Genomic DNA, 72,089 nt, shown 5'->3' on the forward strand with positions numbered 1-72,089 from the left:
AGTAGGGATTGCCATGCAATGGATGCACTAGAGCTATAAATGCATGAAAGCTCACCAAAAGAAACTAAGTCGGTGTGCATCCAACTTGCTTGCTCACGAAGACCTAGGGCATTTGAGGAAGCCCATTGTTGGAATATACAAGCCAAGTTCTATAATGAAAAATTCCCACTAGTATATGAAAGTGACAAAACAAGAGACTGTCTATCATGAAAATCATGGTGCTACTTTGAAGCACAAGTGTGGAAAAAAGGATAGTAGCATTGTCCCTTTTTATTTTCTTTTTTTTTGGGGGACTTCTTTTTTTTGGCATTTTTTTTGGGACAATTCTCTATGGATGCTATTTATTTACAACTCAATGATTACAACTCGATACTAGAACAAAGTATGACTCTATATGAATGCCTCCGACGGTATACCGGGATAGCCATGAATCAAGAGTGACATTGTATGAAAAATTATGAATGGTGGCTTTGCCACAAATACGATGTCAACTACATGATCATGCAAAGCAATATGACAATGATGAACGTTTCATGATAAACGGAACGGTGGAAAGTTGCATGGCAATATATCTCGAAATGGCTATGGAAATGCCATAATAGGTAGGTATGGTGGCTGTTTTGAGGAAGATATAAGGAGGTTTATGTGTGAAAGAGCGTATCATATCACGGGGTTTGGATGCACCGGTGAAGTTTGCGCCAACTCTCAATGTGAGAAAGGGGAATGCACGGTACCGAAGAGGCTAGCAATGATGGAAGGGTAAGAGTGCGTATAATCCATGGACTCAACATTAGTCATAAAGAACTCACATACTTATTGCAAAAATCTACAAGTCATCAAAAGCCAAGCACTATGCGCATGCTCCTAGGGGGATAGATTGGTAGGAAAAGACCATCGCTCGTCCCCCACCGCCACTCATAAGGAAGACAATCAAAGAACACCTCATGTTTCAAATTTGTTACATAACGTGTACCATACGTGCATGCTACGAGACTTGCAAACTTCAACAAAAGTATTTCTCAATTTCACAACTACTCAACTATCACAACTTTAATATCACTACCTCCATATCTCAAAACAATCATCAATCAGCAAACTTCTCTTAGTATTCAGCACACTCATAAGAAAGTTTTTTTACTAGTTTTGAATACTTAGCATATTAGGATTAATTTTCCCACTTAAGCAAATTACCATGTTGTTTAAGACTCTCAAAATAATATAAGTGAAGCATGAGAGAATAATAGTTTCTAAAAACAAAACCACCGCCATTCTCTAAAAGATATAAGTGAAGCACTAGAGCAAAAACTATATAGCTCAAAAGATATAAGCGAAGCGCATATAGTATTCTAATAAATTCCGAGTTCATGTGTGTTTCTCTCAAAAAGGTGTGTACAGCAAAGATTATTGTGGTAAACTAAAAAGCAAAGACTCAAATCATACAAGACGCTCCAAGCAAAACACATATCATGTGGTGAATAAAAATATAGCTCCAAGTAAAGTTACCGATGGAAGTAGACAAAAGAGGGGATGCCTTCCGGGGCATCCCCAAGCTTTGGCTTTTTGGTGTCCTTAGAATATCTCGGGGTGCCATGGGCATCCCCAAGCTTAGGCTCTTGCCACTCCTTGTTCCATAATCCATCAAATCTTTTACCCAAAACATGAAAACTTCACAACACAAAACTTAGCAGAAAATCTCATGAGCTCCGTTAGCGAAAGAAAACAAAACACCACTTCAAGGTATTGTAATGAACTCATTCTTTATTTATATTGGTGTTAAACCTACTGTATTCCAACTTCTCTATGGTTTATAAACTATTTTACTAGCCATAGATTCATCAAAATAAGCAAACAACACACGAAAAACAGAATCTGTCAAAAACAGAACAGTCTGTAGTAATCTGTAACTAACGCAAACTTCTGGAACTGAAAAAATTCAGCCAAAATAGGACGTCCTATACAAGTTGTTTATTGATCAGCAGCAATTGGAATCAATATTTCATCACGTTCTGATAATTTTTAACAATTGTTTTCGTGAACAGAGAGTTTCTGGAATTTTCAGCAAGATCAAATAACTATCATCCAAGAAGATCCTATAGGTTTAACTTGGCACAAACACTAATTAAAAAATAAAAATAAATCTAACCAAAGTCTAGATCAAATATTTATTCCTAAACAGAAGCAAAAAGCAAAAAAACTAAAAATAAAATTGGGTTGCCTCCCAACAAGCGCTATCGTTTAACGCCCCTAGCTAGGCATAAAAGCAAGGATAGATCTAGGTATTGCCATCTTTGGTTTTAGGGAAGAAAAGAGAAAACTTGTTATCTATGGAATTAATCTTTCTATTTTGATAAAGTACGTGGCTATTATTGGTAGAAGAAAGATTAAGCATGTTGCGGAAATTTGCATCTAGGCTAGCTTTTATTTCTTTGATAGATTCGTTTTGGTAGGAGAGCAAAAGAGATGTGGATTCAACTTTCTCATTCATGAGGTGCCCAAATATAGTTTTCATCTTTTCATAGGTATCTATGGGGTCCCCTTCAAGAAAACCCTCTTCAAAAATAGAATCTAAAACTTGTTTGAATGAAGCGGGCAACCCAACATAAAAGCTTTTTAGGTAAACCTCAATTTGATATTGGGGTACATAGCTAGCCCGGATCCTTAACAGCCTATCCCAAGCATCTTTCAAAGATTCATCGAGTAAATAACGAAAAAATCTGGAATCATCTTCATCAAAATTATTAAAACTCTCATTGAGAACTCCGGCAGGTTTTTCCATAGCTTTATTTATGAGTTTAGATAGAAGAGAAGGATCATCCATGCTCAGGAGAGAACCCCCAACTCTGTTTGGTTCCGACATGGCGAGGGAAAGGCGAGCGGAAACAGAAAAAAGAGAGGGCGAAGAAAACGGCAAGGGTGAAGTGGGGGAGAGGAAAACGAGAGGCAAATGGCAAATAATGTAATGCGGGAGATAAGAGTTTGTGATGGGTACTTGGTATGTTGACTTTTGCGTAGACTCCCCGGCAACGACGCGACAAATCCTTCTTGCTACCTCTTGAGCACTGCGTTGGTTTTCCCTTGAAGAGGAAAGGGTGATGCAGTAAAGTAACGTAAGTATTTCCCTCAATTTTTGAGAACCAAGGTATCAATCCAGTAGGAGGCCACGCCCAAGTCCCTCGCACCTACACAAACAAATATAAATCTCGCAACCAACGCAATAAAGGGGTTGTCAATCCCTTCACGGTAACTTACGAAAGTGAGATCTGATAGATATGATAAGATAATATTTTTGGTATTTTTATAATAAAGATGCAAAGTAAAATAAAAGGCAATAAAAATAGCTAAGTGTTGGAAGATTAATATGATGGAAAAATAGACCCGGGGGCCATAGGTTTCACTAGTGGTTTCTCTCAAGAGCATAAGTATTACGGTGGGTGAACAAATTACTATTGAGAAATTGATAGAATTGAGCATAGCTATGAGAATATCTAGGTATGATCATGTATATAGGCATCACGTCCGCGACAAGTAGACCGACTCCTGCCTGCATCTACTACTATTACTCCACACATCGACCGCTATCCAGCATGCATCTAGAGTATTAAGTTCAAAAGAACAGAGTAACGCTTTAAGTAAGATGACATGATGTACAGGGATAAACTCATGTAATATGATATAAACCCCATCTTGTTATCCTCGATGGCAACAATACAATACGTGCCTTGCTACCCCTACTGTCACTGGGAAAGGACACCGCAAGATTGAACCCAAAGCTAAGCACTGCTCCCATTGCAAGAAAGATCAATCTAGTAGGCCAAACCAAACTGATAATTCGAAGAGACTTGCAAAGATAACCAATCATACATAAAAGAATTCAGTGGAGATTCAAATATTGTTCATAGATAAACTTGATCATAAACCCACAATTCATCGGTCTCAACAAACACACCGCAAAAGAAGATTACATCGAATAGATCTCCACGAGAATCATGGAGAACTTTGTATTGAGATCCAAAGAGAGAGAAGAAGCCATCTAGCTAATAACTATGGACCCGAAGGTCTGAGGTAAACTACTCACACATCATCGGAGAGGCTATGGTATTGATGTAGAAGCCCTCCGTGATCAATTCCCCCTCCGGCAGGACGCCGGAAAAGGCCCCAAGATGGGATCTCACGGGTACAGAAGGTTGCGGCGGTGGAATTAGGTTTTTGTGGATGCTTCTGTTGGTTTGGGGGTACGTGGGTATATATAGGAGGAAGAAGTACGTCGGTGGAGCAACGTGGGCCCCACGAGGGTGGAGGGCGCGCCCAGGGGGGTAGGCGCAGCCCCCTACCTCGTGCCCTCCTGGTTGCTTTCTTGACGTAGGGTCCAAGTCCTCTGGATCACGTTTGTTCCGAAAATCACGTTCCCGAAGGTTTCATTCCATTTGGACTCCATTTGATATTCTTTTTCTGCGAAACTCTGAAATAGGCAAAAAAACAACAATTTGGGCTGGGCCTCCGGTTAATAGGTTAGTCCCAAAAATAATATAAAATTTTATAACAAAGCCCATTAATCATCCAAAATAGAATATAATATAGCATGAAGCAATAAAAAATTATAGATACGTTGGAGACGTATCACACACCATTACTTTGTGGTGTTCCGGGTGGCGTGAGTTGCGAAACTATTCCGCGTTGTTTCAAATGTAGACCAAACTCGTAACTCAAATATTCTCCTCCACGATCAGATCGTAGAATCTTTATTTTCTTGTTATGATGATTTTCTACTTCACTCTAAAATTCTTTGAACTTTCTGAATGTTTCAGACTTATGTTTCATTAAGTAGATATACCCATATCTGCTCAAATCATCTGTGAAGGTGAGAAAATAACGATACCCGCCGCGAGCCTCAATATTCATCGGACCACATACATCAGTATGTATGATCTCCAACAAATCTGTTGCTCGCTCCATTGTTCCGGAGAACGGCATTTTAGTCATCTTGCCCATAAGGCATGGTTCGCAAGTACCAAGTGATTCATAATCAAGTGATTCCAAAAGTCCATCAGTATGGAGTTTCTTCATGCGCTTTACACCAATATGACCCAAACGGCAGTGCCAAAAATAAGTTGCACTATCATTATCAACTCTGCATCTTTTCGTTTCAACATTATGAATATGTGTATCACTACTATCGAGAATCAACAAAAATGGACCACTCTTCAAGGGTGCATGACCATAAAAGATATTACTCATACAAATAGAACAACCATTATTCTCAGATTTAAATGAATAACCGTCTCGCATTAAACAAGATCCAGATATAATGTTCATGCTCAACGTTGGCACCAAATAACAATTATTTAGGTCTAAAACTAATCCCGAAGGTAGATGTAGAGGTAGTGTGCCGACGGCGATCACATCGACTTTGGAACCATTTCCCACGCGCATCGTCACCTCGTCCTTAGCGAGTCTTCGCTTAATCCATAGTCCCTGTTTTGAGTTGCAAATATTAGCAACAGAACCAGTATCAAATACCCAGGTGCTACTGCAAGCTCTAGTAAGGTAGACATCAATAACATGTATATCACATATAACTTTCTTCACCTTGCCATCCTTCTTATCCGCCAAATACTTGGGGCAGTTCCGCTTCCAGTGACTAGTCTGCTTGAAGTAGAAGCCCTCAGTCTCAGGCTTAGGTCCAGACTTGGGTTTCTTCTCTTGAGCAGCAACTTGTTTGCCGTTCTTCTTGAAGTTTCCCTTCTTCTTCCCTTTACCCTTTTTCTTGAAACTGGTGGTCTTGTTGACCATCAACACTTGATGCTCCTTCTTGATTTCTACCTCCGCAGCCTTTAGCATTGCGAAGAGCTCGGGAATTGTCTTATCCATCCCTTGCATATTATAGTTCATCACGAAGCTCTTGTAGCTTGGTGGTAGTGATTGAAGAATTCTGTCAATGACACTATCATCCGGAAGATTAACTCCCAGTTGAATCAAGTGATTGTTGTACCCAGACATTTTGAGTATATGTTCACTGACAGAACTATTCTCCTCCATCTTGCAGCTGTAGAACTTATTGGAGACTTCATATCTCTCAATCCGGGCATTTGCTTGAAATATTAACTTCAACTCCTGGAACATCTCATATGCTCCATGACGTTCAAAACGTCGTTGAAGGCCCGGTTCTAAGACGTAAAGCATGGCACACTGAACTATCGAGTAGTCAACAGCTTTGCTCTGCCAGACATTCTTAACATCGTCAGTTGCATCTGCAATAGGCCTGGCACCCAGCGGTGCTTCCAGGACGTAATTCTTCTGTGCAGCAATGAGGATAATCCTCAAGTTACGGACCCAGACTGTGTAATTGCTACCATCATCTTTCAACTTTGCTTTCTCAAGGAACGCATTAAAATTCAACAGAACAAAAGCACGGGCCATCTATCTACAACAACATAGACAGGAAAAATACTATCAGGTACTAAGTTCATGATAAATTTAAGTTCAATTAATCATATTACTTAAGAACTCCCACTTAGATAGACATCCCTCTAATCATCTAAGTGATCACGTGATCCAAATCAACTAAACCATGTCCGATCATCACGTGAGATGGAGTAGTTTTCAATGGTGAACATCACGATGTTGATCATATCTACTATATGATTCACGCTCGACCTTTTGGTCTCACTGTTCCGAGGCCATATCTGCGTATGCTAGGCTCGTCAAGTTTAACCCGAGTATTATGCGTGTGCAAAACTGGCTTGCACCCATTGTAGATCAACGTAGAGCTTATCACACCCGATCATCACGTGGTGTCTCGGCACGACGAACTTTGGCAACGGTGCATACTCAGGGAGAACACTTTTATCTTGAAATTTAGTGAGAGATCATCTTATAATGCTACCGTCAATCAAAGCAAAATAAGATGTGATACGTCTCCAACGTGTCTATAATTTATGAAGTATTCATGCTATTATATTATCCATCTAGGATGCTTTATATGCATTTATATGCCATTTTATATGATTTTAGAGACTAACCTATTAACCTAGAGCCCAGTGCCAGTTTCTGTTTTTTCCTTGTTTTTGAGTTTTACAGAAAAGGAATACCAAACGGAGTCCAATTGACGTGCCAATTTTTGATGATTTGTTCTGGACCAAAAGAGTTGGGCCAGGAGAGTCCCGGGCTGCCCAGGAAGGTGGGGGCGCGCCCACCCCCTGGGCGTGGGCCCCTCCCTCGTGGACAACCCAGAGACCCCCCTGACGTGAAACCTACGCCAAAAATTCCTATAAATACAGAAACCTCCAGAAAATAACCTAGATCGGGAGTTCCGCCGCCGCAAGCCTCTGTAGCCACCAAAAACCAATCGGAGCCCTGTTCCGGCACCCTGCCGGAGGGGGGATCCCTCACCGGTGGCCATCTTCATCATCCCGGCGCTCTCCATGACGAGGAGGGAGTAGTTCACCCTCAGGGCTGAGGGTATGTACCAGTAGCTATGTGTTTGATCTCTCTCTCTCTCATGTTCTTGATTCGGCACGATCTTGATGTATCGCGAGCTTTGCTATTATAGTTGGATCTTATGATGTTTCTCCCCCTCTACTCTCTTGTAATGGATTGAGTTTTCCCTTTGAAGTTATCTTATCGGATTGAGTCTTTAAGGATTTGAGAACACTTGATGTATGTCTTGCATGTGCTTATCTGTGGTGACAATGGGATATTCACGTGATTCACTTGATGTATGTTTTGGTGATCAACTTGCGGGTTTCTCCCATTAACCTACGCATAGGGGTTGGCACACGTTTTCGTCTTGACTCTCCGGTAGAAACTTTGGGGCACTCTTTGAAGTACTTTGTGTTGGTTGAATAGATGAATATGAGATTGTGTGATGCATATCGTATAATCGTGCCCACGGATACTTGAGGTGACATTGGAGTATATAGGTGACATTAGGGTTTTGGTTGATATGTGTCTTAAGGTGTTATTCTAGTACGAACTCTTGAATAGATCGATCCGAAAGAATAACTTTGAGGTGGTTTCGTACCCTACCATAATCTCTTCGTTTGTTCTCCGCTATTAGTGGCTTTGGAGTGACTCTTTGTTGCATGTTGAGGGATAGTTATGTGATCAAATTATGTTATTATTGTTGAGAGAACTTGCACTAGTGAAAGTATGAACGTTAGGCCTTGTTTCCTAGCATTGCAATACCGTTTACGCTCACTTTTATCGCTTGCTACCTTGCTGTTTTTATATTTTCAGATTACCAAAACCTATATCTACCATCTATATTACACTTGTATCACCATCTCTTCGCCGAACTAGTGCACCTATATAATTTACCATTGTATTGGGTGTGTTGGGGACACAAGAGACTCAGGGTTGTTTGAGAGAGAGCATCTTCATCCTACGCCTCCCACGGATTGATAAACCTTAGGTCATCCACTTGAGGGAAATTTGCTACTGTCCTACAAACCTCTGCACTTGGAGGCCCAACAACGTCTACAAGAAGAAGGTTGTGTAGTAGACATCAAGATGCATAAAGGATAAACATCACATGCAATCAATATAAGTGATATGATATGGTCATCATCATCTTGTGCTTGTGATCTCCATCTTCGAAGCACCATCATGATCACCATCGTCACCGGCGCGACACCTTGATCTCCATCGTAGCATCGTTGTCGTCTCGCCAACTATTGCTTCTACGACTATCGCTACCACTTAGTGATAAAGTAAAGCAATTACAGGGCGATTTCATTGCATACAATAAAGCGACAAACATGTGGCTCCTGCCAGTTGCCGATAACTTGGTTACAAAACATGATCATCTCATACAATAAAATATAGCATCATGCCCTGAGCATATCACATCACAACATGCCCTGCAAAAATAAGTTAGACGTCCTCTACTTTGTTGTTGCAAGTTTTACGTGGCTGCTACGGGCTGAGCAAGAACCGTTCTTACCTACTCATCAAAACCACAATGATAGTTCGTCAAGTTAGTGTTGTTTTGACCTTCTCAAGGACCGGGTGTACCCACACTCGGTTCAACTAAAGTTGGAGAAACTGTCACCCGCCAGCCACCTATGTGCAAAGCACGTCGGTAGAACCAGTCTCGCGTAAGCATACGCGTAATGTCAGTCCGGGCCGCTTCATCCAACAATACCACCGAACCAAAGTATGACATGCTGGTAAGCAGTATAACTTGTATTGCCCACAACTCACTTGTGTTCTACTCGTGCATATAACATCTACGCATAAAACCAGGCTCGGATGCCACTGTTGGGGAACGTAGTAATTTCAAAAAAATTCCTACGCACAAGCAAGATCATGGTGATGCATAGCAACGAGAGGGGCGAGTGTCGTCCACGTACCCTCGTAGACTGAAAGCGGAAGCGTTAGCACAACGCGGTTGATGTAGTCGTACGTCTTCACGATTCGACCGATCCAAGTACCGAACGTACGGCACCTCCAAGTTCAGCACACGTTCAGCTCGATGACGTCCCGCGAACTCCGATCCAGCAGAGCTTCACGGGAGAGTTCCATCAGCACGACGGTGTGATGACGGTGATGACGTTGCTACCGACGCAGGGCTTCGCCTAAGCACCGCTACTATATGACCGAGGTGGAATATGGTGGAGGGGGCACCGCACACGGCTGGGAGAGATCAACAGATCAACTTGTGTGTCTAGAGGTGCCCCCTGCCCCCGTATATAAAGGAGCAAGGGGGAGAGGCGGCCGGCCAAGGAGGGCGCGCCAAGGGGGGAGTCCTACTCCCATCGGGAATAGGACTCCTCCTTTCCTTGTTGGAGTAGGAGAAGGGGAGGAAGGGAGAGAGGAGGAGAAGGAAAAAGGGGGGCGCCCCCCCCCTCCTTGTCCAATTCGGACTAGAGAGGGAGGGGGGGCGCGGCTGCCCTGTCCGCCCCTCCTCTTCTCCCACTAAGGCCCATGAGGCCCAATTAACTCCCCGGGGGGTTCCGGTAACCTCCCGGTACTCCGGTATATGTCCAAAACCATCCGGAACCTTTCCGGTGTCCGAACATAGTCGTCCAATATATCGATCTTTATGTCTCGACCATTTCGAGACTCCTCGTCATGTCCGTGATCATATCCGGGACTCTAAACTACCTTCGGTACATCAAAACATAAAAACTCATAATACCGATCGTCACCGAACTTTAAGCGTGCGAACCCTACGGGTTCGAGAACTATGTAGACATGACCGAGACACGTCTCCGGTCAATAACCAATAGCGGAACCTGGATGCTCATATTGGCTCCCACATATTCTACGAAGATCTTTATCGGTCAAACCGCATAACAACATACGTTGTTCCCTTTGTCATCGGTATGTTACTTGCCCGAGATTCGATCGTCGGTATCTCAATACCTAGTTCAATCTCGTTACCGGCAAGTCTCTTTACTCGTTATGTAATGCATCATCCCGCAACTAACTCATTAGTCACATTGCTTGCAAGGCTTATAGTGATGTGCATTACCGAGAGGGCCCAAAGTACCTCTCCGACAATCGGAGTGACAAATCCTAATCTCGAAGTACGCCAACTCAACAAGTACCTTTGGAGACACCTGTAGAGCACCTTTATAATCACCCAATTACGTTGTAACGTTTGGTAGCACACAAAGTGTTCCTCCGTTAAACGGGAGTTGCATAATCTCATAGTCATAGGAACATGTATAAGTCATGAAGAAAGCAATAGCAACATACTAAACGATCAAGTGCTAAGCTAACGGAATGGGTCAAGTCAATCACATCATTCTCCTAATGATGTGATCCCGTTAATCAAATGACAACTCATGTCCATTGCTAGGAAACTCAACCATCTTCGATTAACGAGCTAGTCAAGTAGAGGCATACTAGTGACACTATGTTTGTCTTTGTATTCACACATGTATTATGTTTCCGGTTAATACAATTCTAGCATGAATAATAAACATTTATCATGATATGAGGAAATAAATAATAACTTTTATTATTGCCTCTAGGGCATATTTCCTTCACAAATAATGATACAACACAAAATAATTAGTATCATGATATGATGCAAAATATACTTGTTCGGGAGTGTTGGACAAACTATCTCCTGTGAAGTACTCCATGTAATTTAACATCCAGAGACCACAAGATGACCTGGATGATAAAGAAATTTTGATATGCTTAATAAAAAGAATATTAGAAAAATATTAGTATTATAACATGATGATGACTGAACCACAGAGTCCGTGGGTCCTCCTCCATTTCTAAAAAAACCACGGAGTCATATCGGAGACGCTCTTAAAAAAAGAATTTAATAATGTTTGCCGCTAATATAAATTTGGAAAACTCTTTATATTGCCCGACGGATTTCACGGCTGCTAGGCGTCGACCGAATGATTTCCTAGAGAAATCATCCGCTTACCCAGCCGTCCGATTTGGCTGATCAGGACAGCTCCAGCCCTCTGCTGAGTTGAGCAAAATGTCAACGAGCTCGTCGACCGTGCATCACACCAATGCAGCCGTCGACAAAGTTCTACACCGAAGCACAAGCAGCCTATCTGCAGCGTCGCGAGCTCTGTGTAGTACGTAGCCCCGACAGACGCCGACAAGCTCTGCATCGGAGCACCTATTCCACTCTGCGGCGTCACGGCCGTTGCATTGCAGCTCTGGCAGTGCCGATGAGCGCTGCATTGCAGCAACGCAGCCGCCGGCAAGTTCTGTATCGGAGCACCGGTCCCTCTCTGCGGCGTGCTCAGCTGGGCTATGCGCGCCGGCGACAACCCGAGATGCTTCACCGCAACACGGATGAGCCCCCAGCAATGCTTCATTTTTTTAAGGACCCCAGCGATGCTTGATTGTAACACCGGCGGCTGGTGATGCTCCATCACAACATAGGGAACCCCAGTGAGCCCTGGTTGTAGCACCCACCGCTCACTTGAAGCACGTGCAGAGCGCCGACGACCCCCCTGCCGCGACAACCCTCGCGCGCCCGGCGTCCCCATTGAAGCACCGTTGAGCACGCAGCTCGCCCGCCACCTACAGCAACGGCGACTGCTACGGCGAGGTGGGTTGGAGCACCACTTGCTGTTGCAACCCCGTTGGCCAGCGGTGGATGTTGAGCAGCTCCTCCCCCGGCTCCTATTGCAGCGAGCGGTGCTGCCTTGCGACACCGTCGTCGACGTATACAGTACCGGTGGCCGCTACCACGCAGCTCTCGCGAGACTCCGCGCTGCCGCCCACGCCATGAGCATCGCCACCGCTTCACAGCAAACAACTCATCGTCATCGTCGCCAAAATCGGCAACCGTCGGAATACAGCGGCGCCCCTCATAGCAGCAGCAGGCAGCAGCTCCCGCCGGCCAGAGTAGGAGAGGAAATGGACAAGGGGAGCTTCTGGTGAAGAGAAGAGAGGAAGATTGCAGAGGGAAAAGGAAAGAGGAGAGCGGGCCGATCCAGAGGAAGACGATGACTCTGTCCAGGAGAAGACGATAAGGATTGGATTGTGGGGGTGAGCGGTGCATAGGTACCACGAGACACGCGTCAACCGCTCGACACGGCTTATGAAAACGTGAAATCAGTCGGCACTGCCGGAGCTGCAATGCAACGGCCGTGACGCCGCAGAGTGGAATAGGTGCTCCGATGCAGAGCTTGTCGACGTCTGTCGGTGCTATATACTATAGAGAGCTCGCGACGCTGCAGATAGGCTGCTTGTGCTTCGGTGCAGAACTTTGTAGACGGCTGCATTGGTGTGATGCACGATCGACGAGCTCGTTGACATTTTGCTCAACACAGCAGAGGGATGGAGCGGTCCTGATCAGCCAAATCGGACGGTTGGGTAAGCGGATGCCTAGCGCGTTTGTAATCATCCGGCTGATTTCAGCCTATGCGTAAGCCGCCTCCCCCGGCCGCCACGTGCCTGGCTGATTACAGGCTCGTTCCTTTACGTGACACGTACGATACACAGCGTTCCCACGGCTACTACTTTTGTGTGTCCACGTGGGACCGTGGGACCGCCGTTGTTGTTGCCTTGTTGTTTTATACCTCACGCACATGCATGCGTTATGTAGCTCGTGCCTACACCACCACTGCTGCTACTCCCTCTCTCATCTGCCATTCACGTCAGCCTTTGTCTGTTTACTGAGTTGACTGCATGGCTCTGCATGCTGCACGCATAAATGATAAATCATTCTAAGCAAGCCTAGCGTGAGTTAGGCACTGACCATTGCTTTTTGCCTCCGTTGCAGCATCGTCGCAACATCGTCGTGATCACCATCGCGGCGGCTGCAGAAGCACCCGTTGCCGGCATTGAAGCATGTCGTCGCAACTCGCAACATAATCGAAGCAGCCATGTTGTCGTTGTAGCATCACCGCGGCCATCGACGCATGTCATCGAAGCACACCGCCGCTGTTTGAAGAACACCACCATGACATCGTCGCGCCCATTGAAGCATGTCGTCGCAACATCATCGAAGCAGCTAAGCTGCCGTCGCAGCATTGTTGCGGCCGTCAAAGCACGCTCTTGCAGCATCATCAAAGCAGTTGGGAGGCCATCGCAACATCACCATGGTCGTCGGCGCACGCCATCGCAGCATCAAGCCGGTCTGGCGTCGCAACATCTCCGTGGCCGTCGAAGCACACAATGGTCGTTGAAGCAATCTGTCGCGGCATCGCCGTGGCTGTTGAAGGAGCCGGGTCACCATCGCAGAGTCCGCCATCCAGCATCGCACTGTTTGCGACCCCACATCGACGCCCACTGCAGCATCATCGTCTGACTTGTAGTGTGTCAGCCCTTGTTCGTAGCAGCCACTCTGACGCATGTCTTTGCAGCAGCTCTTGTGGCTGCAATGGAGATTGTCGTTTTGGCTTTTATAATGTTGCACGCTGCCACCATACACTTGCTAGAATACCTCCCTTTTTGATTCCATGCCACCACAAGCCATGGGCGTGCATGGCTGAAAATCTTCACGCCACAATGCCCTGCATGCGTACGTGTGTGTGAACGCGGGTTTGTGTGAAAGCGGTGGTTTGACTGGCTTCAGGCATCTATGCGACGTGAAAATCGGACGGCTGGCTGCGTCCAATCGCATTGGCAAGGCGGTTTAAAAAACATGATTATCATCCGGCTGATTGGTAGTGCTATCGAACTGTTATGGATGGATTTCTAGCTAATCACGAAGCATTATGGGAAGATTGGAGGAAGCTGTACGTGGGGAGAGGGGTTTGGTTTAGGTCACGTGGGATGGATCTCAACCGATCCTCATAATTAGAGAGATCTGAATCGTAATATTTCTGACCTTAAAATCAAGGGTCTACAAGTATCTGATTATAAGATTGTCTCAACCATAATAAGAGAGATCTGAATCGTAATTCTAGGTTAGATCCAAATCGATAAAATCAGGCCTGATTAGAAGATTGAATCAAAACTTTCTCCGAGTAGATCTCAACCATTATAATTCTAGGTTAGATCCAAATCGATAAAACCAGACCCACCAAATTAATGGCCTTTATTTTCTAATATTCTCTCATTAACATGAGAATTTCAATGTTAGATCTTGAAAAAGTTCCTAGCAAAAGTCCTTTGGTTTCAGGGACTTTTTTGTGTTGGGACTAGAAAAAGTTCATAGCAAACCAAACAGGATGAGACTTTTTTGAGACTTTTTGCTAAAAGTCCTTAGAAGCACCTCTTTGAGAGTCTTTTTTAAAAATTTCTAAGGACTAGAAAAAGTCCTAGGACTAGAGAACCAAACACCACCTAAGTAAAAAACCGGGGTCTACTTCTTTTATCAGATTATAAGACTGAATCAAAATTTTCTCCGATTAGATCTCAACGATTACAATTCTAGGTTAGATCTAAATCGTTAAAATCAGATCCACCAAATCAATAGCCTTTATTTTCTAATATTCTCTCATTAACATCAGAATTTCTTAGGATATCAGCATTAATATACTTCCTCGTATGGAAAAAGCGATAAAGCTTAACATTGAAATACTACCTATCAAAAGGTAATCTTAGGCACATTTTAAAATCTTTCCAAACATTGAGGATGACTACTAATCTATATAAAGCCAAGCGTCCAATAGTTGTTGACACTCACTTGTGTGGCACGCCATCCTATTGTCTAATGGCAATTGTAAAGCCGTCTGGTGAGCTTCTCAGGCTCCTCACCTTCCTCATTTGCCTACTCCATCATAGCAGCGCAGGCTATGACGTCGAGTCGGTCGTCGGGGAGCGGAGCCTATTATCGGCCAATCTGAAACTTGTAGGCGGGACGATGGAGTTCGGTCCTGATGTCAAGAGGCTCGACCTAACTGCAAGGCAAGTGTGCTTGATCTTCATCATGATCCGGAAGTTTAATCCATCACCTTATCTATATTTTTTCTGAAGTATCATTGGCAGGATTGTGTTGCACTGTTCGGCTAGGGTTATATATACACATTAATAGTTCTTTTATTTCAAAAGAGGTAGTATAGCTGACGTCTGCATATATTGATGCATACACCCTAAGCTAACCGATTTAGTATTAACATGATGGTACAGCCTAGAGACGGATAGCCGGCTCCACGTGCGCATCACCGATGCCGACCATCCACGATGGGAGGTCCCCCAAGACATCATCCCGCGGCCAACGTCAGTGTCAGAGGACGTTTTGCTCGGATCTCCAGGCATGGACAATGCCACCTTGCCGAGCAGTGCCACCATCTCCAAGGTGTCTTCAGACCTGACCTTCTCCATCCACACGAATCCGTTCCGCTTCACCGTCTCCCGCCGCTCCACCGGTGACATCCTTTTCGACACATCTGCAACCCTCATCTTCAAGGACCGGTATGTAATAAATAATACTCCTTCGTTTTCTCAAAATAGATCAAGTCATACTTTTTAAAAGTTTAACCAAGTTTTTCTATAGAAAAATATATAAGCATCATGAAATATGTATTTTTTGACAATATATTTATTTGATACAATCAATCTTTAAATATTTCTACAAATAAACTTGACCTAACATATGAAACATAGAGTTAATACAAAACTTAGGGGTCTGTTTTATGGCAAGGAGTGAGTACAAGTGAGCAGTATATTAGCGAGTAGCCAATTGATCGATGGGCATGCATGACAATTGGAAATGCAGGTACTTGGAGGTGACGACGGCGCTTCCAGCCGGGCGGGCATCATTGTACGGGTTCGGCGAGCACACGAAACGGACGTTCCGGCTCCAGCCCAATGACACGTTCACGCTGTGGAACGAGGACCTGGAGAGGTCAGACCTACTGGACCGTAACCTCTACGGCTCGCACCCATTCTACATGGATGTGCGCCCTGGCGGCAATGCGCATGGCGTGCTCCTCCTCAACAGCAATGGCATGGACATACTGTATGGCGGGTCCTACATCACCTACAAGGTGATCGGTGGCGTGCTCGACTTCTACTTCTTCGCCGGCCCCTCCCCGCTTGCCGTCGTTGACCAGTACACCCAGTTCATCGGCCGCCCTGCCCCCATGCCATACTGGTCATTCGGGTTCCACCAGTGCAGGTATGGCTACAAGAATGTGGCCGACCTGGAGGAGGTGGTCGCCGGCTACGCCAAGGCCAAGATCCCCCTGGAGGGGGTCTGGTCAGACATCGACTACATGGACCACGGCCAGGATTTCACGCTGGATCCGATCAACTTCCCGGTGAACCGTCTCCGGCCGTTCGTCGACCGGCTCCACAGCAACGGCCAGAAGTATGTGGTCATCATAGACCCGGAGATCAAAAGACAAGCAACGCCTAACGAGGACATTTTCCTCAAGAGAAACGGCACCAACGTGGTGGGCAGGGTGTGGCCAGGCGAGGTGTACTTCCCGGACTTCATCAACCCACGCGCCGTGGAGTACTGGGCGCAGAAGATCTCCGAGTTCCGGCGGACTATCCCCGTAGACGGGCTGTGGTGCGACATGAACGAGCCCTCCAACTTCGGGGCCTGGCAGCCGCTCAACGCGCTCGACGACCCACCATACCACATCAACAATTCCGGCACGCATCGTCCCCTCAACAACCAAACCGTGCCGGTCTCCACTGTGCACTACAATGGCGTGTCCGAGTACAACGCGCACAACCTCTTCGGCCTCTTCGAGGCACGTGCCACGCATGCCGCACTGCTCAAGGACACAGCGCGCCGCCCCTTCGTGCTCACCCGCTCCACCTTCCCCGGAGCGGGACGGTACGCGGCGCACTGGACCGGCGACAATTCCGCGCGGTGGGACGAGCTTGCCAACTCCATCAACACTATGCTCAGCTTTGGCCTCTTCGGCATACCCATGGTCGGCGCCGACCTATGCGGCTTCAGGGGCAACACAAGCCAGGAGCTCTGCAGCCGCTGGATCCAGCTCGGTGCATTCTACCCGTTCGCGAGGGCGCACACGGAGAGAACCACCGAACGACGAGAGCTCTATGTGTGGGAGTCGACGGCGCAGTCGGCGAGGAAAGCGTTCGGGACGCGGTACCGGATGCTCCCCTACATCTACACGCTCATGTACGAGGCGCACACAACAGGGGCGCCCATTGCACGCCCGCTCTTCTTCTCCTACCCGCGGGACGCCGACACCTACGGCGTGGACAAGCAGTTCCTGCTCGGGCGCGGCGTGCTTGTATCTCCGGTGCTACAGCCGGGTGCCACCACCGTCGACGCCTATTTCCCGGCGGGCCGGTGGTTTAGTCTCTATGACCACAACTACCCCCTCACCGTCGCCACGCGGACCGGCAAGCGTGTTACACTTCAGGCGCCAGTGGACTCGGCTAACGTGCACCTGGCCGGCGGCAACATCCTACCATTGCAGCAGCCGGCGCTGACCACGTCCGCCGCACGGCAAGGCGAGTTTCACCTCCTTGTGGCGCTTACGGAGAACGGCACAGCCAGTGGGGAGCTATTCTTGGATGACGGCGAGTCCATGGAGATGGGCGGGGTGGGAGGCAAGTGGACCCTGGTGAAATTTAGCTGCAGCACGGCGGAGAGCAAGGGCATCATCACGACCACGGTGAGTTCCCATGTGGTGCAGAACTCATACGCGCCGAGTCGGGCGCAGGTCATCGGCAACGTAGTCTTTATGGGGCTCCAGTCGCCAGCAAAAGGGTTCACTATCTATGTGAACAACGTTGAGCTCAAGGCAGCCCGCACCAAGTCCCGGACGACTGGAGCGTTTAGCGTCAGTGGCCTGTCGCTGGCCATTGGAAAGGAATTCCAGATCAAAGTCGTCATGTCCCATTAACATTGATACCACTTTTACATAATTATGGTATATCTGAAGTTTTGAATAAAAGTTTTGAGAAATTTGAATTTTGTTATGGTTTGAGGTTTCTAAACATCTTACATTATTTATTGTCCTTGGTCGTTTATCTACCATCTTCCTCTCATCTCAGAGAAGCAAATCCGTATATATTTAACTAACTCCCTATGACGGTTAATCACAAGTTCCATCTTGATCTAAAATTGCTCATTCACCTTCTTTTTTGGAGGGCAATTGTATGTTCCTTTACTTACTAACTAGGACATTTTTAGTTTAAAAAGGAGGACTAGGACATCTTTGAACGTGCATAGCATTCATGAAGGCCCAATATCCGTCGTGTTTGTAAGGTTCACAAATCTGCTAAGACTTCTTTTTTTGTCGGGCAAAACTGCCAAGACCTTTGTTTTTTTCTGTTTCCAAAGAGCAAGCACAATACGATGACATAAGCAGGCTTAAGGATTAAACTATTATACTTGTACTTAGTTGGAGGGGAACGAAGAGGAGAGAGAAAAAAAGCGGGTTGTACAATAAGAGCCGGTTATAGCACGAAACCCAACACATTTATGAGATTGTAAGATGGGCCAACTATTAATAAAATAGTACACATTTAAAACTTATTATTGTACGTTATGTTTATAAGTCATGGTTGCAGCTGATGACCGTGAACCTGTTATAAATCAGAGAGGCGGTAGGGAGAAGAAACTCGTTTGTTGAGCCCTATGTATCGGCCAAAATACTTGATGCTCCGGGTGGAGGTGTTGTAGTAGTACGCCACGATGAAATTGAGCACCTGAGCAATCCCTTGCTTCAAGGAGATGTCGAGCACCTCAAAGACACTCCTGAATGTCTTCTGTATGCCATCATGGACATCGCAGCTAATGTGGAAGCCGATACCCAATGGCCAATGTGTACGGTATCTCGATGTTCCCACGCTGCCTTCAGCACGTGAACTAGGAACAGCACTTCTGGGAGCACATTGTGCTGCAAGCAATACGAGGCCGAGGCAAAGACAAGACGCGAAGGTGTGTAGTGAAGAAGCGGACACCTCGATCGAGCTCTCTATGTACGTATGCACGCACGGGGAGCTGTCGACGCCAACAGTCCGTGGGGAACTTGTTCAGGCACGCCAACGGACCACGATCATGTTTACCTAGTAGCAAAAGTAAACGGTCCAGAGTCGCCGTCAAGTGTTCATAATATTCGAATTTTCTAAAGAAAGAAACGTCTCTGAATCTTCCTACTGATTAACAAATTCCCCCACTGGAACCAAACATGAAACCTGTAACACCCACTGACCGCGGTTTCAGTTATATACTACATGCTGGATAGTGGATACTAGCTGGAATATTTAATCAAAAACTACCACATTTCATGAAACGTGACAGAAAACTACCACTTTATGATTTTGTGCGTAAAACTACTACTTTTGTCCTAATCTGTGGCAAAAAACTACCAAGTCTCGAAACCGGTCACTTCGCCCGCGCTAAGCACCAAACTAACCAGCCGGTCCCACGTTTCAGGTGCCACGGTGGCCAACCGACGCCCGCGGCGCGTTAACGGCGCGTCCGCGGTCGGAAACGGCGTCGTCAGAGGATCAACATCAAATGGCCGGTCCCACGTTTTGGTGCATTGAACGCAAACTGACAGCCGCCGTTTCCGACCACAGACGCGCCGTTAACGCGCGGCGGGCGTCGGTTGGCCACCTGGCACCTGAAACGTGGGACCGGCTAGTCAGTTTGGTGCTTAGCGCGGGCAAAGCTACCAGTTTTGAGACTTAGTAGTTTTTTGCCACGGATTAGGATAAAAGTGGTAGTTTTTCGCACAAAATCGTAAAGTGGTAGTTTTCTGTCACGTTTTCATGAAATGTGGTAGTTTTTTATTAAATACTCGTACTAGCTGCATGGCTGCATTCGAACGGATTGCTGTTAACAGTTCTAGGTTCCAGAATTATTAGATAAGTTGATTGCAGCCGCGCATTGCAACTTGCCACATAATAAGTAACAAAAATTAATTATATCCTCCTGGCACGACGCGTATGACGATGCACCCTATGTCGATCCGAGTGCACCAGACATCAACGACACTACTACGAAATTACTCAAAGCTTTACACGCAACATATAAATCATCAGTTTGTTGATATCTCTCTGCTTTCATGATTTAGATACAACTGAGGGTTTTTTTTTTTTGGTTAGAAACAGATACTACTGAGGTGGAGCACCAGAAACGTCACTGACTGCAAGACAAGCAAGCAACTTAGGGAGTAACGGAAAAAAGGAAAATCGACGCTGACGTTGACGAGGGCAATCGGCCACCCGTCGGCTCAGACATGATATATACACCCTTTCTCTCCTAACAATAACAGCAACACCACAGCTAGTCGTCGGCTCGGCTCGATCGTCGTTTGTCCCCGCGAAAATAATCATCGCCTAATCAGGCCAAGACCCACGAAGAACAGCAGTATCGTGCAGGCCGATGGCGGCGCCAAGGATCAGAAAGCTCATCACGGCGCAGGGAGCTTTCGACTCCGTCCTCCTCCAAGGACACGACCGGCATCCCATCCCGTGGGACGTTGTCGTGAAGAAGCTTGACGAGCTGTTCCACTTCCTCGCATCCGCGTTCCCGGCGCTCTTCGAAGGGATCCAGGAGTGGGCCGTGGCAATGGAGCAGCGGGCGGGCTCCGCCTTGGCCGTCGCCCTCCCTGCCGCGGCTGTGGTGGTGCTGGTCGTCCTCTGCTGCTGCTGTTGCGGGTACTTGGTGGCCGGCGGGAGGCGCCGGCCGAGAGGGCCGAACGGGGAGGAGGTCTACGGCACCGACGGGCCGGTGGTGAGGTACGGTGGCCGTGGCGGCGGTGGGTACAGAGGAGGGATCTTCAGCGTGCACCCCAACAAGCCGATCGTGTGCTAGCTACAAATGACAATCTATGAATTACGTATAAGACAACGTCCTAAGCCCATCGTGTGCTAGCTTTGCTTCAAATTGATATCCAATGGACTTTTGTTGTTGAACATACATCACACATCGAATGGATTAAAAAACACAATTTGGAATTTGCAAACTATAGAGTTGTAGGAGATAGTCTCCCTATTATAAAAGTTACACACATTAGCAGCAATACTACCTAAAAAAAAAGTTACACACATTAGCAGTAATACTTCCTCAAAATAAAATACATGTGGTACCGAGGTTCAGAAGGAACAGATGTATCTGCATGTAGTAAATTATAGATCATTCTGCATGTTTAGTCATCTTGCATAATAGGAACTTCCTGGGTTTATGGGATGGTTCTCACTTTGGCCCATTGGATACCCACTTAATTCTATTTCATAACCACTAGTAGATTCTCCCCCAACAAGATTTTCTTCGTCCATCTCCATCTCGAGTTGTACCCAAGGATGTAGTGAAAGTTTTCTCAATCTATTTAGCTCATCGGCGACATCTTTCATGGATGGCCTGTTGTCACCACACATTTCTAGGCATTTCTTAGCTAGGTCTGCAAGTCCTCTCAGCAACTCCATACTTGCTTGGCCTTTCACTTGGCTCACCAACACATCTTCTAGATTATTCTCCTTCATAGCAGAAAGGAAAATCAATGACAAGCTTCTTGGCTTCTCAGTCCCCTCGAGCTTTAGTGGCAACTGGCCGGTGAGGATCTCTAAAAGGATAACTCCAAAACTGTACACGTCGCTTTTGTCTGTTAACTGGCATGTTTGCATGTATTCAGGATCAAGGTAGCCACATGTACCTTGAACCATTGTAACAAACTGCTCTTTGTCAGACGGGGCTAATATAGAGGCTCCAAAGTCTGACACTTTGGCCATATAGTTATCATCAAGCAAGATGTTGGAAGTTTTCACATCACCATGAATAATTGGGGGAGACGCGTATGAATGTAGGAAGCTGAGACCTTCGGCTGCTTCATGAGCGATCCTTAAGAGAGTGCTGAAGGAAATTTGCAATGCCTGGTTCCTGCCATGGATAAGCTCAAACAATGTACCATTTCGGACAAACTCATAGACTAGAATAGGAACTTCCACCTCAAGGCAGCAACCCAAGAGTTTAACAACGTTCTTGTGATTGATTTGCGATAAAATGAGCATCTCTTTACCAAATTCCTTCTTCTGCCTTTCATCAACTATTCCACATCTTTTAATTGCAACTAGCATGCTGCTCTTTATTATCCCTTTATAGACCGTTCCATGGCCTCCTTTTCCAAGTATTCTACTAACGTCAAAGTTATCAGTGGCATGTCTGAGTTCAGCTTCTGAAAATACATTGAAAGCAAGGCCTTTCTCTGATCTCATCCTATCAAACAAAAGCAAGCCGCCATGCTCGCGAAAATACTCCTGCTTAACTTTATTCAATTTTCTCTTTTGAATTGTCATTTGTCCCCAGAAGACGGAGATCATGATAATAATCATCAGACCAAATAATCCCATTGTAAGTCCTGATAACAACATTAGATGAGAGAATTATTTTTGAGACCAATGGGAGAGAGAGAGAGAGAGAGAGAGAGAGTATAGAACATACTTGGTCTAAATTAGCTAACATTAGATTGGTTTCACATAACTCTTTTATTTCATGACATTGCACAAGAGTGCGATAAAGTTAATGACCTAGCTACGTGTTCATGTTTGTTCGGTCATTACCTATTATGAAGCCTATATTTGGGTTGCATGTATTGCTTTCTTTGGCATATTTCTTTCCAACTCGACAAGAACATCGGTATTCTCCAGCGATATTGCGACAAACACCATCTGAAGGGCATGGGTTGTGATCGCATTCATTAACATCTGCAACAAAAGTAGCCAAACAAAATAATCTAGTTTCAAATAAGATAAAGGGACCGTACACCCAATGTACAATTTTATTGATATTAGTGCAAATATAGATTGGCACTAGCTCGAAGCTAATAATCGGTACTACCTTTGCATCCACCAGGAAGATAAGGGTTGCCTTCATAGCCATTGGTGCAATTGCACGTGTACCCTTGGTCATTGCTGGAATTCACACACTTGCTATTGCTACTGAGGCATGCATAAGTGCCGGTCTTATTCTGTTTTGCAACATCACATGACTTGATATCTCTCACAGCCCAGTCGAGCACCACAGGCACCCGCCCGTCATTTGTGCCATTGAACTTGTTGGTGGTTATGTACTTAGTGCTGAACCTGAATGACGCTGTTTCCATCAGCACTGCATAGCTGCACCGATTGAACTTCCATATCTGACTATTGTTGACCGTGCTAAAAAAGGTTGTTGCGTAGAAGTACATCCTCTTCGGTATCGTCGTCTGGGAGCATCCGATACCGGAGCAAGATCCATCAACTAGGTCCGACTGGTTGCGGCACGCCGCGGCACCATAGCCTTCGTAGCCTGTGCCGTCACGGTCCGAGATGGAGGCCAGGGCGTTGCAGCCGATGACCATGAATCTGTTCTGGACATCGGAGAGGCGGTATGGAGAAGAAACACCTTCATTAAGCCCCCCGTATCGGCCAAAATACTCCATGCTCCCAGTGGAGGTGTTGTAGCAATACCCCACGATGAAATTGAGCACTCGGGTTGTCCCTTGCTTCAAGGAGATGTCGAGGACCTCAAAGGCACTCCTGAATGGCCTCTCTATGCCATCGTGGACCTTGCAGTCGAGGTGGAAGCCGTCTCCGGGCGAACAGCCTGGGTCTATACCAAATGGGTATGGTATCTCCACATTCCCACACTGTCTTCGGCAGTGTGAACTAGGAACCGCACTTCCAGCTGGGGCATATTGTGCTGCAAGCAATATGAGGCAGAGGCCAAGCTGCAACAACGCTTGCATATTCCTCCGCTGGAGAGTTAATAAATGTGACACTGTCAACTAAATAGACACCTCGGTTTCAGAGAAAATAAAAAATATCTTTTCTTCAAAAAGAAAAGAAAACAAAAAAAACCGGTGGAATGAAAATAGAGGCCATGTATTATTTTTTCCCAGGAAAGGAGGATAGAGCCCCCATTGATTGTTGTAGATTATTACTCCAAATATGTAGGCAAAACATCGGCATATAAGTATCCTAGTATATCACAACAGTTTTTTTTTCCTTTTTTGCTATATAGAAGGATCTTAACAAACCAGGATATGTCATCAAGGCAAGAACAGATTCAATCATGTTGGTCCTAGTTGAAGCTTGTTTCGTGGACAACTTAAACTCTGCTTTCTGACCAAAACAAACTTAACTCTGCGTTGATGAACCTACTCACAGCACAACCCCTGGTCGCAATAACAAAGGGTGCAGGTGTTAAATTTTAAGTTTGCCATTAGGTGTCCTCAGCAATTCAGAGTCTTGGGAACAAATAGGCATCCAGCATTCACTTAAATCGAAAAAAAAGGAACTGAATTAACGCTTGTATACAAAAGACAAAACATGCTGATGAAAAATTCACCTGAATAAGGAGGGGTTCAGTGCTCGTCGAGATGAACAAGTATCTCGAGGGCTTCAGGGTCTGCCTTCCCCACGACAAAGACACGGCCGGAGATGTGTTGTGAAGAAGCCAACACCTCGATCGAGCTGAGCTCTCAATGTATGTATGTATGCACGCAGAGCTCTTGACGCCAACGAGCCGTGGGGAACTAGTCAAGGCATGACAAGATGGGCACGTGGTGGCGGCCGGACCTCCCTCGTGCTTAACTCGCAAAAGTAAACGGTCTAGTGGTCATGATACTCCATTTTTTAAGAAAGAAGAAGCGTATCTGAATCTTCCTACTGATTAACAATTTCCTCAGCCGGAACCAAACGAGTTTAACACCCACCCACCGGAGTTTCAGCTAATACATGGCTGCATTCGATGGATTAGGTGTTAACAATTCTAGGTTCCAGAAATATTAGGTGTTTTCTCTCCATCACGGCGAGTTGATTACAGCCGTTGCAACTTGCAAAGCCCGTCCCTTCCTCTTCCTACACTTGCCACATGATGCAATACATAACGAAAATGACCTATCCTGCTGGCACTGGCACGATACGTAATGCACCCTACGTGGATCCGCGTGCACCAGACGTGCACAACACTACGAAATTGCCCAAAGCTTTACACGTCTCCTAAAACAGAAAACTTCCTACGTATATAAATCATCAATTTGTTTTCGGTGATTATCTCTCTGCTTTCATGATTTAGATACAGCTGAGGTGGAGCATCACAAACGTCGCTGCAAGACAGACAAGCAAGCGGCTTAGGGAGTAACGAAAAAGGAAAATCATATAAACCGTTCTCTGCTAACAGTAACAGACCAACACCACAGCTAGTCGTCGGCTCGATCGTCCTTAGTCCCCGCGAGCATAACCATCGCCTAATCAGGCGGCCAAGACGCCGCTCAAAATCTTCCCTCTCCCCACCCACCAAGATGGCGGCACCAAGGATCAGAAAGCTCATCACGGCACATGGAGCTTTCGACTCCGTCCTCCTCCAAGGACACGACGGGCATCCCATCCCGTGGGATGTTGTCGTGAAGAAGCTCGCCGAGCTGTTCCGCTTCCTCGCGTCGGCGTTCCCGGCGCTCGTCGCCGGTATCCAGGAGTGGGCCGCAGCAATGGAGCAGCGGGCGGGCTCCGCCTTGGTCGTCGCCCTCCCGGCGGCGGCCGTGGTAGCGCTGGTCGTCGTCTGCTGCTGCTGCTGCGGGTACCTGGTGGCCGGCGGGCGGCGCCGGCCGAGAGGGCCGAACGGGGAGGAGGTCTACGGCCGCGACGGGCCGGTGGTGAGGTACGGTGGCCGTGGCGGCGGCGGGTACACAGGAGGGATCTTCAGCCTGCACCCCAACAAGCCCATCGTGTGCTAGCTAGCGTTGCTACAAATTGACAATCTATGATCTTGTAGACCCAACAAATATTGTGAATTTGTGATATGTGTACACTTTTCCTAAAAAAATAATCGATACATCTTAAGATTGTAATCCTTTGCTGCACTGCACCGTTGTAAGTTTCTCTTTTGATCCGGACGAATTATTACGCAAGTATGTATTTGATGTTTGATCATTTATCTGCACAACAACCCTCTACATCCTCATTTTTTAACTGTAAAAAAAATGTGAGTTTACCCTTCACCCTCCCATGCGCAACGTTCCTGGCCGTTGGATCTTCTTTGACTTCTCCCTCTGGTTGTGCTCAGCCCTTGGATGCTTTGACCACAATTTTTTATTACCGCTGCTAGTTATTTACATTAGTATGACTCGTGGGCCTTCTGTGATTGGGTCCAACAGCTTGTTTGTGGGTGCACTAGTTCGATGGGGCGAGCGAGCCAATTGGGTAGGATATGGGCAGGGTAGAGCAATACCATACCCATACCTGTATAGTTTGTGGGTATAAAATTCTACCCATACCCGTAACCCACGGGTATGAAATTATACCCATACCCATACCCGACAGGTACCCGTACCCATTGGGTATCCAACGGGTGGAACAAATAGTATACAAGTTGTTCACATTTTTACTTTCATTGATAGCACATTTGACAACAAAAAAAAATCAATTATCCTAGCTAAATAACAGGCAGATGAGTACATGACCACTATCAAAATTTAGAAATCACAACATTACTGATAACTCAATAGGAGTAGACGAGTCACATGACAAATTAATGATTAATTGACGATAACTTAACATTAGTTCACAAGCGGGCAGGGTATGGTATACCCATGGGTACAAGGCTATATCCATACCCTACCCATGACTTAACGGGTAGGGTATGGGTACTACCCATGAATATAAAAGTTTGCTCATACCCTGCCAATATGGGTACGGTACCCGCGGGTACCCGTACCCATGGGTAAAATTGCTATCCTTAGCCAATCAGCTCCTATGCTTGCGACCCCTAAAAAAAGACTACTCTGCTTGTGTAGGTCCCCATGAGGCCATGAGACGCATCTCAATCACTTCACTGTACGGGAACGTGAAATCAGTCGTGCAATATAAAGAGTATTTCTTTTTGACGTATGCAACCACCAACCAGAATTAAGTTGTGTTATTCTTTCTTTCCTTTTTGAGTTGAAAGTGGTGTTATTCGGAGTAACTATATTATGTGTTACAATATATCATGCTACCAAAACCATGCGGTGGTATACAGAGGTGTACACACAAAAGAAAAACAAAAAAAAACATGGTAAATATATAAATAGCATGCTAGCCGGTTTTTTCTAGAAGACTCAAGAGCTTCATTGATCATATAGTGGGATTACATTCTTTCCTTACACAATCGGCAAGGAAGGCTGGGATATAATTAATCCATAAACACCTTCTCCTAGAGGCACTACATTACTTGGCACAAAGATGCGCCAATTCATTCGCTTCCCTTGTCGTGAATACTAAGCGAAACTCCTCTAGATTTCCACAAAGCTCTCGTATTTCATGCAAAGTGGAAGCTATCTCGGAATGATCGAAACATCTAGCATTCCACATGTTCACCACTGTTTGGGCATTAGTTTCAACTATCACCTTCCGCATACCAATGTTGTGTGCCAGTTGGACCCCATCTCGGATTGCGTAAGCCTCCATGGCCATTGCGCTAAGCCCCGCATCATACCATATTGCTTGTGCGCGTAGCAAAGTGCCCTTGTGATTGCGAATGCCCAGTCCCGTGCCGCCTTGTTGTGTTTCTTTATGGAAAGAAGCATCCACATTCACCTTGATAAAAGGATGATCAGGAGGCTGTCATTTCTGTACTACCTTTGTCGGTTTCGCCGTCGTCTCCTTGAGGAAAAGGGAGGGTTCTGAAGGACATGGGGCCAAAGGATCCACACGCCCATTCATCAAGATATGCTCCTCATCTTGAACAAGAAAGGACTAAGCAACGGTAAACTCCACCTTGAAGCCATCAAGGTCACATGCATGTTGACTGGTGTTGCTTGTTTTGGGCATGACAAAGACATATGACCCTGTGTCATGATTTCTCCGGATGGTGTGTATGCTTGAATGAGAACTTTAAGCCTTCCACTCAAGTTTACAGAAACTACTTGCCTTGACAGATTGAGGTAACCACGTTTCACTGCATGCTTTGTTCCAACTTTCGACTCAAGCAACACAACTTCCATAGATGGGGACTCATCAGCGTCTTGGGTGTCGTGCTGCTGAGATAGTGAGGAGCAGACCGCTCGGACTCCATGCTCAAAAGGATTTGACTTGTAATCAACAACATGAACACCAAAGATAGTGGCTTGAATTGAACGTTTAAGCTGTTGGGCGCATAACTCTAATGTGCAAGAGTGCTTTTCAATGATGATCGTACTTGAAGTAGCTTCATAATAATCGCCATCATAATAAAAGACACAACTGGCCAATGCTCTATCTTGGGAGGCCGTTGTGCCCTTTACTTTGAGTTGGATTTCGATGTCAATGGGCTTCTGGGACACAATTGCACGAACTGGGCCAGTCAAGTATAGAAAAGGATCCTTCAAACACCATGGTCGTATTTGCCATTAATAACTACTCACTCCGTAAAGTAATATAAGAGCGTTTAGATCACTGACTGCAAGAATAAGAAGAAGAATAGTATATATATACATACCGCTTCATTGAGGATTTGGCAGTCATCCCTTGAACAAAGAAAGATGGGGTTGCGGTGCTCATCCACATCATCTCGGGCAGCAACCACGCCGTACACCTGCAGCGGCCACTCAAAGTGTTTCACGTCGGTGACTTTGATGGAACAGATCTGCAGGGTCCTCGCGGGGACGGCGTGGACTGGCATGAAACCCGACGTGCAGTGTGTAAAGAGCATGGGACTGATCAAGGCTGCATGCATGCATGTCAGTTAAGTAGGGAAGTTAATTTGTGTTAGAAAAAAAAATAAAGAGCGACCGGACAGATGGATTAACCATTGGGACGAGTAAGGCTAGTCATAGTGAGGAGTAAGACACTAGTCTATGTTACCACCTTCATAATGCAAAGTAACATAATAGTAGTATCATAGATGGCTTCATTTATTAACTTCTAGACTCATCTTGTCTCGGGAAGCGCTATGTTACCACTTCTCATTAATTACTTGCCACATAAGCAAAATTTTCTTAGAGTGCGCTATGTTACTACCTAAGTTACTCCCACTATGACTAGCCTAATAAGAGAAGCAAAAATCCCAGAAGATTTAGACGCAGGTTTACTCACTCAGGTCTTCGAAGCAGTGTTTGCCTTTGCGACGCTCCCAGTCCGTGCGGAAGCGAGCGAAGGCCTCCTCCTCCTCGGGAAAACAATCTTATACGACCCTGGTCGTACGCCCCCGGACGTGAGACCCTCTCCATCGGCTGACACCTGGACAAACGAATCTTAAAGCAATGCTGAATCCTGTTTCGGCCCCCGACTCATCCTGCTCGCTCAGTTTAACAAATCCCCAATTCCATTCTGCATTCGCCGGCGCCCAAGCTCGCCTGTCGGCCGTCGTCGTCGTCGCCGCCGCCGCCGCTGCAACTCTTCCTGCTCGCTCTATCGCGGAAGCACCGGAGCACCGTCCCTGCTGCTCTCTTCCTCGTTGTCCACGCCTACGCTCCTCGGCTCCCTGGCAGATTGGACATGGAGGCACATCAAATTGCTTTAGGCCACATCTTGTATGAGAACAAATTCACAAGAAAACGAGGTGCCAAGAAAGTCAGGCATCAACAATATACAGGGAAAGTGCTAATTGATTCAACTAGTGACTTCAGGCCACGAGACAGAGCCAGCTTAGCAACACACTGTCGGCGAGAAGCTTGATTGCAGCCAAGGGGTGCGTTCATAGTGCGCCGCCGGTGCCGGAAGTGGAGGCGCCCAGGAGCATCGCAGTGGCCTGCGGGGACAAGCTCACCGGCGGCAATGTGAAGAGATTGAAGTGGATAGGAATCGTGATTTGGGAACGGGGAGTGGGGAACGAGACGACTGCTGCTTTACGATTCGTATCGCCAGGTGTCACGTGCGGGGCAGGGTCTCACGATCAGCTTTGTGCGACCCGGTCGCATAGGATTTTTTTCCTCCTCCTCGTGCTCGGCGTAGTCGACTTCCTCGGCTCCCGGGTTGGTCTCCGCGGCTGCATTGCGTTCGCGGTAGACCACCGGTTCTTCCGCGACTCTGCCTTCCCTGCCGCTCATGCCCGCCTCATCAAGGTCCTCTTCCTCCTCCTCCTTCAGGTTGCCGCTGTCGATGGCCTCGACCTTCTCGTCATCCAACTCCTCGATGGCCGGCGGTTGCCCGTGGGCTGCACAGAGCCGCCCGATAGTATCCGAGATCGACTGCAACGTGGGGATTGCCTCCCGTTTCTCTTGTTCCCTGTCTGCCGAGATCAAACTCTGCACTAGTTTGTCCATCTGCTCGCGCACCCGCTCGCGCAGCATACATATCTCCATGCCCATGCTGGTTGCTAATCGATTCTGTGGATACCCATGTAGGGTAGCTAGGGTATACAACGTATATATACTACTCCAGCTTACTAGCTAGGTTGGCAACTCAGTCAGACTAGGAACCGGTGTAGAGTTCCTAGTCAAAGCATGACCACATGGGCACGTGGTGGAGATGTGTTGTGAAGAAGCCAACACCTCGATCGAGCTGAGCTCTCCATGTATGTATGTATGTATGCACGCAGAGCTCTTGACGCCAACATAGTCAAAGCATGACCACATGGGCACGTGGTGGCGGCCGGACCTCCCTCGTGCTTAACTCGCAAAAGTAAACGGTCTAGTGGTCATGATACAGTAACAGACCAACACCACAGCTAGTCGTCGGCTCGATCGTCCTTAGTCCCCGCGAGCATAACCATCGCCTAATCAGGCGGCCAAGACGCCGCTCAAAATCTTCCCTCTCCCCACCCACGAAGATGGCGGCGCCAAGGATTAGAAAGCTCGTCATGGCGCATGGAGCTTTCGACTCCGTCCTCCTCCAAGGACGGGCACCGCATCCCGTGGGGCGTTGTCGTGAAGAAGCTCGCCGAGCTGTTCCGCTTCCTTGCATCCGCGTTCCCGGCGCTCGTCGCCGGGATCCAGGAGTGGGCCGCAGCAATGGAGCAGCGAGCGGGCTCCGCCTTGGCCGTCACCCTCCCGGCCGCGGCCATAGTGGCGATGGTCGTCCTCTGCTGCTGCTGTTGCGGGTACTTGGTGGCCGGCGGGCGGCACCGGCCGAGAGGGCCGAACGGGGAGGAGGTCTACGGCCGCGACGGGCCGGTGGTGAGGTACGGTGGCCGTGGCGGCGGTGGGTACAGAGGAGGGATCTTCAGCATGCACCCCAACAAGCCCATCGTGTGCTAGCTAGCTTTGCTATACATTTGTAGACCCAATATATGTGTACGCTATTTCTAAAAAATAAGGGACGTAACGCTACGTGTCGTCACGAGCCGCCGGATTTACCGCATCACACGGTCGAACGTGTCTTCATTCTGCAACACAGGTTTTGTTGCGGAATTATTTCTACAACACAGGTCTGGTTGCGGAATTATTTCTACAACACAGGTCTGGTTGCGGAATTATTTTTTCAACTCATGTTTTGTTGCAGACTTATTTCTGCAACACAGATCTTGTTGCGGATTTTGTTTGCAACATCAATTTTTTGTATTTTTTCGCAACTGAGGTTTTGTTGTTATTTTTTTGCATCTGAGGTCTTGTTGCAGAAAAAATCGTAAGAGAAGTTTTGTTGTAAAACGTAGACCCGTCATAGAGTATTGCAACACTGCATATGTTTCGGAGCATAGCTCTTGTTGCAAAAGCGAGTTTATTGATGATATGCGGGACGCGTCTCACGCAGGGAAGGTGACGGAGGCGGCCTAGTTATCCGCCAGTTGATGGTAAGTGTTTCCCCTTCCATATAGTGGTGGTGGGTTTGTGCAAATGAGTAAATAAAAATGAAATGTGGTACTAGTTTTTTTATTTAGGGTCCACAGATGTGATGTTTTTTTTTTGTTTTGCAATTTACTCGCCAAAGATGCATCCCACTGGTGGAAGTTGTCACCACGAATGTGTCCATAGGTAGGGGAAAAGGTGCACGTCGGGTAGCACACGAAGTTCACATCTCACTGCAGGGGTAGTTTTGGTGGTGAAAGCTGCACAACAACGGGTAGGGGAAAGTGGCATATTGACCGCGAGGTAGCTGGCCGGTGCGGCAGACAAAGTTGCACATCGTCTACTAGGTGGTTGGCCGGGGTAGCACACCAAGTTGCACATCTCACACAGTTTCGGTGGTGAACATCCACTGGTAGGGGAAAGTTGCACATTGACTACGAGGCAGTTGGCCGGTGCAGCAGACGAAGTTGCACATCGTCTACTAGGTGGTTGGCCGGGGTAGCGCACGAAGTTGCACATCTCACGGGCTGTGATAGTTTGGATGGTGAACATCCAAGGGCAGGGAAAAGTTGCACATCGACTACGAGGCACTTGGCCGGTGCAACAGACGAAGTTGCACATCGTCTACTAGGTGGTTGGTCGGGATAGCACACGAAGTTGCACATCTCACGGGTAGTGATAGTTTGGGTGGTGAACATCCAAGGGCAGGGAAAAGTCGCACATCGACTACAAGGCAGTTGACCGGTGTAGCAGATGGAGTTCCACATTGTCTGCTAGGTGGTTGGTCGCGGTAGCATACAAAGTTGTGTAGCAGACGGAGTTCCACATTGTCTACTAGGTGGTTGGTCGCGGTAGCATACAAAGTTGCACATCTCACGGGTAGTGGTAGTTTGGGTGGTGAAAATTGCACATCTCACGGGTAGCAGTAGTTTGGATGGTGAAAACTGCACATCTCACGAGTAGAGATAGTTTGGTTGGTGAAAAATGCACATCCACGGATAGGGGGAAATTACACATTGACTGCGAGGCAGTTGGCTGGTGCAGCAAAAGAAGTTGCGCATCGTTTGCTAGGCGGTTTCCTGGGGTAGCAGATGAAGTTGCACATTGATCACTACACAGTTGGCCGACGCAACAGACAAAGTTGCATATCTCTCTTGCATGGATTGTTGGGGTGGTAAAAACTGCACATTCACGGGGTAGGGGGGAAGTTGCACATCAACTACTAGGTAGTTGATCAGGACAACGCCCAAAGTGTTGGGAAACATAGTAGAAAACAAACGAAAATCCGCCCTACGGTCACCCAGGAACAATATGAAGATGCATAAATGGTTTGTATCACGATCGTTACCGAATCCGAGTAGCAGCGGAAATTGACGAGTCGGTGTAGATCATACTTGGAGTCCTCAGCCCGTAGATGAACGATCCCGGGAACCGCCCACTAACGGTCCCTCGAACGGAAGACCAAAAGCACAGACTCTCTACTTGGTTGCAAGCGTACGGTCTTCCCGATCCGTTAGGGCTTCGCCGTCTAGAGCTAATTGTCGCCGGAGAATTAGAGGTAGGAGATTAGAACCATACTAGACTTCTAATTATGAGGGTTAGAGGATCTAGGTCAAGCTCTAATAATCACCCAGGGTCAATTAGAACTAGAGAACTCGAGGAGGCTCCAAAACTTATGTATTCAGTAGTGCAAAATCCTTTAGTATATATAAGTTTGGAGGGTGAGAGGGGGCGCCACACAAGGAGGCAAGAGTGCCTCCTTGGTGCGCCGACCATAGGGGGAGGGAAAACCCTCCCCCACTCCAATTCACTGCCCCCCTAAGGAAAGGAGGGGGTTGCCTTCACCTCTTGGGCCCTGGTGGCCCAATTGTTTCCTCCACACTTGAACTTTTAAGGCCCGTTGATATTAAATTAAATATAAAAGCCTCCTAACAATTACTAAAGCCCTTATTATTAATTTAGCATCACTGGAAACATTTTTCATCTATATATATATTATTTATCTGTAATACCCGATAAACTCTGAAACCCTTCCGATGACCCTGAAACGCTTCCGGTTCCTCTCGAAACTATTTCACATATTAATGAAACAATTCAAAAAATAAATCGTCGATACTCTCATCCTACTAACACCTAGCGGATCACAATTACCTTAAGCTTGTGACCTCTTAGGTTCGGTAAAACATAGACATGAACGAAACCCCTTCGTTCAATGACCGATAGCGGAACCGTGGACGTCCATATCACTTCCTATGATTACACGAATGACATCAGGTGAACCTTTGGTTATCACATGATGTTCCCTTTGCTTCGCGATACTTTAAAAAATCCGAGATGCACCGGTATCCTCTTCCAGCTCGCTGTGTCGAGTTGTTCACTCTTCCAGGGAATTTTAATCGGCTTGCTCTTCTATGTGGGGGTTAGTGTTTGTCTTTTTTAGTAAAATATGAATATTAAGAAATAAATTTGGAAGCCTTTTAGAATTAAAATTATGAAGAAAAGTTTATAACCCTTAAAATAATAACAAAAAATTAAAAAAATTGACGTATTTGAAAAAATATTTGTGTTCTTGAAAGAAATATTTTTGTATTTAAAAATGTTCTTTAATTAAAAATAATATTCACTAAATTTTAAAATAATCTAGAATTTAAAACTATTCACAAATTTGGGAAAAATTCGTGGATTTTAAAAAATTATCATAAATTTCGAAAAAAGTTCTCAGATTAAAAACGTTGGAGTTATAAAATACAAAATATAAAAAGAAATAAAACGACGGCAAGACTTACGAAAAACAGAAAGAAAAAAAGGGAAAACAAAACACCCGAGTAAACGGTCCAGAACCACGGCCTGCAATAAAATAGTCCGAGACGAAAAAGGAAACCCTTCCAGCTCTTTAGGCCCATCTGGTGTAGGGTACACCGATTAGTTGCCGATATGGAGGAGAGGAGAGGAAGTCTTGCACCGATTCTTAGTCTGGTTGCCAACCTAGCTAGTATATATACGTTGTATACCCTGCACACAATCAATCGACGCGAAGGACGGACCCTACAGGGGTAAACACATAATCAATCGGGGCGATTAGATTCGAGTGCGCGCGTATCCACAGAATCGATTAGCAACCGATCTCTCCCAACCCAAATCGATGGGTGAGATGTTGGAGGATTCATCACGCGATGTCTCGACGGTGTTTCTCCAGGCCGAAGGTGAGCCAGAGGAGGCCAAGGGCGGGGCCGCCATGGACATGGAGATATGTATGCTGCGCGAGCGGGTGCGCGAGCAGATGGACAAACTAGTGCAGAGTTTGATCTCGGCAGACAAGGAACAAGAGAAACTGGAGGCAATCCCCACGTTGCAGTCCATCTCGGATACAATCGGGCGGCTCTGTGCAGCCCACGGCCAACCGGCCATCGACAGCGGCAACCTGAAGGAGGAGGAGGAAGAGGACCTTGATGAGACGGGCATGAGCGGCAGGGAAGGCAGAGTCGCGGAAGAACCGGTGGTCTACCGCGAACGCAATGCAGCCGCGGAGACCAACCCGGGAGCCGAGGAAGTCGACTACGCCGAGTACGAGGAGGAGGCCTTCGCTCGCTTCCGCACGGACTGGGAGCGTCGCAAAGGCAAACACTGCTTCGAAGATCTGAGTGAGTAAACATGCATCTAAATCTTCTGGGATTTTTGGTTCTCTTATTACTCGTTCCAATGGTTAATCTGTCTGTCTGGTCGCTCTTTATTTTTCTAATATAACACAAATTAACTTCCCTACTTAACTGGCATGCATGCATGCAGCCTTGATCAGTCCCATGCTCTTTACACACTACACGCCGGGATTCATGCCAATCCACGCCGTCCCCGCGAGGACCCTACAGATCTGTTCCATCAAAGTCACCGACGTGAAACTCTTCGAGTGGCCGCTGCAGGTGTACGGCGTGGTTGCTGCCAGAGATGCTGTGGATGAGCACCGCAACCCCATCTTTCTTCGTTCAAGGGATGACTGCCAAATCCTCAATGAAGCGGTATGTATACATACTATTCTTCTTCTTGTAGTTAGTTCTTGGAGGTTTGCCTTTGTTGAGTAGTTATTAATGGCAAATATGACCATGATGTTTGCAGGATCCTTTTCTATACCTGACTAGCCCAGTTCGTGCAATTATGTCAGAGAAGCCCGTTCACATTGAAATCCAACTCAAAGTAAAGGGCACAACGGCCTTCGAAGATAGAGCTTTGCTCAGTTATGTCTTTTATTATGATGGTGATTATTATGAAGCTAGTTTAAGTACGATCATCATTGAAAAGCACTCTTGCACACTAGAGTTAGGCGCCCAACAGCTTAAACGTTCAGTTCAAGCCACTATCTTTGGTGTTCATGTTGCTGATTACAAATCAAATCCTTTTGAGCATGGAGTTCGAGTGGTCTGCTCCTCACTATCTCAGCAGCACGACACCAAAGACGCCGATGAGTCCCCATCTATGGAAGTTGTGTTGCTTGATTCGAAAGTTGAAAGAAAGTGCGTAGTGAAACGTGGTTACCTCAATCTGTCAAGGCAAGTAGTTTCTGTAAACTTGAGTGGAAAGCTTAAAGTTCTCATTCAAGCATACACACCATCCGGGGAAATCATGACACAGGGTCATGTCTTCGTCATGCCCAAAACAAGCAACACCAGTCAACATGCATGTGACCTTGATGGCTTCAAGGTGGAGTTTACCGTTGCATGGTCCTTTCTTGTTCAAGATGAGGAGCATATCTTGATGAATGGGCGTGTGGATCCTTTGGCCCCGTGTCCTTCAGAACCCTCCCTTTTCCTCAAGGAGACGACAGCGAAACCGACAAAGGTAGTACAGAAATGGCAACCTCCTGATCATCCTTTAATCAAGGTCAATGTGGATGCTTCTTTCCATGAAGTAGCACAACAAGGTGGCACGGGACTGGGCATTCGCAATCACGAGGGCACTTTGCTACGTGCCCAAGCAATATGGTATGATGCAGGGCTTAGCGCAATGGCCATGGAGGCTTACGCAATCCGAGATGGGGTCCAAATGGCACGCAACATTGGTATGCGGAAGGTGATAGTTGAAACCAATGCCCAAACAGTGGCGAACATGTGGAATGCTAGATGTTTCGATCATTCTGAGATAGCTGCCACTTTGCATGAAATACGAAAGCTTTGTTGGAATCTAGAGGAGTTTCGCTTAGTATTCACGACGAGGGAAGCGAATGAATTGGCCCATCTTTGTGCACAACAATGTAGTGCCTCTAGGAGAAGGTGTTTATGGATCAATTATATCCCAGCCTTCCTTGCCGATTGTGTAAGGAAAGAATGTAATCCCACTATATGATCAATGAAGCTCTTGAGTCTTCTAGAAAAAACCCGGCTAGCATGCTATTTATATATTGAGAAAAGTATGTTTTCGGTCCCTCAAGTTTACCAAAAGTCTACATTTGGTCTCTCAAGATTTTTTGGATGACATTTAGTCCCTCATCTTTCAAAACCGGGCAACTTTCGTCGAAAACCAGAAATGCGAGGAAAACCGCTGACGTGTCAATTGGTTTTCTCCTCCCATCTCTCTCCCAAATAGCAGCAGCCATTTTCTCGGACACCTTGTGTGCGCTCACCCTGCACACGAACGGCGCAGAGGTCGGCGGACATCTGACATCTCCACGCTCCTGCCTGTGCAACTGCACAGGTCGCCTCGCTTCCGCTTCGTGCCGCTGCCGCACTTAGATGGGCCGTAAGACGGCGCCAATTCCACGCCGATGTGCCGCTCGTGAAGATCAAGCTCGTCAAGAAGGCCATGGACAAGCTCACAGCCCCGCTCGCCGCATTCCCCGCAGATGCCGTTGGCGTTGAGAGGAGGTGCTTCTCCTGCCCCCCACCTCCACCGCCATGGCAAAAAGCTTCTGCTGCCATCGGGATCAAGGATGTGGCGGGGTGCTGGGCAACCCACCGCACCTCGCGCAAGGAACACCGAACACATGGGCGCTGCAGCTCATGCGGTTGTGGCTACACACACGGCTTGCGCGACAACCAATGTTGATAGGAGCGACGTGCTCGGCAAAATGGCGAGTACGAGCAGGCAAGCAAGCTGGAATGCGATGCAGGGCGACGACGGCATGACCTCGTCGGCCTCTCTGCTGGTGCCGGCGGCAGCGAGCAGGGTGTTGCTGGTGTCGTTCGCTGACGAGGATCGTCACCCACACCAAAAACGACCCCGGCTGGCGGCAAGCCATCTCCCGCTGCTCGACAGTCCCGACGGGGGAGTCTGCTGGTCCTGCGGTGGCACGGGTGCTGGCGCTGACCCTGCCGACCGAAGCATGTCCATTGTGAGCGCTGGTGCTTTGCGATGGCGCGTACGACTCTATGCCATTGGTAACCACCCCCATCCTCCGCGCTGGCTAGCAGAGCAGCCCGCGATGCGGCCATGGCAGCGTGTGGTAGCTAGCAAGGCAACCGTTGGTGGCAGCACGTGGCTTTTCCTCGTGCATTGATGACCGTGGTGCAGGCGTGCAGCAGCTATCACTAGCGCATGATGGCCAGCCTAGAGCTCAACGTCGTTGTTGGTGTGCAGGGGGAATGCACGGAAGGTGCTCGAGAAAATGATGCTGCTGCATGAGAGAGAGAGGAGATAGAAAACCAGTGACACATCAGCGGTTTTCCTCTTATGTTCGGTTTTGGACGAAATGTCTCCGGTTTTAAAACATGAGGGACTAAATGTAGACAAAAAAAGTTGAGGGACAAGATATTAACTTCTTGTAAATTTGAGGGACCAAAAACATACTTTTCTCTTAGATAATTGATCAGCTAACAGACAGAATTTCACGCGCTATCTCACAACACACATCATAAAAAGAAGACCAACACTCGTCCTTTTCGTTTGCTCTCTCTCTCTAGAAGAAAACTTGTTTCTCGTCCAAGCACAAAGATGACGGAGTTGAGGATCGGGAACTCGATCAAATATGACAGGCCCTAGAATCCTGGCGAGGCGAGCGACAGCCAACAATCACTTCCTCTGGTAGAATACAGTTGTACTAGAAGTTGTACCACACGATGATACTAAGTTGGCTAGATGGTAGTTATGCTTAAGTTAATCTGTTTTTGCTCTTTGTTGGCATCCGCACTAGATATAGTTGCACATATATTAGTCCTCAGTTCGATATGACCATACATGACGATACTAAATTTAGCGAAAGGCACGACGTTTTAAGCTCGCCCAACTGCTACTGCGAATTGAAAGCATACCAATGCTACAAGTAGACCGCATGGCATACATGGGTAAGAGAAAAGTTGCACATCGACCGCTAGTCAATTGGCGGGGCGGCATACGAGAAGTTGCACTTCGGTTGAGGGGGTTGTACACTATCTTCCGGAGTTGTACACTCTTCTTTGCATAGTCGCACATGCACGTCTTCAGAAGTTGCACACTCTAGTTGGCATAGTTGCACATGCATGGCAACAGAGTCGCACAATCTCGTCTGCATAGTCGAACATGAATTGCTGTGGGAGGTGCTCATGCCTGGCCGTGGAGTTGCACACTCTCGTCGGCATAGTCGCACATGCATGGTCATAGAATCGCACAATCTCGTTCGGATAGTCGCACACGAATTATCGTGGGAGGTGCTCACGCCTGGCTGCGGAGTTACACACTCTCGTCGGCATAGTCGCACATGCATGGCACATAGTCGCACAATCTCGTCCGGATAGTCGCACATGAATTGTTGTGGGAGGTCCTCACGCCCGACAGCGGAGTTGCACACTCTTGTCGGCATAGTCGCACATGCATGGCCACAGAGTCGCATAATCTCGTCTGCATAGTCGCACATGAATTGCTGTGGGAGGTGCTCATGCCTGGCCTCGGAGTTGCACACTCTCGTCGGCATAGTCGCACATGCATGGCCACAGAGTCGCACAATCTCGTCCGGATAGTCGCACACGAATTGTCGTGGGAGGTGCTCACGCCTGGCTGCGGAGTTACACACTCTCGTCGGCATAGGCACACATGCATGGCCACAGAGTCGCACAATCTCGTCCAGATAGTCGCACATCAATTACTAAAGGTGGTGCTCACGCCCGACCGCGGAGTTGCACAGTCTTGTCGGCATAGTCGCACATGCAAGGCCACAGAGTCGCACAATCTCGTCTGCATAGTCGCACATGAATTGTTGTGGGAGGAGTTCATGCCTGGACGCGGAGTTGCACACTCCCGTCGGCATAGTCGCACATGCATGGCCACATAGTCGCACATCTCGTCCGGATAGTCGCACACGAATTGTCGTGTAGGTGCTCACACCTGGCTGCGGAGTTACACACTCTCGTCGGCATAGTCGCACATGCATCCCGACAGAGTCGCACAATCTCGTCCAAATAGTCGCACATGAATTGCTGTGGGAGGTGCTCACGCCCGACCGCGGAGTTGCACACTCTTGTCGGCATAGTTACACATGCATGGTCACAGAGTCGCACAATTTCATCCGCATAGTCGCACACGAATTGCTGTGGGAGGTGCTCAAGCCTGGCTGCTGAGTTGCACTCTCGTCGGCATAGTCACACATGCATGGCCACAGAGTCGCACAATCTCGTTCGGATAGTCGCACACGAATTGTCGTGGGAGGTGCTCACGCCTGGCTACGGAGTTACACACTCTCGTCGGCATAGTCGCACATGCATGGCCACAGAGTCGCACAATCTCGTCCGGATAGTCGCACATGAATTGCCATGGGAGGTGTTCACGCCTGGCCGCGGAGTTGCACACTCTAGTCGGCATAGTCGCACATGCTTGTCCACAGAGTCGCACAATCTCGTCCGGATTGTCACACACGAATTGTCGTGGGAGGTGCTCACGTCTGGCCGCGGAATTGCACGCTCTCGTCGGCATAGTCGCACATGCATGACCACAGAGTCGCACAATCTCGTCTACATAGTCGCACACGAATTGCTGTGGGCACTCTCGTCGGCATGGTCGCACATGCATTGCCGCAGAGTCGCACAATCTCGTCTGCATAGTTGCACACGAATGTCGTGGAAGGTGATCACGGGTGGCTGCGGAGTTGCACACTTTCATCGGTATAGTGGCACACGCATGGCCACAGAGTCGCACAATCTCGTCCGGATAGTCGCACACGAATTGCCGTAGGAGGTATTCACGCGTGGCCGCGGAGTTGCACAATCTCGTCGGCATATTCGCACATGCATGGCCACAGAGTCGCACAATCTTGTCTGCATAGTCGCACACGAATTGCCGTTGGAGGTGTTCACGCCTGGCCGCGGAGTTGCACACTCTCATCGGCATGGTCGCACATGCATGGCCACAGAGTCGCACAATCTCGTCCGGATAGTCGCACACGAATTGTCGTGGGAGGTGTTCACGCCTGGCCGCGGAGTTGCACACTCTAGTCGGCATAGTCGCACATGCATGGCCATAGAGTCGCACAATCTCGTCCGGATAGTCGCACACGAATTGTTGTGGGTGGTGCTCACCCCTGGCTGCGGAGTTACACACTCTCGCCGGCATGGTCGCACATGCATGGCCGCAGAGTCGCGCAATCTTGTCCGGATAGTCGCACACGAATTGCTGTGGGAGATCCTCACGCCTGGCCGCGGAATTACACACTCTCATCGGCATAGTCGCACATACATGGCCACAGAGTCGCACAATCTCGTCGGGATAGTCGCACACGAACTGTCATGGGTGGTGTTCATGTCTTGCCGCGGAGTTGCAGACTCTCGTCGGCATAGTCGCACATGCATGGCCACAGATTCGCACAATCTCGTATGCATAGTCGCACATGAATTGCCGTCGGAGGTGCTCACTCTCGGCCGCGGAGATGCACACTATCGTCGGCATAGTCGCACATGCATGTCCCTAGAGTCGCACAATCTTGTCTAGATAGTCGCACACGAATTTGTGTGGGAGGTGCTCACGCCCGGCCGCGGAGTTGCACACTCTCTTCAGCATAGTCGCACATGTGATTTTGTAATACTCACGCCCGGCCGCGGGGCTGCACACACGCGGCGACTACCTGACAGTTGGCCAGGGCATCGGGACAGCTGCTGAAATTGCACAATTCACTGTTAGAGAGTAGTATGGGGTGGTGACATTAGTGAAAATTGCATGTCCACAGTTACAGGAAAAAGTTGCACATCATTTGTCAGTTAGTTGCACATCGACGGCTAAACAGTTGCACCAAACGAAGACTAAGTTGCACAAAAAAATCATCAAAACATACACATGCGCGATCTAGTTTCGAAGAGCACGTCGCGAGGCTTCCAACGGTGAAAACGGATCTTAATTTCGACACGCGGTTTCAAAGTTATGACTTTTTAAAAATTTGAAAACTCGAATTAAATGCGTTCACACCTATTAACATGGATGCTTTTGTAATACTTTTTTCTTACATGGTACTTATGGATTAATTTTTTATATACCAATTAGGGGGGGCAAACTATTAACTTTTATGGATCAGGGGACAAAAATATTCCAGTTTAAGCCGGCCGCTCGCGTAGGCTAAGCGAGCAGCCGGCCGCTCGGTAGACTCGCCCAACAAAAAATTAATGTCTCAAATTGTTTTTACCAAGTTGCGCATGGGAGGGTGAAGGGTAGACTCACATCTTTTTTACAGTTAAAAAAATGAGGATGTAGAGGCTTGTTGTGCAGATAAATGATCAAACATCAAATACATACTGTGTAATAATTCATCCGGGTCGAAAGAGAAATTTACAACGATGCAGTGCAGCAAAAGATTACAATCTTAAGATGTATCGATTATTTTTTGGAAAACTCTTATTATCTACCGACTGATTTGTTTCTCGCGTAAACCGCCTCCTCAAGGTGACACGTGCTCGGTCCCACACACCGCATCTCTCCCAGCCTTATCTTTTCTCCACGACTTTTCTCACCCGCAACTTATCTTCTCCATTTATCTTGCATCGCAACTGCCCCGGGCGACACGGGCGGCCGCCCAACTCCGCCGCCTCGGGCTCCTCCTCTTATTCCTCCCCTCCTCGCCGTCGCCGGTCGGCTGCGCCAGACAAAGCCCCAGCGGCCGACGGTGGCGGCGGGAGATCTTCTCGTCCTTCAGTTCAACTCAGCGGCAGATCCGGCCTGTTATGGTTGGAGGCATCCATGCGGGATGCAGCCGGCTCTTTCGCTCAGATCTGGCCATGGAGGGCCGGCAACGCGTGGCCCTGAGGCCATTGTCGTCCGCTCGTCCTCGTGCATCTAAGGCTGCAGCGGCTCCTAAGGAAGTGGTGGTCACGATCTAAACACCACTAGCAACGCTAGCAGCAACATCAGATTCCAAGGCCATGGTGGTGTCTAGCAGGCCAAGGGTCTTTGGTCCGGGTCCGGCGAGGGTGGCATTGCCTACCACGTGGCAGATGTGGCGATCGGTGCACGTTCCATGTTGGCCCCTTGTCCTTGTTGACCACTCCGGCCTGCAGCGTGGACCTCACTCGGGATTGCGGTGGCCACCGAAAGATCTTAGTGGGGTTTCTCTCTTCAGATCCGGTGGTGACTTCATGACAAGATGCAAACTATGTATGATGGCTTGACGCAGAGAGATGTTGGTGGAGTGGCGGTAGTCATACATCACATGCAGCTGCTGGGTCGTGGAAAAGTGGCGGTGCACTAGTGCAAAACCGGGATGTATCACCGGTTCGTATGGGCCTTTAGTGCCAGTTCCGCAACCGGCACTAAAGAGTGGGGACTAAAGGTCCCCCCCTTTAGTACCAGTTCGGCACGAACCGGCACTAAAGTGCACCCACGTGGCACGAGCCAGCGCCGGGGGCGGGGAGCCCTTTACTACCGGTTGGTAACACCTGTTACCAACCGGTACTATAATATTTGAGGGGATTTTGGTTTTATTTTTATTTTTCCTTTAATTTTGTGTTTTCCATTTAATATTTTTTTATTTGGTGGTATTTTACGATACTACATATTGTACACGTTATGCATATATATATATATATATATATATATATATATATATATATATATATATATATATATCATCGAATGTCTCACAACCACCATTATTCACACATACACATGCATGTATATATATACAATTAGGTATATATACAATTTCTCCTACATGTTGCCTTGGTGCCTTCGGAGCATGATGACAAGTGGTTCATGGGGGCGGTAGTGGGTAATAGTATTGTCCTTTGGGATCTATGATCTTGTCGAGCAAAAATCCCGCTATTTCCTCTTGAAGTGCTCGTATGCGCTCCGTTGGTAGGAGCTTCTCCCGCACGTCTTTGAACTGTTAAGAAGGAGATCAATATGCATGCATGTGTATTAGTTATGTGACTAGATATCGATAATCATGTAAAAATTGTGAATAGTGTTCTGTCAAACGTACCCATTGCTGTCTATCAGATTTGCTCCTTTCGGACGCCATCATGCGAATGTTCTCGCAAACGTAGAATGCACACACATCAGTCCCCGACGCCTGCTTCACCGCCTTTACGAGAATTGAATTTAATCAGGTAATAATTAATCAAGCATGATATTAATTAATGGTATTGAAACAAGAATTAAAGAGATGGTAGCTAGCTAGTACTACTTAATTACTTACCTTGGGTCGATACCAAAACAGCTTTCTGGCCCTTTGCCTGGAGTCACCTTGATGAACTTTGCCCAAGCCCTGCCCGCCGGCAAAGAAAATTAATAAAGGGGTTATTAAATAGTTCATATCAGGAAATGACGAACTAAATAGGTCGAGATATAGCTAATAATGATTGAAATTACCTGTTGACTATCCCCTTCAAGATGGTGTAGTCACTTTATTTTTTAAGTAGTGAGACCAGTACTTCAACTTTTCCTTCTTCAACTTTAATGTCTAACAAGATCCAGTGCTAACTGCATGCGCACACGTTTGCATGTCTTAATTAAGCAGGCATGTGCATAACACTAATCAACTACCCTAAACCATATACACTTAATTATTAACATCTAGCTAGCTAGTAAGCAAAAACAGAATTTGTAGTACAAGACAGTGTGACTCACAGGAAGTTGTAAGGAAGTAGTATATCTTCATTTCTATTGAGGCGCTTCAAGAACTCTAGCATTTTATTCTCTACATCTTGTCTATACCATTCCAATTTCCATGTGTATTCATTAACGGTATTTGGGTCAATGAACCCAATGCCATAGCGTCTAGCTTTTTTCATTTCATAGATCTTCATCCTGCATAATACCACATAAAATAATATAGGGAGGATAATTACAGGTAATGATCGATCAATGAGCACTAAAGCTAGCTTGAGACTTAAATTACAGAAAGAAATCACTTACAGACAATAGCAACTGACGAGAGATTTGTCGAGTGCATCTTGATTGAATAACTGAAATAGTTCTGAATACTCAACGGACAGAGCTAGCTTATGGAAGTAATGCTCTTCCTTGACTTTCACCATGAGGGACTCTCGATTGGAACTCTTGGTAATGTTCATGTACCACTGATGCAATTCATACATTCTCGTTGGGAGGTTCTTGATCTCCTCGGGCTCGACCAAAGGTTGGCCCCGGACATATTTCCGTTTTATTTCCTCCTCTCTAAGCGGAGACATGGGCTCAATCTGGAGGAGTTGTCCAACACTGATATTGAGCATTCTAGCCTGGCTTATATGCTCCTCGGTTATTACCAGATTGTTCAGCTGGGGAACGGTTTGCCCACAATAATATAGGGCGCGTGTACTCTCGTGTGTTGTTGGCACAACAAGCGAGGGGATCGATTGCGCCGCATGTTCTCCTAGCTGGGGAACGGTTTTCCCACATTTTTTGCCAACTGCTTGTTGGCTCGAGCTCGAGCTCGCTTCCTTCTGTAGTCGTGCTCGATGTGCCTTCCTGATTTGGCGCTCATAGTCTGAGTCAACAGGCTTGGGAGCTGGTGGTCTAGCCATATGAATGAAGTGGTCAATCTTTTCCTCAGGCACTTTCTCCCTTGGCGGCGGTGCTGGTTTCGGTCCAAAATGGGCATCCAGTTGGGCCTGCACTATGGCTGCGTTTTGCTCCTCGGTCATGTCGTAAAGCCTCTAAGGAAGAGGAGTGAGGCTTGGACCATATTTATATCGCTTGCCTCCGCCTGTACCTCCTATACTAGCTCGACTCGTACCGCTATGCACCATAGCTGCGGCGGCTCTCTTTTGCGATTGCTGAGACGGCGGAGACGGTTGACGTGGCTGAGTTGGAGCAGGAGTCTGCTCACGCATTGGTGGACTTGGAGGAGCAGGAGTCTGCTGACACGGTGGAGGACTTCGAGGAGGAGTCGGCTCATGCGTTCGTGGACTTGGAGGAGCGGGAGTCTACTGACACGGTGGCGGACTTCGAGAAGGAGTCGGCTCACGCGTTCGTGGACTTGGAGGAGCGGGAGTCTACTGACACGGTGGCAGACTTCGAGAAGGAGTCGGCTCACGCGTTCGTGGACTTGGAGGAGCGGGAGTCTACTGACTCGGTGGCGGACTTCGAGGAGGAGTTAGCTGACGCGGTGTCGGTGGCCTTCGAAAGATGATGCATGCAATCCTTACTCCATAGGATGATACGATGTATGGCCTCTCCTAGTGTGTGTGCTCGTCATCACCTCCAGGAATGTCAAGCTCTAGCCCCGAATATTGGTCCACCACCTCATCAACCAAGACACGAGCATAGCCCGCTGGAATCGGGTTGCAATGGAAGATTGCTTCGGGGGGATTTGTAAAAGCAACGGCGTCCGCCACCTTCATGGATATGTTCTTCATTTTGAAGTGTAGCTCACAGTTAGTGTTCTCTATGATGTCATCCACAGGGTATCTATCCAGCAGTGCATCGCCCGGGGCGGAACCAACGCTGCTTCTCGGCATGGATGGGACGGTGCTATCCAATGCTGGATCATCCGCTAGCTGCTGCCGCTGCTGAGACCCCCTTTCCTGGCTAAGTGAGTCGATCTGCTGCTGCTGCCGCTGGAATTTGAGTGCCAAGTCCGCGTGCCTTGCTTCTAGGCCTTGAAGGCGTTCTGCTTCTTGCTTCCTCTGCTCCTCCTCCAGCTTCCTCTTCTTCTCCTCCTCCATCTTCTTTCTTGCACGACACCTGTAGTCATCGTTCAATTCCGAAAAGCCCTCATACCAGGAAATAACGCCCTTGCCTCGTGTTCTTCCCGGGTGTTCAGGATTTCCCAGGGCGCGCGTAAGCTCGTCGTTCTCTTTGTTGGGCGTGAACACCCCCTTTCAAGCATCTTCTATTGCGTCAAGTAACTTTTGTTCGGCTCCTTTTAGACATGCCTTCTTCGAAACCAGGCATGTCTTCGGGTCCAACGCCCCCCCATGCACATAGAACCAAGTTCTACACCTGGGGGGCCAGCTCCTAGTAACTGGAGTGACCCATGCATCCACCATATCTTCCTCAGACTTATCCCACTTAGGCATTGCCACCGCGTAGCCACCTGGCCCAAGCCTATGGAACTGCGTCTTTTTTGCGGCATTGGCCTTGTTTTTTCTCGACCATTCCTTAGATAATTCTGATTCCTTGAATTTCACGAAAGCGGGCCAGTGTTCTCTTTGCTTCTCCAGTGTTCCCTTGAATTCTGGAGTCTTTCTTTCTGTAGCGACGTAGTTGGCCCATACAGTTTTCTTGTGGGTGTTGAATGCAACTGCCATCTTCCTAAGAGCAGCATCCTTGACTTTCTGCACATCTGCATCAATGAAATGATCTGGTAGGGTGAAATGTTCCATCAGAGATTCCCAAAGCATTTTTTTGCTCTGTCGTCGACCCAAGTAACATCTGGACGTTTATTTTTTGGCTCTTTCCATTCTTGAATGGAGATCGGGAGTTGGTCCATCACAAGAACTCCGCACTGACGAACGAACTTGTTCGCAATGTTCTTGGGCATGAGGGGTTCGCCATTAGCTTTGATGGAGTCGATGTTGTACTTTACACCCTCCTTCAACTTTTTGCCCGGGCCTCGCTTTGTCCTGCTATCTGTAGAAGCAGATTTGCTCGATCCGGAGGGCTGAAAGAAGAAAGATCGATTCGTTAATATATCTTCAAATAAAAAAACATGTGACGATCACCAGATGCCTGCTTATATAAATATACCTCGCCGGTAGTCTTTGTTATTTCAAGATCAACATTGTGTGTGTCATCATAATCATAATCATAATCATAGTTCATGACTTCATCAGCTCGGTCGTCGAGATCGAATATCTTATCATCACCCTCCCCGGTATTGTTCAGATATTGGGAACCGTCAGCTGCTTCATTCAGATCATCTGCCCTGCAAGGGCTGCATATGATCTCGAACAGGGCCTCTTCTCCCTCTCTGCCGGTATTGTCCACCATAGCTTTTATTTAACTAATCCAGAAGAAATATAAAACAATTTAGTATTCAAATTACAATGCATGGATGCAATCAATAAGGAAAAACTCACTAGTAGAATAAGGGGCTTTGGTTCAGGCAGAAAAGAGCATTAATACCGGTTGCATTACGAACCGGGACTAATGTGAGCATTAGTCCCGGTTCGAGTGGCAAGGGCACCGTACAGGCATTACTCCCGGTTCAAATGGGACCTTTAGTCCCGGTTGGTGCCACAAACCGGTACTAAAGGTCTCAACCCCATTAGTACCGGTTCCTGCCACGAACCGGTACTAGTGGTGCAATTTTCAAATCCTACCCCACTCCCCCCCGGTGTATCACCTTTTTAGTTTTGTAAAAAGCAAAAGAAAATGATAAAAACTTCAAAAGTTAAAATCCTTTGAGATGTAGTTATGTTAACACATCTACTAGTTAGGAAAATTTAAAAACTTAAATTTGGACATGTTTTGCAAAAAGTGTAGGGAAAATGTAAAACGACTATCACTTTTGCATACGATGTCAGAAAAAAGTATAATATATCAAAATGTTCAGCACGAAAATCCGCATCCGATTTTGACGGCCTACGGCCTGTTTGCAAATTTTTAGAATCCTCAAATTCCAAAAGGAAAAAAAGTTATGCGCAAATTTCAGTTTTTTTTAAATTTTCGTTAAATCTGGTCAAACTACTTATTCAAGAAGTATTAGTGTTACTAAATAATTATTCAAGAATATTAGTGTGACTAAATAATTATTTCAGTTTTTTTGAATTTTGGTCAAATCTAGTCAAATTGTGGTCAAACAATGGTCAAACTACTTATTCAAGAAATATTAGTGTTACGAAATAATTATTGTTTTTTAGAACAATAGTTTCAAACTCAAACAGTGAAATGTGTGACTTCATGCTCAAACTAAACTCCTGAGGGTTAATAGGATTGACATCTTACTATTGTTAGGAAAACAACAAGTGCAGACGTGGAAACGAGGGAGAATAGAACCCGGAAGTTAAGCGTGCTCAGGCTGGGGGAGTGGGAGGATGGGTGACCGTTCGGGAAGTTAGATGATTTGGAATGATGAGGGGTGATTAGAGATTAAATTGAGCAGTGATGAGGGGTGATTAGAGATTAGAGGTTAAAATAATTCAGAAATTTGAAAATCAAGAAAAAATTTCAAAAAAATTTCAAAAAAAATCCTTTAGTACCGGTTGGTGTTACCAACCGGGACTAAAGGTGGACCTCCAAGCAGCAGCCACGTGGAGGGCCTTTAGTCCCGGTTTGTATAAGAACCGGGGCTAAAGGGGGAGACCTTTAGTAACGACCCTTTAGTCCCGGTTCCAGAACCGGGACTAAAGGCCCTCTAGAACCGGGACAAAAGGCCCTTTTTCTACTAGTGACTGAATCATATAGTACATAATATGCATCGTCTCGAATAATATATAATCTCGAATAATATATAATCTCGAATACATCGTCTCTAATAATATATAATCTCGAATACATCGTCTCTAATAATATATATAATCTCGAATACATCGTCTCGAATATTATATATCGAATACATCACTGGCTAGGTAGCTAATAAAGATCGAATAGTACAGAAGAATCTAGGCCACTCGAGGTTCCTGGGGCGCGGGCGATGGACACCCAAAGAGAAGGAACCATCACAGGATCATATCTCCGGTCATCTACCCAAAGAACCTGCCAGGTATTCGAGAACCTGGCGTCCATAGCAGCCATGTAGCGATGGACGTGCTCGTCCTCCTCCCTAACACGGCCACGCACCACCTCCGGCTGGGCCGGCTCCCTCTGCACCAAATGTGGCCCACGCGAACGCCACCAAAGGAGATCAGGGTCGACGACGGGACCCGAGGCCGGGTTCCTCACCAAGCGGCGCGCCCCTGCAGGTAGCACCTCCCAGTGCGAGCCCGGCGGAGCCCGGTCCCGGACATGGGTCAGTCGGACATCGTCGTGAATGGGTCGACGGCGAGGATGCGGGCCGGGCATCGTCGAGCACAAATACTATATGCCCGCAAAAAGTAACATTTTTTAAATGATTGGATAGTGATAACTAAAATTGTATATGCAAATTCTAAATTTTTCTAACAATTTGACATTAATCTAATTCATCTAGCTAACAGTAATTCTAAAATTGCTAACATTTCTATAAATATTCTATAACTAAAAACAGAAAAATTTATAACATTTCTATATAACTAACATTTCTAATATTTCTATAACTAAAAAGCAGAAAAATTTCTAACATTTCTATAAATATTTCTATAACTAAAAAACAGAAAAATTTCTATAACTAAAATTTATAACTAAAAAATAATGCGTGTGTGTGTGTGTGTGGACATGGCGGCCGGGGCAGGAGCTCACCGGCGAGGCGAGGCGACGGGGGGCCGCGACGGGGACAGCGACGGGCGGCGACGACGGATATGGCAACGACGGGGATGGGGACGGGGCGGCGACGACGGGGACGGGGACGGGCGGGGCGGGGACGACGGGACGACGGGGCGGGGCGCGGCGACGGGGACGGCCGGGGCGGCGACGACGGGGACGGGGACGGGGCGGCGACGGAGACGACGGGGACGGGGACGGCCGGGGCGGCGACGACGGGGACGGGGACGAGGCGTCGACGGGGGCGGCGACGAGGGGTGGCGACGGGGGGCGGCGGGCGACGGGGCAGAGGAGAAGAAGCAGTTGAGAAACTGAATTTTTTTGAAGTGTTTTCTTATATAGGATGGGCCTTTAGTACCGGTTGGAGCCACCAACCGGTACTAAAGGTCAATTTTGGCCAGGCCAAGCGGCGGGAAGCGCCCACCTTTAGTACCGGGTGGTGGCTCCAACCAGTACTAAAGACCCACCCTTTAGTACCGGTTGGAGCCACCGCCCGGTACTAAAGGGGGTGCGCTAGCGCAGGTGCGGTGTGGCATGTTTAGTCCTACCTCACTAGCCGAGGGGCGTCCGCACTGGTTTATAAGCCCCAGTGCGGTAGCTCTCTCGAGCTCCACTCCAAAGCAGGCCTACTGGGCTTAAATGTTCTGTGCTGCCCTGTGGGCCTACTGGGCCTTTGCGGGCCTGCATCCTGGCCCAACAACAGGTTGGGTTTCTAGTCGTATACAGGCCGTTGTGGCGCAGTAGGCGGGCTTTTTTATTTTCTTATTCTTTTTTGCTTTATTTGTTTTTGTTTTATTTATTTTTGAGTTGTTTTTTGTTGTATTTAGAGTTTCTTTGTGAATATTTTTGCTTTAGGTACAAAAAATTATAAACTTTCTGTTAGTGCCTGTAGTTTTCAAATTTGAATAGTTTAAATTTTGAATTATCTGAAATTTGTGTGAATCACTAGTTTGTGAATAACTTAACTTTGAAAATAGATTTTTCAGTGATTCTTTTTTCTTATGTTTAATATTAGTGTGTTTTATCATTATATTCAATTTGGTAATGTTTAGGTTATTTAAAAAATGAAATGCCTTTGTAACAGATGAGTTTTCGTCCGAAACCCTGATACTTCGAAAGAGATTGTCCATTTTGTACACGAAGTGCATCCAGTTTTTGCGTAACCCTCTCTACTTTTTTGCACATGCTATGTGGGTGAAATTATGATACCATGCCAACTTTCAACCTTTTCTGAGCTCATTTGAAGTGCTTTTCAATTTCAGGGTCACTTAGCTCAAAAAATCAGTAAATGCATGAAAGAATTTGTTTGCACATAAAATTTCTTCGCGTTTCAAATGCCAAAACACATAACTACCCTAACTATTACAGAGATTCCCTCCTGGGTGTGAAACACAGAAGAAAGTGATGATAGTGAAGCCGATCACATCCCAGATCTTTGGGTGTGAAACTTTTCTTCGCGCGTGTCCCTTTGCGCCGTAACCATGGAAAATCTTCATCATTTAACTGGATGCTCGGGTCAATATTCATTGTGAATGGAGCAATTGCATCAAACTTTTCATAATCTTGTGACATGTCTGTCTTGTCATCCACTCACACGATGTTTCTCTTCCCAGAAAGAACTATGTGGCGCTTTGGCTCATCGTATGATGCATTCGCTTCCTTATCTTTTCTTTTTCTCGGCTTGGTAGACATGTCCTTCACATAGAAAACCTGTGCCATATCATTGTCTAGGACGAATGGTTCGTCTGCATACGCAAGATTGTTGAGATTCACTGTTGTCATTCCGTACTGCAGGTCTTCCGTTACGCCGCCTCGTGTCATCTTGACCCATTTGCACCGAAACAAAGGGACCTTCAAACCACGTCCATAGTCAAGTTCCCATATGTCCTCTATGTAACCATAATATGTTTCCGTACCCGTCTTGGTTGCTGCATCAAAGCGGACACCACTATTTTGGTTGGTGCTCTTCTTATCTTGGGCGATCATGTAAAATGTATTCCCATTTATCTGGTACCCTTTGAAAGTCATTATATTCGAAGATGGTAACTGGGACAGCGAGTACAGGTCATCTTCAAAAGAGGCGTCACGCATGGTATGTGTCTGCAACGAGCCGGCGAAAGTCCTCGTTTTTTCACATGTAATCCAGTCATTGATAATCCCCAAGTGCAAGGAATCATCGTAGCAATTTCCAAAGGTGGAAGTGATAAGTATGGAGTGTCAAACCCACAAGGAGATAAAGGTAAGATCAATATTCTCTCAAGCCCTATCTGCCACTGATACGACTCTACGTACACCAAACGTTTGCTTCCAACTAGCAACGAGAAATAAAACTATATTGTTGGTATGAAGAGGATAACTTTGTATGATATCGGAGAGCTAAAATATAAAAGTAGGTGCTGTTATCATAAATTTAGAATATATTACTAAATATTATAAATAGCGAGTGTGGAATAATGATGGGTCGGTGTGCGGAATTATCCTAGGCAATCGTTAATAAGACCGATAGTCATCATTGCAATTTCATATGAGGGAGAGGCATAAGCTAACATACTTTCTATACTTGGATCATATGCACTTATGATTGGAACTCTAGGAAGCATCCGCAACTACTAAAGATCATTAAGGTAAAACCCAACCATAGCATTAACATATCAAGTCCCCTTTATCCCATACGCAACAACCCCTTACTCGGGTTTATGATTTTGTCACTCAAGCAACCCACTATAAGCGAATCATGAACGTATTGCAACACCCTACAGCGGGAATCCCTCACGCTTGCGCGACACGGAGGGCACCATAGGACAGCACCAAAATAAAACATACAACTCGTACCAATCTATATCATCAATCAACCCAAGGACAAAAGATATCTACTCAAAATATCATAGGATGGCAACACATCATTGGAATATAATATGTGGCATAAAGCACCATGTTCAAGTAGGGATTACAGCGGCGTGCGGGAGAGTGGACCGCGTAAAAGAGATGATGATGGTGATGTTGATGAAGACGATCACCGCGGCGATGATTCCCCTCTCAATGGCACTCCGGTGCCACCAAGAGAGAGGAAGAGAGGTTCTCCCCCTTGTGCTTCCTCCTCCATGGCCTCCCCACTAGATGGGGAAAGGTTCTCCCTCTGGTCCTTGGCCTTCATGGCAATGATGGCCTCTCCGGGATACTGCTCCATGGCCACCGGTGATGATGGCCCCCTCTGGCAGGGTGCCGGAGAGGGCCTACATTGATTTCTCGTGGCTACAGAGGCTTGCGGCGGCGGAACTCCCGATCTAGGTTTCTTTCTGGAAGTTTGGGTATATATAGAAGAGTTTGGCGTTGATTTCACGTCAGGGGGGGCACCGAGGTGTCCAGGAGGTAGGGGGCGCGCCCTACCCCCCTGGGCGCGCTCCCCACCCTCGTGGGTGCCTCGGGACTCCCCTGGTCCACCTCCGGTGCTCCAAAAATAGGTTCCGTGAAATTGCAGGTCAATTGGACTCCGTTTGGTTTTACTTTTCTGCGATACTCAAAAACAAGGAAAAACAGAAACTGGCACTGGGCTCTGGGTTAATAGGTTAGTCCCAAAAATCATATAAAACAACATATAAAAGCCCATTAAACATCGAAGATAGATAATATAACAGCATGAATACTTCATAAATTATAGATACGTTGGAGACGTATCAGCATCCCCAAGCTTAATTCCTGCTCGTCCTCGAGTAGGTAAATGATAAAAAGAAATAATTTATGAAGTGTGAATGCTAGAAAGTGCATAAGTTTGATCAATGATAATTCCAATCACTTTTTCTAGCATCATTAAATGTCATAACAGTAGCTCATCTCATAAGACTTTGCATGATAAAGTAACAAGCTATTCACATGTTAAAGTATAGATCATAAACTTTTCTTGAAAACTAAGAAACCGTGTTATCAGTCATCAAACAATTACAATTCATCTTATTTTCAGGAAGAGTCTATGTCAGAGCTTTGATTTAGCAAACTCCACATACTCAACTATCCTTTAGTCTTTCACAATTGCTAACACTCACGCGATATTTATGGGTTCAAAGTGTTAATCAGACACAGAGAAAGATAGGGGCTTATAGATTCGCCTCCCAACCTTTTACCTCAAGGGTAATGTCAACAATAATAGTTCGTGATGCCTTACATCCAATTGGCTATATATATATATATATATATATATATATATATATATATATATATATATATATATATATCAGAATCTTTCCAACACAATGTGCTTGCCAAAGGATAAAATGTAAAAAGGAAAGGTGAAAAATCACCATGACTCTTGCATAAGGGTAAGAGATAAAAAGTAAAAGATAGGCCCTTCGCAAAGGAAAGCAGAGGTTGCCATGCGCTTTCAGGGTTGGATGCACAAAATCTTAATGCGAAAGAGCGTAACTTTATATTGCCACTTGTGATATGGACCTTTATTATGCAGTCTGTCGCTTTTATTTCTTCCACATCACAAGATCGTATAAAGCTTATTTCCTCCACACTAATCAATCGTACATATTTAGAGAGAAATTTTTATTGCTTGCACCGATGACAACTTACTTGAAGGATCTTACTCAATCCATAGGTAGGTATGGTGGACTCTCATGGCAAAACCGGGTTTAAGGGTATTTGGAAGCACAAGTAGTATCTCTACTTAGTGCAAAGAATTTGGCTAGCATGAGGGGGAAAGGCAAGCTCAACGTGTTGGGCGATCCATGACAATATACTTTATTTCAGATATAAGAAAACATAACCCATTACGTTGTCTTCCTTGTCCAACATCAACCTTTTAGCATGTCATATTTTAATGAGTGCTCACAATTATAAAAGATGTCCAAGATAGTATATTTATATGTGAAATCCCTCTTCCTTCAATATTCTTTCATGAATTGTTCAAGTGACCGATTCTACGTTTGCTAACTTTCAATAAGTTTACTACCTATACTTATTATGTGTGAAGTCATTACTCCCCATGTTATAAGCATATGAAACATATATTAATTCAGATTTATGGCTTTCAATTCATTCAACCATTTACTCATAGGATATACGTGAAGCACATGAGTAAATGACAAACTACTCCAAAAGATATGAGTGAAGATCACTGAGTAGTCAAATATCAAGTAAAATTGAAAACACGCTCCAAGCAAAACACATATCATGTGACAAATAAAAATATAGCTCCGAGTAAGGTATACTGATAGTTTTGAAGACGAAAGAGGGGATGCCTTCCGGGGCATCCCCAAGCTTAGGCGCTTGAGTCTTCCTTGAATATTACCTTGGGGTGCCTTGGGCATCCCCAATCTTAGGGTATTTCCACTCCTTATTCTCCTCATATCGATATCTCACCCAAAGCTTGAAAACTTCAATCACACAAAACTTACCGAAACTTCGTGAGATAGGTTAGTATGATAAAGGGTAAACCATTCACTTTGGTACTGTCAAAGACAAGGTTCATAATTGTTCTCACACAATTCCTACTGTACCATATCATTTCTAAAATTTATATTGAGAAATATAATCCATAGAAACTAGAAAACAAGCAAACTATGCAATGAAAACAGAATCTGTTAGAAACAGAACAGTCTGTAATGATCTGAACAGCAACTATACTTCTGCTACTCCAAAAATTATGAAATAAATTGGTGGACGTGAGGAATTTGTCTATTAATCTTCTGCAAAAGAATCAACTCAAAATCACTCTTCTGTAAAAAATGACAGCTAATCTCGTGAGCGCAAAGTTTCTGTTTTTTACAGCAAGATCACATTGACTTTCTCCCAAGTCTTCCCAAAGGTCTTACTTGGCACTTTATTGAAACAAAAGCTATTAAACATGATTAATACAGTAGCTTAATCATGTAAACACACAAAAACAGTAAGGGTAAATATTGGGTTGTCTCCCAACAAGCGCTTTTCTTTAATGCCTTTTAGCTAGGCATAATGATTTCAATGATGCTCACATAATAGACAAGAATCGAAACACAAAGAGAGCATCTTGAAGAATATGACTAGCACATTTAAATCTAACCCACTTCCTATGCCTAGGGATTTTGTGAGCACACAACTTATGGGAACAAGAATCAACTAGCATAGGAAGGCAAAACAAGTAACTTCAAAACTTTAAGCACATAGAGAGGAAACTTGATATTATTGCAACTCCTACAAGCATGTATTCCTCACTCATAATAATTTTCAGTAGCATCATGGATAGCAACTTTGTTCTCATACTCGATTGGAACCTCTTCCGAAATAGTGGAATCATTACTAGCTAAAGTTGACACTCTTCCAAATCCACTTTCATAAATATCACACTAAGATTCAACACCCTCCAAAATAGTGGGATCACTAATTCCTAAAGTTGACACTCTTCCAAACCCACTTTAAATTATATTATTATTCATACTCCAAAAAGATATAAGTGAAGTTCATGGAGCATTCTACAATTAATATAGACTAACCAATATCCAAGCTCAAAATATATAAGTGAAGCACACGAAGCATTCTATAAAACCATACTCAAAAGATTTAAGTGAAGCACAAAGAGTAATTCTATAAGGTCATACTTAAAAGATATAAGTGAAGCACATTAAGCATTATATAAATTGATGAAGGGACATCTCACCCTAGCATGGTTCTTGAAGAAAAAGAAAAACACAAAAGGACACAAATCATGTGAACAAAACAAAAACCGAGGTATACCAATAATTGTTGAAGAAGAAAGATGGGATGCCAACCGGGGCATCCCCAAGCTCAGATGCTTGAGTATCCTTGGAATATTTACTTGGGGTGCCTTGGGCATCCCCAAGCTTGAACTCTTGCCTCTCTTTATTCTTCTCACATCGGTAACTCCTCGTTCCTCGAACACTTCATCCACACAAAACTTCAACAAAAACTTTGTGAGATCCGTTAGTGTAATAAAGCAAAATACTACTTTAAGGTACTGTAATTAACTCATTCTTTATTTATATTGGTGTTAAACCTACTGTATTCCAACTTCTCTATGGTTCATACCCCCCGATACTAGCCATAGATTCATCAAAATAAGCGAACAACACGCGAAAGACAGAATCTGTCAAAAACAGGACAGTCTGTTGAAAATTTGAGAAATTTGTACAGAAGTAATGTGCAAAAAGTTTCAGACCGATATGACTTTCCAGTAAAAAATGTAAATTCACGCACTACAGCCAAAGTTTCTGTTTTTGTTCTGCACATAGTAAACAAGCAATTTAATCATCCTAAAACCAAAGGTTGGCACATTATTTTTATAATACAATGAATATATACAAGGGTATAATTATTTACAGAGAAACTTACATGAAAAATTCTACATTGTTTCCGTGAGCATGAACACAAGTGCTCAAGGTCGACCCTCACTTCTTCAATGCATAACTTTCCAATCACTTCTCATTTTGAAAAACTTTTTAGGCATGAGAGGGAAATAATTTTTTTGTATTTTTATTCTTTTAAATTTTTTTGTATGTTTCACCCACAACTAAACAGAAACAAAAAGGAAAAACAAAACCTACTTAGTGGAGAAAGCAAACAAGCACACACGAGAATATCAACCCCACGCTATTGCTCCCCGGCAACGCCGCCAGAAAAGAGCTTGATAATCCCCAAGTGCAAGGAATCATCGTAGCAATTTCCAAAGGTGGAAGTGATAAGTATGGAGTGTCGAACCCACAAGGAGCTAAAGGTAAGATCAATATTCTCTCAAGCCCTATCTGCCACTGATACGACTCTACGTACACCGAACGTTTGCTTCCAACTAGCAACGAGAAATAGAACTATATTGTGGGTATGAAGAGGATAACTTTGTACGATATCGGAGAGCTAAAATATAAAAGTAGGTGCTGTTATCATAAATTTAGAATATATTACTAAATATTATAAATAGCGAGTGTGGAATAATGATGGGTCGGTGTGCGGAATTATCCTAGGCAATCGTTAATAAGACCGGTAGTCATCATTGCAATTTCATATGAGGGAGAGGCATAAGCTAACATACTTTATCTAGTTGGATCATATGCCCTTATGATTGGAACTCTAGCAAGCATCCGCAACTACTAAAGATCATTAAGGTAAAACACAACCATAGCATTAACATATCAAGTCCCCTTTATTCCATACACAACAACCCCCTTACTCGGGTTTATGCTTCTGTCACTCAAGCAACCCACTATAAGCGAATCATGAACGTATTGCAACACCCTATAGAGGGAATCCCTCACGCTTGCGTGACATGGAGGGCACCATAGGACAGCACCAAAATAAAACATACATCTCGTACCAATCTATATCATCAATCAACCCAAGGACAAAAGATATCTACTCAAAATATCATAGGATGGCAACACATCATTGGATCATAATATGTGGCATAAAGCACCATGTTCAAGTAGGGATTACAGCGGGGTGCGGGAGAGTGGACCGCGTAAAAGAGATGAGGATGGTGATGATGATGGTGATGTTGATGAAGACGATCACCGCGGCGATGATTCCCCTCTCAATGGCACTCCGGTGCCACCAAGAGAGAGGAAGAGAGGTTCTCCCCCTTGTGCTTCCTCCTCCATGGCCTCCCCCCTAGATGGGGAAAGTTCTCCCTCTGGTCCTTGGCCTTCATGGCGATGATGGCCTCTCTGGGATACTCCTCCATGGCCACCGGTGATGATGGCCCCCTCCGGCAGGGTGCCGGAGAGGGCCTACATTGATTTCTCGTGGTTACAAGAGGCTTGCGACGGCAGAACTCCCGATCTAGGTTTCTTTCTCAAAGTTTGGGTATATATAGAAGAGTTTGGCGTTGATTTCACGTTAGGGGGGTCACCGAGGCGTCCACGAGGCAGGGGGGCGCGCCCCCCACCCTCGTGGGTGCCTCGGGACTCCCCTAATCCACCTCCGGTGCTCCGTGGGCTTCTTCTGGTCCAAAAATAGGCTCCGTGAAATTGCAGGTCAATTGGACTCCGTTTGATTTTCCTTTTCTGCGATACTCAAAACAAGGAAAAACAGAAACTGGCACTGGGCTCTGGGTTAATAGGTTAGTCCCAAAAATCATATAAAACAACATATAAAAGCCCATTAAACATCCAAGATAGATAATATAACAACATGAATACTTCATAAATTATAGATACGTTGGAGACGTATCAGTCATCAGACCGCTCCGGGTGTTTGGAGCGTAGAAAATTCTTGTGTTCGTCCATATACGGAGCCACCAAGGCGGAATTCTGTAGAACTGTGTAGTGTGCTTCAGTGAGAGAATGTCCGTCCATACATATTATTTGATCCCCTTCTAGCGTGCCTTTTCCATCCAGTCTGCCCTTATGCCGCGATTCAGGAACACCAATCGGCTTAAGGTCAAGAATAAAGTCAGTACAAAACTCAATGACGTCCTCATTTTCATGGCCCTTGGAGATGCTTCCTTCTGGCCTAGCACGGTTATGAACATATTTCTCTAAGACTCCCATGAACCTCTCAAAGGGGAACATATTGTGTAGAAATACAGGACCCAAAACGTTAATCTCTTCGCACATGTGAACTAGGACGTGTGTCATGATGTTGAAGAAGGATGGTGGGAACACCAACTCGAAACTGACAAGACATTGCACCAAACCATTCTCTAATCGATTACCTTCTGAGAGATTGCATTGAGGAATGCACATAGCTTCACAATGGCTAATCGAACGTTTTCCGGTAGAAGCCCCCTCAATGCAACCGGAAGCAGTTGCGTCATAATCACGTGGCAGTCATGATACTTTAGGTTCTGGAACTTTTTCTCTGCCATATTTATTATTCCCTTTATATTCGACGAGAAGCCAGACGGTACCTTAATACTGAGCAGGCATTCAAAGAAGATTTCCTTCTCTTCTTTGGTAAGAGCGTAGCTGGCATGACCCTGATGTATGCCGTCTTTTCCGTGCATACGTTGCTAGTCCTCCCGTGCCTCAGGTGTATCTTTTTTCTTCCCATACACGCCCAAGAAGCCAAGCAGGGTCACGCAAAGATTCTTCGTCACGTGCATCATGTCGATTGCGGAGCGGACCTCTAGGTCTTTCCAATAGGGCAGGTTCCAAAATATAGATTTCTTCTTCCACATGGGTGCGCGTTCGTCAGCGTCATTCGGAACAGGTTGTCCGCCAGGACCCTTTCCAAAGACTACCTTCAAATCCTTGACCATATCATGTACATCAGCACCAGTACGGTGGCGAGGCTTCGTCCGGTGATCCACCTCACCTTTGAAATGCTTGCCTTTCTTTCTTACGGGATGCCTGCTCGAAAGAAATCGACGATGTCCTAGGTACACATTCTTCCTACAATTATCCAAATATATACTGTCGGTATAATCCAAACAGTGCGTGCATGTGTGGTATCCCTTGTTTGTCTGTCCTGAAAGGTTACTGAGAGCAGGCCAATCATTGATGGTCACGAACATCAACGCCTTTAGGTCAAATTCTTCCTGTCCGTGCTCATCCCACGCACGTACACCTGTTCCATTCCACAGCTGTAAGAGTTCTTCAACTAATGGCCTTAGGTACACATCAATGTCGTTACCGGGTTGCTTAGGGCCTTGGATGAGCACTGGCATCATAATGAACTTTCGCTTCATACACAACCAAGGAGGAAGGTTATACAAACATAAAGTCACATGCCAGGTGCTATGGTTGCTGCTCTGCTCCCCAAAAGGATTAATGCCATCTGCGCTTAGACCCAACCATATGTTCCTTGCGTCACCTGCAAACTCCTTCATGTACTTTCTCTCGATTTTTCTCCACTGCGACCCCTTAGCGGGTACTCTCAACTTTCCGTCTTTCTTACAGTCTTCACTGTGCCATCGCATCGCCTTGACATGCTCTTTGTTTTGGAACAAACGTTTCAACCGTGGTATTATAGGAGCATACCACATCACCTTGGCAGGAATCTTCTTCCTGGGGCGCTTGCCCTCGACATCACCAGGGTCATCGCGGCTGATCTTATAGCGCAATGCACCGCATACCAGGCAAGCGTTCAAATCCTCGTACTCACCGCGGTAGAGGATGCAGTCATTAGGGCATGCATGTATCTTCTGCACCTCTAACCCTAGAGGGCAGACAGCCTTCTTTGCTTCGTACGTACTCTCGGGCAATTCGTTGTCCTTTGGAAGCATATTCTTTATCATTACCAGCAACTTTCCAAATCCCTTGTTAGATACACCATTCTCTGCCTTTCATTGCAGCAATTCCAGTGTGGTGCCCAACTTTTTCTTGTCAGCTTCGCAATTCGGGTACAACAATTTCTTGTGATCCTCTAACATGCGCTGCAACTTCTTCATCTCCAAATCACTTGCGCAGTTTCTCTTTGCATTGGCAATGGCCCGACCTAGATCATCAGCGGGCTCATCTGATGCCTCTTCTTCAGCTTCTTCCCGCATTGCCGGCTCAGCTTCTTCCCCCATTGTTGTATCATCGTATTCAGGAAACCCATGGACAGGATAGCTGTCGTCGTCCTCTTCTTCTTCATTGTCTTCCATCATAACCCCTCTTTCTCCGTGCTTGGTCCAAACATTATAGTGGGGCATGAAACCGGACTCAAACAGGTGGACGTGAATGGTTCTTGACTTAGAGTAATTGTGATCATTCTTACAGCCAGCACATGGACAAGGCATAAAACCATCCGCCCGCTTGTTTGCCTGAGTCGCAAGCAGAAAAGTTTGCACGCCATTAATGAACTCGGGAGAGCATCGGTCATCGTACATCCATTGTCGGCTCATCTTCATTACACAACACCGAAAATACCAAATTAATACATGTTCATACATAAAGTTCATACAACACTTAAATGCAACAAGCAAATAACTCTCTAGCTAAAGCATTTAAATGCAACAACAAATGCGATCAAGATCGCAACTAAGGTAACGATTGATCCAACAGCATAATGATACCAAGCCTCACTATCAATGGCATATTTTCTAATCTTTCTAATCTTCAAGCGCATTTTCTCCATCTTGATCTATTGATCATCGACGACATCAGCAACATGCAACTCCAATTCCATCTTCTCCCCCTCAGTTCTTTTCAATTTTTCTTTCAAATACTCGTTTTCTCTTTCAACTAAATTTAACCTCTCGACAATAGGGTCGGTTGGAATTTCTGGTTCACATACCTCCTAGATAAAAATATATATGTCAACTTGATGGGCATAATTTGTCATAAACACAAAATGCAACAAATAATTTTAAAAGAGAATATACCACATCCGAATCATAATAAGGACAAGGGCCGACGGGGACGGATATCAAAACCATGGCACTATGTATAACAAACAACGTACCGGTAAGATAATTATACGAGTAACTATATATCCAAATCACACAAACATCTATTTTTTATATAAAACATTCATGAATAAGAGGCTCACCACAAGGTGGTGCCGGCGACGGGACGGTGCGGGCGATCAACGGTGGTTACGACGGAGATTTAGAAGGCACTAAGTACACCACACCTACATATGCAAACTAAGTGTTATTTTTGACCTCAGATTGCATATAAATCAAATACTAGCACATATAATTCCTCCCAAATTACTAAACTCACAAATTAATCACTATATAAAGCATTGCAAGAGCTAATCTAGCAATAAGAGATGAAAGGACAAAGTTGATAACCTTTGTGATCATTTGAATGGATGGGGGCCTTCAAATCTTCACAAATTTTGGGGAAAATGTGTGATGAGCTCGAGAGGAAGAGGGGAAGAACAGAGAGGAGAGGGGAAAGGGGAAGAACAGAGCGAGCTCGGGTGGACGAAGGGTTTATGTAGGAAGACCTTTAGTACCGGTTCGTGACACGAACCGGTACTAAAGGTGCTGGAGGGGCCCCAGACTGACAACATCCTGCCACCACTCTCATTAGTACCGGTTCGTGGCACGAACCGGTGCTAAAGATTCGCCACGAACCGGTACTAATGAGAGCGGCCCGGCTAGCCGTTGGAACCGGCACTAATGGACACATTAGCCATTAGTGCCGGCTCAAATTCAAACCAGCACTAATGTGCTTCAGATTTGACCCTCTTTCTACTAGTGGTGACAACACATAATTGACTTCAGTCTCGAGCTTCGGGGTGAAAACCTAGGTTTGACCCTAGCTGGTTATGTATACCTGGCAATGGCGGTGCTTTTACATCGTTACCTTGTTGAAGGCATTGCTCGTATATGCTCGGACTGGTTCTTCAGGGTGAAAACCTAGAAACTGGCCTTGAGTGGTTGGATCCGGTGATGGAGGCGCTCGAGCGCCGCTCCCTTCCTGAAGGCATTGCTGTTGAAGAACATCATCGTTAGTGTGATGTCATGAGATGGTTGGTGCAAATATGGTCATTGTTATAGTTTGCTGATCGCGGATCTAACCGCTTTGAGTTTTTTTCGCCTACACATAGCTTTGGTCTTATGTGACTTTGCTATTTTGCCGGTGTATTTTTTGTGTGTGTGTTCGTGTTGGCTGTGTACATCCTAGCTATGTAGAGGCCGGGTGTATGCTCATTATGTTATGTATTCTCTGGATGCTCCATTTTGAGCTAATAAAATCCACCCTTTGTCGAAAAAGATCCCCTTTCCTCTCGCCGGATATGGAGACAGCTCTCGGCCGCTACCACCACTTTCCCCGCCACCGTGAATCCAGAGAGGATTCCGACGCCGGCCACCCTCCTGCGCATCTAAATCCCGACCGCGAAGTTGATGCAACATCGCGGGTTGCTGTGATAGAGCTTCCTGGCACGGCTGCCGGCGCTACGATGGAGATTGAGCAGGCGACCGCCGGCGCTGTGACAGAGGATCGTGTGCCGGCGCTGGAATGGAGCACCGAGTGCTGCTGAGGGCGATGCGATAGAGCTTCAGTGTGCGACCGCCAACGCGTCGAGCCGGAGTTCCCCTCGCGTGAACCACCTGGTGCTGCGACCCGCGTATCTTGCCGGCGACGGGAGCTGACAACGAAACACGCATGGTTGTGCGCACGCGGCGGCGGAGCCTCAATGCAGCGTGGGCGGGTTGCAATGTTCAGATGCTACTCTCGTCAGTGCTGCCGGCGATGTGGCGCTCCTCGGTGGCCACCGGTGCTGCGATGCAGCGTTCATCGATGTCAGCCGGCGTTGTAATGGAGCACTAAGTGCTGCCGAGGGCGCTGCGATGGAGCTTTAGCGTGTGACAGCTGGCGCGTCGAGCCGGAGTTCTCCCTCGCGTAAACCACCTTCTGCTGCGACCCGCGTATCTCGCCCGGCAACGGAAGTTGACAACGCAACACGCATGGTGGTGCACGCGCGGCGGCGGAGCTTCAATGCAGCGTGGAGGGAGGTAGTTGCAATGTTCAGATGCAACTCTCGTCAGTGTTGCCGGCAATGCGGCGCTCCTCGATGGTAGCCGGCACTGCGACACAGCGCTCCTCGGCAACTTCCAGTGCTGCAACGCAACGCTCGTCGGTGCTGTCGGCGGTCCTATGCAACACGTGTGTCGCTGCGGAGAGGAACCAGTGATGGCGATGCAATGCTCATCCGCGTGGGCTGTGCTGTCAGCTCTGGTGGAGGCACTAGTGCTGCGGGAGCAGCGGCAGTGCTGAAAGCATCCACGATCAGAGTAGGGGTGGTGTAGCTGCAAATTAACATACATGGAGGCACCGATGGCAAGGGAAGTGGCCGGCATCACTCTGACTTTTTGTAGCACGAGTGCTGCTGCGTGGCGAGAGATGCAGCAAGTAGTGCGCAGCCTCGTGTCTCATCGGAGCTGCGATCGTCGGGGTCGCGGCATCCGCTGCTGGGTGGCCGCCGGCACCGGTGCCGCGGCAGAGGCTTTGATGCTGCAACTTCTTTTTCTGCAGAAGGCCCTGCAGAAGCTCATGTGGTGTCGTGTTGTGTGTAGACCCGGGGAAAGGGAAGGAATACTGGCTGCATCACATGATCGAACGGCCACCGCGCCTGAATCGTATGGCTGGCTAGCCGGATGATTTCCTCGGCTGATCCGTAGCAGCCGCTACGTGTCCATCTTCTGATGTATTAGAAAAGGCCGCTGCTAGGCGTCAGCCGGCTGATCTTAGAAAAAGATAAGCCGCCTAGCCAGCCATTGATTTGCGTCAATAAATCTAAATTGGGTCGCTTGATTCCCTGATAGAACCACGCCATCACTTCCATCCCAACTTTCACCAGCATCACTGCCGTGTCTCCGCGCGACACCTCCAGCCACCAACAGAGCATCAGTTGTAGCCTGTACAAGCTCCATGCTACTGCTTCCCCGGTGTCGCGCGTGTAATTCTTTGAAGCATCGGTCATGCTTCATTGCTCCACCCATGATGCTCTGCAGCTCCGGCGGCCCGACGATGTGTCATTCCAGCGCCAGCGATGCTTCCGACGGCCAGGCGATGCTCCACTGTAGCACCGACGATCCTCCAGTGTCTTGGTAATGCTCCGATGATCCTCCGGCAGCTCGGCGAGGCTCCTTCGCAGCAGCGGTGATGCTCCGACGATCCTTCGGTGGCTCGGTGATGCTCCATCACAGCAACGGTGATGCTCCGACGATCCTTCGGCGGCTCGGTGATGCTCCATCGCAGTACCGACAATGCTCCGACGATCCTCCGGCAGCTCGGCGATGCTCCATCGCAGCAGCGGTGATGCTCCGACGATCCTCCGGCGGCTCGGCGATGCTCCATCACAGCGCCGGCGATGCTCCGACAATCCTCCCGCGGCTCAGCGATGCTCCATCGCAGCAGCGGTGATGCTCCGACGATCCTCCGGCGGCTCGGCGATGCTCCATCGCAGCACCGGTGATGCTTCGACGATCCTCCGGCGGCTCGGCGATGCTCCATCGCAGCAGCGGTGATGCTCCGACGATCCTCCGGCGGCTCGGCGATGCTCCATCACAACGCCGGCGATGCTCCGATGATCCTCCCGCGGCTCAGCGATGGTCCATCGCAGCACCGGCAATGCTCCGATGATCCTCTGACGGCTCGGCGATGCTCCATCGCTGCAGCGGTGATGCTCCGACGATCCTCCGGCGGCTCGGTGATGCTCCAACGCTGCAGCGGTGATGCTCCGACGATCCTCCGGCGGCTCGGCGATGCTCCGACGATCCTCCCGCGGCTCAGCGATGGTCCATCGCAGCACCGGCAATGCTCCGATGATCCTCTGACGGCTCGGCGATGCTCCATCACAGCACCAGCAAAGCTCCGACGATCCTCCGATGGCTCGGCGATGCTCCACCGCAGCACCGGCAATGCTCGGATGGCCGAAGATGCTCTGTTGCAGCACCACCAATTTTCCAACGTCCCGACGATGCTCCATCACAGCACCAGTGATGCTCCGACGGCCCGGCAACGTTCCCGTGGCCCAGCGAATGCTCCATTGCAGCAACAATGATGTTCCAGCGGCCCGGTGATGCTTCAAGTCTCGCCCACCTCGCTTACTACTGAGCGTCATAGGAACCAGCAATAAGCTCGACCACCACGTGTCCCATTCGTGCACCAATCGCAGCATCCCCGGGCGGTTCGCAGCAGCCGGTCGGCAGCCCCTAGCAGGATCATCGGTCCCCCGTCACAACGGACGCCCATCCTACACACCCCTGGCTTAGCAGCAGGCCTCAGGCTGTCGCAGCAGCTGCTGGTCCACTCTTGGAGCAGCAACCAATTAAGATTGCCCTCTTATTATCGCCCAGATTTTTCTTAGCAACTGTACCCAAGCGGCTTGTTGAAACCCGTGTTGAGAATGATCCATCAATAGACTTTGCATTATCCATTGTTGAGGCTCTGCGAGGAGAAAACGTAAACCACAACAAAAATGAAAATGTGGTACTCCTAAAACCTATGCAACAACAGTAGTACACCAAAACCGAATAAGAACCACACTATCTCTGCAATGGCGACTACTTTCTGAAACACGTATTTGCTAGATAAAAAACCACTGCCGCTACATTTTCATACTACCAATATAAAACAAAAAAAACACAGCACCGTAGATATAAAACCCCACTATATGGATGTAATCCATTATCCACTGATAACAAAAGCACGCAGCTACTACTGAAAAAGTAAACTACAACTATCCTAGAATGCAAAGGCTACTAGCAGGCATCTACACGTAGAACTACTACTGCAATAGGAAAGAATGCAGCAGGAGTCAAATGAAGGCTGAAGTAAACTACAACTATGCTACTTAACTGGTGAATATTGTACAGAGATTATCCGCCAGAGCATGAATATTGTGTTTGTCTGTCAGAGATATCGCGGTACTTGGGAGTTCAGACAGCCGCACGAAGGCGACCAATGACCAACATGATTAATTAGCAATGAAGAAGAGATATAGCTCTGTTAGGCTGACGAAGCAATCAATCAAGAACTATGATAGGCACATCACACGAGTATTACATTATCCAGCACTAATGAAGCATTACACAAAAGGTAACCCTGCTAGTGAAACAAAGTTACTAATGATACATTATCATATTATATACAGCATACCATACATGTAATCAGAAGCCTCATTTTGACAAAAGAAAGAAGAAAACACCAGTAATCTGTACTGCAATGAAACAACACTCAGTTGGGTAAACTCAAGCCCATGCCTAGAAAAGAAAAGAAAACAACAATAGTCTGTACTGGAATGAAACATCACTTGCAGTTGGTGAAAATCAAGCCCATGCCTAGAAAAAGCAAAATAAACGAAGCACATCCCAGCCTGTGCTGCAATGAAGCACCACTCCCAGTCTAAAAAGCAACATTCGCTACTGTGAAGCTCCAGATCACACCCATCTCAGATTGGATTTGCTTTCAATGTGGATTTGCTGCACTGAAACAAGGAAATCCGCCCTGACGAGCCCCTCTTCCCCAAAATCACAGCGCCATTGACTCCCCTCTGCCTCACGAGCTCCGCTCATCGAGCCCCCGCACGCGTACCCCTGATTTTGTATCGAGACCTAGCATTTCAGCTCGATTTGGGGGAAGTGTGTTGAATACCTGCGTGGCAGAGCGTCGTCGTCGATTCTCTTAGTTTGATCCAGCCGCTCCGGATGCTCGCCGCCGCGTCGCCTCTCACACCAGCTACTGCTTGAGTAGCGCCCGGATCTGACGCCCCTGCTTGTATCTTCCTGAGACGCTAGGCAGTCGAGCGCGATGCAGTCGAAGCTGAGGCTGCTGAGCCCGTGTTGCTGTCTAGGCGGGGGCGTGAGAGATGCCAGCGCCGCACGATCAAACTCGATCGGACGGCTCCCGAGGAGGTTTGCGCCAGCCATAGAATCAGTCGGTTGAAACAAAGGGTTTTCCATTAGGAAACATCCGCCGCATGGAGCTTCGTTGGATCAGCGCTCTGACAGCCATCAGATATAACCACCTCCTTACTTCCTGTAACAACCGCATCACCTCCTTACTTCTTGCAACAACCGCTCAATTTTGAAAACAAACTCCCCTGTGCGCCGTCCTGACATAGCTGCGCCCAGCGCGGCGCCAGCCCCCACCACCACAAAATCGCTGCCACCGGCGCTGGGGGAACTAGTCCTTGTCGTGCTCGCCGGAGTTGCTGCTCCTCCTCCGTCTCAGCCCCGCGAGCAACTGCTCCAATCGAGCATGACGAGGACGACCTCTCACACCCGACACTTCTTCGGCGTTTTCTGCAACCAGAGCTATGTTTCTGAAACATGCCTCATGTTGCAATGTCTGACCACTCACTCTTTAACGTCGGGCGCTCCTGCGGTGCTGCAACTCGGGCTATGTTTCTGAAATAAGACCATTGTTGCAGAAAAAACCTTCACAATCGAAACATTTCTTTTCTTTCTGAAACAAAAGATACGTTGCAGAAATCTTTTGAAACAAGACTCTAGTTGTAGAAAAAAAACCTTTCATCACCGAATCGTTTTTTCTTTCTTTCCGAAACTAGTCCTATGTTGCATAAATCTACTGAAACAAGACCCTTATTGCAAGAAAAAGACTAGCCGCGCGGGACTGACTTGTGGCCAGCGTGGCCACTTGATCAGGATTGATCTAACGGCTACGCAAGTGGGGGACGCTCGCGCGTGCATCAGCCGGCTGAAGGTAAGCTTTGCGACGCTACACGTCCGCCGGCCGATGTTTAGATTTTATCCGTCGCCTCGACGGCCCTTGGATGCCCGAACTGATAGTCGTCCGATCTAGTGTCCGTGCCCTGCATGCCCGCTCATTATTTCCCGCAACAAACGCTCTGTTGCGGAAACAACACTATTGCCCCCGGCCCCGGCAGAGTTGCGCCTCGCGCGGCGCCGCCGCCAATCCACCGCAAAATCAGCCCGCCGCCGGCGTGCAGGAATTAAATCAAAGTTTCTGCCAAACTATGGTGCGCCATGGTTGGATCTGACGCAAATCGAGCTCACCGAGGGGACCTGCTTCGAGAACAGCCGCGGCCTCTACTCCGGCATGACGACGACGATCTCCCACGCTGGGCACTCCTTTGACGATTTCTGCAACTCAAGCTATGTTTCTGAAACATGTGTCGTGTTGCAATGCTTGGCCTCGTACGCTCTAACATCGTGTGCTTCTCCAACGCTTTCTGCAACCGGGGCTATATTTCTGAAGCAAGACCCATGTTGCAGGAAAAAAAACTTCGTTGCCGAACCATTTTTTTTCTGAAACAAGACATGTGTTGCAAAAACTTTCTAAAACTAGACCCTGTTGCTGAAAAGAAACTTCACCACTGGATCTTTTTTTTTATTTCTGAATCAAGATCTTTGTTGCAGAAATCGCCGATCTCTGAATCGTACCTGCTTGAGTTGTTGCCGGCCACCGCCGATCCCGAGCAAGTCATCGTCGCCACCGCGGTGGATAAGGCCTGCTGGCCCAATGCCTTGTCCTGCCACGCCCGTCCGCCAGCTCCCAAATCCAACCGCTCGCCCTCTAATCCAGACGAGCCCCATAACCCCCTACTGTTACCCAGTTGCAGGAATGACCGTCTTGAAATAGGAGATGAGTTGCAGGAAAACAGACACGGCTTCCAGACGAGCCCCGAAACCCCCCTACTGTTACCCAGTTGCAGGAATGACCGTCTTGAAACAACAGGTGAGTTGTAGGAAAACAGACGCGGCTTAGGGGACGCTGTTGACCGTCTGATCAACACACAATCAAACGGCCACGGAGCCGGCGGACGGGTGCGCGCGATCGGCCGGTAGAAGGTAAGCTTTTTCCTAAATTAAATAAAACATACAAGTGAAAACCTGACGGGTGGGTCCTGCTGCCAGGTGCCACGTGACAGGGGAAAAGGATGGAACAGACGGACATGAAGCGACCGGTCCTCTGCCTCCCTGGCGGTGCACCAGAGCGACAGCCCGCCAGCCCGGTGCATCCCGCCGGCGCGCCACCACCCGCTTGGCACGCCGCAACATCCTCCGCTCTGCGCTGGCAATTGCAGCGAAAATCTGGCATTCGAGCGCGGTGGCATCCGCCGGTCCGGACGGCAACGGCGGCGCGCACATGGGATGGGAGTGCCTACAGGGCGCAGCGGAGGGACGGAGATGACGACGCGCTAGAAGTCGGGGGGACGCGGACCGTGGTCGTGAAGGCAACGGCGGAAGGCGAGCATCGATCCAGCGAGGCCCCGATGGCCGAGATGCAGCAGCTGATGCTGACGATGGGCGCCTGGTCGTCATCGCCTCATCGGCATCATCTCGGCCACGCACCAATTGGCAATTGCAGCGGCTCTCCTCTGTCCCGCCCGCCTAGAGGCATCGCCATCAACGACACCAGCCTCCAAACCAACTGTTGCGGCAGCTTCCGGATTCCATTGAGCTGCGTCGTGGATTTATCTTCAAGCAAGTACTCCGTACGCTTGAATGAGCAAATACACGTACGTACGACGAGTAAACTTTGCTTCAGAAGCACCTTAATTGATTCCGGCCAGAGGCGTACATACACGAAGCCGCCGGCGCCACCACCTAATCCGGCAAAGCCGAGTTCCACTTCCAGCGAGACAGCGCACCTGACCGCTCCAGCGATCGAGGCCGAGCTTGATTTGGTCGGAGGTCGAGCGCTAGACCTCGCAGTCGCCCCCAGAGGCTTCGCATCAACGCCCTGGTGCCGCAGGGCATATTCACGACGAGCACCGCAACCTCCTACTACCTCCCATCGTCGCCTCCTCCGGCCCTGGCCGCCGCCGCCCGCCAAGCTCATCGTCCTCGAGCTCCCCTTCCACCGCTGCATCGACTACAAGCTCCCCTTCTTCCGCTCTCCTGGCAAGCACCCCTGGCTAGCCAGATATTTGAGTCAAACTGTGCGAGTTGCTTCCATGCCACGTCATCGTTTATGGAGGAACCCACCCGTCAGGTTTTCAATTAAACTGTTCTAAGACGGGACGCGCACATACAACAGCAGCGACGGCAGCGAGCTAACATGCAGCCATTCTTTGCACTGCTCGATGGAGATG

General features: G+C 47.2%; 2 protein-coding genes and 1 pseudogene across 2 annotated transcripts; 2 read left to right on the forward strand and 1 right to left on the reverse strand.

Annotated features, from left to right (window-relative positions):
* Window positions 1-15,241: 15,241 nt before the first annotated feature.
* LOC123050573 (probable alpha-glucosidase Os06g0675700) lies at window positions 15,242-18,212 on the forward strand (annotated as a pseudogene).
* A 3,043-nt stretch (window positions 18,213-21,255) lies between these two features.
* Window positions 21,256-24,805, reverse strand: LOC123055136 (wall-associated receptor kinase 2). Its single transcript, XM_044479076.1, has 4 exons — window positions 24,647-24,805; window positions 23,156-24,053; window positions 22,879-23,022; window positions 21,256-22,676 (listed from the first exon to the last, which is right to left on the reverse strand). Exons 2-4 carry the CDS (start codon window positions 24,042-24,044, stop codon window positions 21,475-21,477), a joined length of 2,235 nt encoding a protein of 744 aa, XP_044335011.1. The 5' UTR covers window positions 24,045-24,053; window positions 24,647-24,805; the 3' UTR covers window positions 21,256-21,474.
* A 10,191-nt stretch (window positions 24,806-34,996) lies between these two features.
* Window positions 34,997-37,392, forward strand: LOC123050574 (uncharacterized). The gene is made up of 3 exons (XM_044473349.1): window positions 34,997-35,620; window positions 35,766-35,992; window positions 36,090-37,392. Exons 1-3 carry the CDS (start codon window positions 35,122-35,124, stop codon window positions 37,311-37,313), a joined length of 1,950 nt encoding a protein of 649 aa, XP_044329284.1. The 5' UTR covers window positions 34,997-35,121; the 3' UTR covers window positions 37,314-37,392.
* Window positions 37,393-72,089: the final 34,697 nt, after the last annotated feature.

Source organism: Triticum aestivum, chromosome 2D, assembly GCF_018294505.1.
Source record: "Triticum aestivum cultivar Chinese Spring chromosome 2D, IWGSC CS RefSeq v2.1, whole genome shotgun sequence".
NCBI lineage: Eukaryota > Viridiplantae > Streptophyta > Magnoliopsida > Poales > Poaceae > Triticum > Triticum aestivum.

Bases quoted from the DNA above. Each gene is read 5' to 3' on its own strand.
- LOC123055136 (XM_044479076.1), bottom strand. From the start codon at position 24,044: ATGCAAGCGTTGTTGCAGCTTGGCCTCTGCCTCATATTGCTTGCAGCA. The intron at 23,023-23,155 runs GTAGTACCGATT...CTTTTGTTGCAG, and splicing joins TCTTCCTGGTGGATGCAAAG to ATGTTAATGAATGCGATCAC. The intron at 22,677-22,878 runs GTAATGACCGAA...TGTTGTTATCAG, and splicing joins AAATATAGGCTTCATAATAG to GACTTACAATGGGATTATTT.
- LOC123050574 (XM_044473349.1), top strand. From the start codon at position 35,122: ATGGGTGAGATGTTGGAGGATTCATCACGCGATGTCTCGACGGTGTTT. The intron at 35,621-35,765 runs GTGAGTAAACAT...GCATGCATGCAG, and splicing joins ACACTGCTTCGAAGATCTGA to CCTTGATCAGTCCCATGCTC. The intron at 35,993-36,089 runs GTATGTATACAT...TGATGTTTGCAG, and splicing joins GCCAAATCCTCAATGAAGCG to GATCCTTTTCTATACCTGAC.